The following is a 72,089-nucleotide window of genomic DNA, read 5'->3' as shown; positions in this document are numbered from 1 at the left end:
AAATCATGTAAACAGGATTTTCAATGTTAATGTCACTGTGACCTTGACCTTGGAGCCAGCCATGCGGAACATGCGTTCTGCACGTCATCTTGATGTGGTAAACATTTGTCTGAAGTTTCATCAAAATTCTTCAAAGGGTTGAAGAGTTACAGAGCGGACAGGATTTTCAATGTTAATGTCACTGTGACCTTGACCTTGGAGCCAGCCATGCGGAACATGCGTTCTGCACGTCATCTTGATGTGGTAAACATTTGTCTGAAGTTTCATCAAAATTCTTCAAAGGGTTGAAGAGTTACAGAGCGGACACAATTTCGTTTGACGCCCGCCCGCCCATCCGCCCATCCGCCCATCCGCCCGCCATACCCCAATCTAATAACCAGGATTTTCAAAATTGAAAACCTGGTTAAAAAGTAGATGGCCATGTGACAGCAGTAATTGCAGAAAATCGGATAGCTGTCAACATCCGGATACTGGTACACATGTAAAAACAACCATTCTGTTCAACAGATAAACGTAATATGGATAAAATCAATAGGATAATCGTTTACAACAGTCCATTACCTATCCTAATACTCATTTGCAGGTGAACTTTCTTCTTGTAGGAAAGTTTTGAAAATATATAAATGTATGAGCATCAATGTAGACCACAACGATATTCGAAATCCGGGTTTTAGTATTGTCAATAAAACAAAGGGACAAGCTGTTAATCTGAGCCTGCAATTTCATGAAAATAATATCACAATGCACATCATGCTTTTTATATAAAGTTATTAAATACAAATATAACAACATATTTGTTTACTTGATTTTTACGAATCAAAATAAATATAATTAACACAACATGAAATTAACTGCTAATAATAACAGCTCCTTCCATAGGCCAAAATAAAAAGTATTCCATAAAAGACGACGCCGCTCACCGGCGTCGCCAATAAATTCATATAAGTTCACAAAGACATTACCTATAGTGTTTTCTAAATGCATATAAACAAACCATTAGATATTTTCAGAAACTTCTTTATAATTTATAGTTAATATTTGAGCTATTCTCTATTTTACCATATATGAATATAGTAATGTTTTTTGGGGTTTTTTTTGAGCTCGTATAATCAAAAATGAACATTATTTTCCTGTAAACAAACCATTTTCTGAAATTTTTACAGTCCAAGTCTCAGTTCATATGAATATTCAATATAACATTTTCTGAATATTTAGATAATTTAACATGTTCTGAGACCTTGTTACAAATTCACAAGTACATACAAAATATTATAATCATATAAAGTTCTTAGTCATTATAATTGACATTAAACAAAAAAACGAAAGGTGATATTTAGATATATATCTATTACTTATACAGAACTAAGAAAACAAAGATGGATAGAGAGAATATTACATCCATTTACTACTGGAAAAGAAAGAAAAAAAACAACAATAATATGCCTCCTGAACAGTCATGACTAATGTCTTTGTTGAAATTATTACAGTATATACATGAATACCTTGTTATGATAATTTGCCTGTAATTCCAGATTGAATTTATATAAATAATAAAAAATTATATAGATATTGGATATTGTATTTTTTGTCAGTCCTAAAATTTGTTAAAATTGTCATACATTTATAATAAGAAATGAAAAAAAAAGAAAATGATTAAACGATATAGGGGAATAAATGAGATGAATATACATTGGTTAAAAAGTTAAAATTATTAAGAATTAATTAAATAAAGTAAAAAAACGCATGGTAATGTAGTTTCCTATATGAATATACGGATGGGAAATAAAAACACAATACAAATCTTGTTTGATGTCCGTAAGCCTTGTGCGAATTGGGTTCCTTCAGAGCTTAGTGCTCTACTAAATGAGCTATTACAACATTTAATCATCACTTTTACAATTATCAGTCAAAAGTACAATCAATCAAGACATGCAACATTTCATTTACTTAGATAGTATTTAATTAGACTGTAATAAATAAATATGAAATATTTCTGTTAATCGTGCTCGGAATATAAAGACATATTTTCTAAGCAAACGATTTAAACACGTTGAATTAAGTACACATTTCTCACTGAATTTCAGTTGTTTTACCGCAAAGTACGAATATTAAAGGTATTAGACAAAATTGTAATATGAATGTTTTTTAAAAATTAAACCAGGTCTGTTACGCGTTTAGTACATTTTATATATTGGTTTAGTATTACGAGTTTTACATTCTTAAAAAGGTCTTCCGTATCATATTTCATTAGCTGATTTATGATAATACAAAAGGGTTGTGATTGACGTTATCAACACATCTTACTTTAAATTTACTGATTTTGATTGGGCTTGCCATTAAACGAGGGCGCGCTTTAGCGAGATGGGCGTGTCATGATCTTTATTTATAAATAAACGAGTTAACTTGACTTGACAAAATGCTCTTGCAAGTTTAAAGATACAATACAAAATGTGTAAAATTGATAATGTGAGCTATAAATCGCCTGTAGTAAATTTTGATCGTGCAGGCAGAGAAACTAACATAATATCATTGAAAGATAACCGGAATATAACGATAACTTTGAGTCGCCAAACTGGAGTCCTGGATATATTTAGAATGGTAAGGGTTTCACTAATACATCGTCAATTTTAATTCTAATCAAATTTGATCTACTGAGTAAATTCAATTTAATTATTGATAACATAACTTAGGGATAGAACTTTGACATTCACTATGATATTATAAGTGAGTCATTTTTGAACATTTTAACAATTAAGCCATAGCTCTGGACCTGGAGTTAAATATCAAAATTTCTACACGCCAGTCTTTTAGAATGTGTTTTCCATATTGTTTTTTTTCTGCATTATTTAAATCAAGTCTTACTCTGTTGAAAACACGAACGTACTTATCCAACATCGATTTTTTGGAAATGTCTTTTGTCAATTTCGGGAACATTATAGTGAAAATTCAAATTTGGTCAACAAAGCATAAATCCTGTTCAGAATTTATAGATTTGCAGACAGGTTGTATTAGAGGCAGGGTAAAGGTAAAACTACTCTGAGATGTAACTAACAATTATAGTAGGAATATCTAAAATCAGATTTACTGATATTGCTTTGTAATTATTCCAGTATCTGCCTCTTCCAAACTTACCGGGAGTGAATGGCTATGAAATGCAGAGTGCAAGAAATTACAGAAGCCGGATGTTGCATTCAGACGTTCCTGAACAGACACATGTTGTATCTTCTAACAGAGAGAGGATCGATACGGAAAAACATTAAATACACACTGAACTTCTGAGATAACATTGTGACGTTTACGGCTTCATCTGTAAATTTTAATATCAATATTAACAAGAAGTGTGTGTCTTTTTATTGCTTTGAAATGAAACTTCTTTTTAGAAACTGTTGACTTAGCTGTAAGGATGAATTATGTTTGAGGGAATATCATACTTCAGTTGTATATATATATAACAAATTGTTATCTTTTAGGCAAACACTTATTTCATTTATCGACTTAATAATAAATATTGACAAGTCAAAAGTGGAATCCAAAAACAAACATTGCTTCCCAGGTGCTCAAGTAAGTTCATAATTGCACGATAATTTATACGCACGGCAACCGACATAATATCAATAGACAGAATGGTGAAATAAAATTGCCTCTCGACTCATTTAATATTCAAAACATTTTTTATTGACTCAGATATAATTGTTTGTTTGTTTTTGTTTTTGGGGGCTGTTGTGGTTTTTTTTTAAGCTATCTCTTCCTTTTATTTGACGATTTTTTTGTGCTTATCGCCATATTTTGATTACAATATCGAGTCAAAAGTAACATTAAGAACGATTATGTATGTATATGCAATTGTTAAAGAATTACATAATGCATCAAAGTGAATATAAAGTTGCTATGAATAAATGGATAAATGTTTAAGGTATTACATGTTTACATGTTTAGTAGAAAGTGTTTCACAAGCAATCTAAAAATCAGCCGAAACGAGTTCAGGTGAATAGTCCTACTCATTTACCCAAGAGACCTGCTGACTTTCGGTACGGGCCTTTCACTTTTGACTGTATATTTCTCACTAACATATCCACTGAGTTGAGAGTCTAGTTATCACTAATTTGCCCTCTGTATTCAAATGGCCCTTACATTGAAGGATCAGATTTGAGTAGATGCAGCTTTTTATACACAAATTTATATCCGTGCTTTTTTTCCTCCAGTACTTTGCGACACGTAATACCATCATTTGTGATCATAGTATACATTTATATCATAATATTTATTTTAGCTAGTAAAAGTTATGAATTTTGTACAGGGAAATACATTTATTAGTGTATCATCTTAATAAAGAAAGTTGCATAGTTAAAGTCATAAATACAACAAAATCTCATCATGATATACACACACAATAAAAAACTCTGATCATTAATTACACCAAAAACAAACACGCATCTCTTATTAACCACTTATACACAATATCTTTTCCAGTATACCTATTTTATACGAAATAATACTTAACAATTGACTAACCTAAGCTTTAAACAACTTTTAATCAAATAAAACAATAAAATCGCTACAAAAATGAAGAACACAAATTGAATTATTTTACAACTCTAAGATACAGTGTAAACCACAAACATTCAACCAAAAATATTAACTTCACAACATCAGGAAAAAACTTAAACCATAACAACCAATATTTACAGATATGTTCAAAATAAGCATTAACTTAAATAATTTTGACGAGACAAAATCATTTAAAACAACTCGACCAACATCAACCAAATATATCTTACCAAAAATATAACACGACAACCAAATATCATGCAACAACCAAAACAACTAATTACAACCATTGATCCTGGTAAATTTAAAAATCTTTCAAAATTTTAAAATTCCCAATTAAAAATTTAACCCAAATCAAAAAAGAATAACGTAAAATATTCCATCTCTTAAAAAATAAAAGAGTCCTCCCCAAAAACTTTCAAAACTTCAAAAAAAACCCGAAAATTTGCTAGCAATAACTTTTACATGAACCTATAAAATTAAATTTATACCTTTTACAATGTATCGACTTTAGTCATTTTTGAAAACTTACTGGCAACACCTACCTTTTTTTGGCAAAAAAAATGGGTATTCTTTAGGTATTTTTAAATGTTTGAAATAGTTTCTTATTAAATGTTTGATCTAACCCCGGGACACAGGTAACATTTGACCATTATGGTGATGCCAATTTCCGTTTCTACTGTCGGCTTTATTTTTTAAATCCCTGGATTTAGAGGAAATAAAGATCTTTTAGAAAACGAACAACACCAATTGAAGTGGTGAATGTTCGTTGTTATGAGCCTGCTTACACCAGTATGTTAATGGGAAAGTGCAACGTTAACTGTCAACCATATTTTTAACCTGGTCCAGGTTTTTGTAGTTAAAATCATTTATTAAAAACTCCAAGACCAGTCTAATCCAAAACCGAGCCTGCAACGATTCTCTTTGGCCTTTTTGTAAGTTCTTTAGGGATTCTATTTTTCCCAGTTTATATGTGTATTGAAATGTGAAAAAAAAAATTTTGAAACGTTTTCTTTAATGACAAATTCCTTAACAAACCGACAGTGCATTAGAAAAAAAAACTTTTTAAAATTAAATTGACTTTTTAGGCAAAAAAAAAAAAGAATCGAAATGTACTACAATTTTAAGTATTTCAACTTTAAGTTGTGTCATTTTGAAATCTTTAAGGAAGAAAAATAGGAAAATATAAGTCTCCAAAGGCCGAAATTTCCTTTAATTCAAAAATAATTTTTTTTGAAAACCCCTCCTGTTGACTTCCCCTTTGGGCCCAGTCCCCCCCATTCCCTGAAATTAAAAAAACGGGGAAATTAAAAATTATTTAACTCCTTTATTTTTTTAAATTTTTCAAACCCAAAATCTTTTTTACTTTTAAAATACTTTTTTAAAACCGCAGCTGAACGCTTTTAAAACAGCATATTTTTAATTAAGGGGTTGTTCTCCCAATAAACCGTTTTTACTTTTTAATCACCGTTAAAAGATTTTTTTGACAAAATTTCTTTTTTCGTTTTTTAAAAAATCGGTTTTAAATGTTGTAAATTAAAATTGAAAACCTTTTCTTTTTAAATTTTTTCCAAAACCAAACTTCGTCTTTTTAAAATTTTAAAACCCAGAAAAAAAATTTTAGATGCCCTTAAGCTTTTTTAATTCGGGAACATGGTCCCTTTAGTTTTAAATTTAATCTTTCCTCGGTTATTTATGCGAAACTCGAAATTTATAACTTCTTTAAACCGTGCATTTCAGAAAAATCATTGAAAACGAAAGTTTCGCTTTTAATAAATAAGCTTTTATTTTATTAAGACCCCAAAATTTACCCCATTAAAAAAAGGATTTTTTTTTCCCTTATTTTATCGGGCCCCTCTTTTTAAAACTATATTATCTTTGGTTGTAAAAAATTTTTAAAGCAGCCCCTCCGTTCACCCAAATTTTTCATGAAAATTTTTAAAAATCTAGTTAAAGTAAAAATTTGTGAAGAAAAAAAACGTACATGACAAAATTATAATCTGCATTAAAAAATCCAGGGAAATTAAAAAAAAGAGTAAAAAAAGGAAATTAAATAGCCCCTACTTGCATTAGTAACGCCAGTAGAAATATGGTGATAAATACTACAAACTACAGTCATAAATTGCACATAAGACAAACATTACCACTTGAATCTTTAATTTGTTTACTTTTCTCAAAGTTTTAGTATGATTTTCCAAGCTTAATTTTCTTGAAATATTTTGGGTCATCTAGAGGCATGCAGCTTTACAACCCATCAAATATACGAGGGTTTAATGTCAAATCCTGTTAAAGGTTATTTAATATATTTAAAAAAGATATTTATTTAGATCTGATTCTAATTGTTTAGTAATTGGTTAGTAAAATTGTAACGTCTTTGAAGTTCTCGAAATCAAATTATAAAAGAGACGATTATCATTGACTTGTGCGTAGAACATTTAGATGAAAAGAAAAACAAGCAAAATACAAATGATACCAACATGTAAAAGATGTTCGTATATTCGTTAAGCTTAAAAACATGTTAAACATTTTAGCTTATCATCGGGAATGGATTATGCTACTTTTTGTCATCAGAATTTAGTTTATAAACAGCTGACAATTGACATCTCCGACTCAGACACATTGACAATAAATGGATGCATGCGGTCTTTCCTCCGTCAACCAAGCAAACGAGCGTTCAACTGAAACTATTGACGACAGAATTGCATGTATTTAATTGGGAACATAACTAGTTTGGTGGATAAACAAAATGGCTATTCACAACCAGGACCTTAAAATTTGGATTTAAAGAGATGAACACTGAACGATTAACAAAGTAATTTTAAAATAGCATGATTTTTACTAAATTAGTACATGAACCAAAATATTTAAACCCTAAATCATTTTGTATGTATAACTTATAATGATTGCTCTTATTTATTACGATTTTAACATGTTGACAAAGGTTTTGAAATAAAATCTATATACTCAAACTAAAGTAATGATTATTTCGTTACCATAAAACATGAATCATTGTTCAAAATGGAAATGCAGGGTGAAAATTCATTGTTTTAGTGGTGTTTTCTTTTGCCATATAAAGACATGAAATTTTTTTCCGGATACGAGGATAACCTTTTCAGAGTAATTCCCATTTTTTATTCACTGAGTACATTGTATATAGAAATGATTGCATTTTTGGGGGGTTACAATTGTACTAGATAATAAGGTTCCAACTTAATCAATGATAATACTGTGAAGAAGTAACGCTTTGTTTACAGTGTCATGAATTATTTTCAATTTAGAAGACCAACTTGGTACTTTAGTAGCAGGTGTGATTTCGTCCTCACTGAACTTATGTGTTATTTATATTGACTTCGCCTCAAATGTTTCACACATATAAGTTGGCGTTTTTCACCTATATTTCAAGACCCATTTTGCTTATGAAATGCGTTTGTTTTATTTCTCAGATTTTTTAAAACTTTTTTTTCAAATATTAACCTTGGTAGATTACCTGAACCATGTTTTTCTTGTGTTCCTTGTTAGTATTTAGTACAGTTATATTGATTTATTTTTTGAATGGGGGTAAATTATATATAAAAAAATACACTTTGCTACTTTGATGATAAATAACTTGTTATGCTCCCCGAACACTTTCGGGGGAGCATATAGTCGTCGGGTTGTCCGTCCGTCCGTCAGTCCGTACGTACGTACGTCCCGAATTCGTGTCCGGCCCATAACTTTGTTATTTGAGATCGGATTTTAAAACCATTTCACAGAAATGATCACGATATTGAGATAATGTGTCGTGCACAATATTTGGGTTGTTTTTACACTTTGAACTTTGTCTGTGACATAACTCTGACACTACAAGAGATATACCTTCTTGTGTCCAAAACCTATTCGGGAATCATCTACCGGATCAACGGGCTCTTGTTAGTTATTTTATTAAAGAAAATTCCTTGTCTTTAGGAATTTATGTAAGATTAAAATTAGCACAGATGCTAATGATTTTATTCCACAAGATAAATTCCAATTTATTCCTCAAGACTAGGATTTGATTTTTTTCAAAATCTTAAGTCTTAGAAATAAATTACAATTCCTAATAGTGCTTAGATATTGATGAGTTGTAAGACAATTACGAGAAATGCCTAGTTCTCAGTAACTGGTTAATCCTAGGACATACTAGTATAGCCAAAACTTTCTTTAACATTCTGGAATCTTCTAGGATAACTACTGGGAAATACATAATATTTAGTATATGTTATACATATACAGTATATATTTCTGCAAGGGTACTTCTGATTGCACCTTAAATCTCCCCCCCCCTCAGGTAAATTCCCAGAAAAAACTAGAGATACAAGATCTAGAAAGATTCATGGAAAGCCAATTGTCCAATGTTATTAATAAAATCACTTGTTTAGGAAATTCAATACAGAGTGTAAACTCTCAATTACAAAGGAAGCATTACCCGGTTCAACCGGCTCTTGTTCATTAAGGTAACAATCATCTAACCTGCTCCTTTTTGCCCTTTGTAAAGAAGTACAAGTACATGTAATACATAATTCGTTTCTTTCCTACGCATAATGTGTCTTTAAAAGAAGTGATTATGCGTTTTATTCATTGACTTTAAAGAACATAAACGTAAGAGAGAACTAACCAAGTAACAAATTTATCATGATCCTGATAATGCTGATGATGATGAAGATAATGATGATGATAAAGAAATTATTCATATGGAAAAAGTGTAATTGTACTCGTAAAAACGTTTAAATTAATGTGTTTAAAAAAATAAATGACAAATTATTGTGTTTTAAATATATAAATATATAAGTATAATTAGCATGGCGGGTAATTGAGTTTGTTACATTAGTTACATATTAAGTACATATTAGTTACTTATTTCATAAGACAACTATAGTTTTAATAGTTTTAAGTCGACATATTTATTTGACATAGAATAATGCAACACTTGCCACGCCATTTTCAAAAGAAAAGTAAAATGAAATATTAAAAAGATGAAATTTATAATTTATTTTCTTTTCAAATGGCACGCGAACAGTCATCCTTATATCGTATATCACACATCTGTTACCAACAAGTATCACCTATACGTTGATGTCACCTGTCGACTAAAACTAATGTGTTTATAAAGTTAAATCGATGTGGAAATATAGGCTGCGATAGAAAATATCAATTGGATCAGATATTTGCGAACTGCCAATTTACTTACCCCATTGTCAGTTAAATTGATACTTTACAATAAAACACATTCTGATGCGTTCAAAATTCAAAAAAGGGAATTAAAATGTTAGTAGCATGTATTAAAGAAAAGAAAACAAGATAATTTATAGTTCTACCCATGCCAGAAATTTAATCTGGAATGGGAGTGCCAAGTGAGTCGCGTGCTATCATCGTTTTGAATGACGTTGTAATTTCGTACGCTTTTGTAAGAATACAGTTACATGTGTAATGACATAAATGTCCATGGAAAATAATATGATCAAGATTAAGACTTTAAAATATGATGGAATGCGGAAGAATATATTAGACAAAAATATCTGACATATGATTGCGGTTTGGATCGGAACATCTGTCCCTTGGGAATCCGCCCATGTGTGGTAGGTCAGCAAACCTTTTACAGCCCAATGAGCAGATCCCTTCGGAACGGATATTCAAATATGAATAGCATGGTATGTCAGATGTTATTAATAGCATCATCAAGAGCTAAGTCATAAAATCAATTTTGCGAGCAAGCAAAAAGTAAGAATATATTTGATACAATGTCTTTGTATCAAAATATGCAGTGTATACAAAGAAATTTCATCAAAATAATCTCTAAAGGCGTATGAAGTTTCAAGATTGTTGCATAAGTATAAACCTAAACTATTTTTGAAACGAAAGTATATTCAAATGGAGGGGTAACATTTTACACTACCACGAATGGAAAATATTAAAAATGTATTTTGATATCACGGAGGATATAAATCAAACAATTACCAAGTTATTTATAATGACGAAATTGTTAACTACAATAACAATTACACAATGAACATACATTTGTATAAAAAAAGTTTGCTTAATCTAAATGTTAGTATGCATTAATTATACACAACTGGCATGAGATACTAAAACTACCTTTAAGATGATGAAAATAAATAAATATATATATATATTATATAGCAATACTTATTATTGATAGGAGCTCTTTACAAGTCCTTGGTTTGATGTTTCAACTAAATATGATAAAGAAGAATTTTAATTCACACTTATCTAGCTACTTGACTGTGACACTATTTGTTTTGAACTATCGGCAACTTATTAAGCGCATAGTCCCCGATTTCTTAACTGAATGTCCTTATATGTGCACAACAACGTTTTCCTTCGTATACTTTTGTCCAAATATTTTTTTCTTTACCACAAAATGTTTATTGCTTTAATATTCAATAGATTGGATTTGTTTGTTTTAAGTCTTTAAAATAACAGTTTCTGTAGTACGTTCAATAAGTATTTGTGCTGAAACTTTATTTTTTTACATTTTGATGTGAATCTGTTTTTTTTTTTGGAAATCTAAGTATTAAGTACACATTTTCCCGATCACTACTCCCCGTTTTTAAATGCATAGCGTTCATTTTATTTTAATCTCTGTGTATGACGGGACGTCCTGTTATCACGTGCAAAAACGCTCACGTATTTTCACACACCACTAAAAGCACGTTTCCATGAAATGGAAAAGACTTTTCAGAAATATTTTACCAGGGTCTCTATGAAAATGCTTGACCTTAAGGAAATATGACACAACAAGAAAAAAAACTTTAAAGCTTTTATTATACCAACAAAACATAAATTATTACATTTAAGAATGATGTACACTCAGGATATTTCTAGATATCAAAATGTTATTCCTATTAAATGCATTCATAGAAAAAAGAATAAACATCTTCATAGCGGAATTTAAAGATCCTGTATGGGGTAATTTAGGTTGTTACCACACTGAAGTGAAATTTTATATATGTACACAAAATGTATATAATTATGCTTTTAAAACAATTTTCAAACATCGGAGAATATATAAAAGTTCATTCTGAAAATATGTGTTCACATATAATGTAATCATTACAATATACATGTATGCATTCTTTTGTTTTTGAAAAAATTGACTTAAACTTTATTGAAAATAAATTTAAATTCCTCCATTTATTAACATGAAAATGCAAATTCGGTAATAACTTTCAAAATAATGCTTTTTGGAACGTAAACTATTGATAAATCATCATTTGAGCATTATATTATGATATAAAACCATTAAAAATGTGTTACAGAATCTTTTAACTAAAAAGGAATATTTTCATCTTATTGTACACTTGCAATCATTTACGAGGAGTGGTCAATGCATTTTTTGTAACATAAATGTTTTATGTACCTCTTAACAATAATATATTTACTCAAAAACCAATGGTTTGAAAGCAAATTGGTCAATTTCTAAAAATTAAACAAAATCCCAACACCAAAACCTAGTTAAGGAAGCTATAAACATTTGTTATTCATCTTTTCAAACACAATCAAAAATTAAATAATGATGGTGAAATATTAATGAAATATTCAGTAGTCAATTTAAAAAATACATCTTCATCGTCATCAAAAATCAAAACGAGATAACCTTTGATGGCCTACGCTGTTGTTCCAAAATTCCTCATGTGACATGTACGAATATATCTATGATAAATAAAGTTTGTAGTTACATTCAACATTTCTTTGTGACCATCTACGCAATGAGATTAATTCATATATTGCTGCTTGTTTCTCGATTGGCTAAATCAAAATGTTTTTAAATATAAATTTATACCAATGACTATTTAGAATTAACGTCATTGGCTAAAAATAACAAACGGTCGTGGAAAATCTGAATTTGTCGATGGACTCGATTTTTATCAATTAACCCCTTCGCTTTACAGCTAAAAATAAATTCGGAAAGAAGAATTCCTTTCGATTTCTATTATCTAAAACTCATATATTTGGTTTCCCTTCGGTGATTCGCAGCATGTCATATTAATGAATGACAACGGGAACAAATTACAAGAAAATCTATTTATAGAAAAGTTTTAGTTTAGGCGCGTCTGAAACTAAACGTAACGATCATTCGTGTCACGCTATGGGTATTAAATAACGAACTGGAGAAGTTTGCAGGAAATGCAATTCAAACATATTCAACAATAAAATCTTCATAAAACTTTGTCGAAAAAAAAAAATAAGTAGGCCATTTTTTACGAATTGTTATATCATTGTTTTATCTTTTACGTAGGTACTTTCCGGTAAATTAATAGCTTCCCTGGTTGTATTTCTGACATTTTTTTACCGTTCATATTTAAATCGACCCTGATTTCCCGAATTTTTTTTTTATAGATTGATCGCCCAATAAATCAGTTAACAATAGCTTTCTTCATAACTATCTAAAATTCCGGTAACAGTCTCCCATTTATTGATAAATAATGTTTCACCATATCACAACATGCCATGCAAAATGTATTCATGATTTTTATCGTACCATTATTTTTTGTTAACGCACATACCAAAAAATTCTGAAATTGGTATTTTTGCAATTCATCCCAAATTTTTCATTCCAGTGTGTGTTCTACTTTCATTATAATATCTTGGACTTAAACTATAGCTACTGTACTATTAGAAACCTTTTTTGTAAATTTGACATGAAATATTACTATATTAGTCCCTTTTGTAACTGTTTTTATATACTGTTTGTACATTTGTTATAATAAAATAAAACATTGTTTATTTTTACTTCTGTTTTGTATGTTCCAAAGAAAATACATTAATTTTAATATTCTTATCTCTAGCAAGCCTACAAAAGTTCATGATGAACAATGTCTTTCTTTCTTCCATCCATTCATCTATGATAAACAATTCTGGTGAAATCCATTTAACCATTGAACAGAAAATATAGTCATCAAATTTCTCTCAGTTCATCGTCACTTGCTGCATTTCTTGCTTGGACGCTTTTTAATGCTGTGCATCAATGCTTTTCTAGTGATATCATGATATACCATTTGCCGCGAAACATATGTAATAGATATTTTGAAAAATAAGGACGATGAAAGTTTTTGTTTTGGCTTATTTACACATGGATTTTTATATTTCTTACCATGATTAGGTGTTAATATTTGTAGAAAATGAATAGCATTATAAATGAAAATGTACATGCTTTGATATTTTTTATCATCTAATATTACTGACTACACAAACAGAACAATGTTGCACTGCTGTCAGTCAAATAACAAGTCTTGTAAGTCTTTTTGTATTAAAATTACTTTTCTAATCAGGTAGGCATCAGTGAAAGCATATTTTTTAAAATCTAATATCTGGCCCCTCTGTCATGGACAGTCTAAGGATAAGTATAATTATGCGAATTTATATGATTTACAAAAATCCGGAACAATAAATAGTATTAATCTAAATAGAAAATTACTTGTGTGTAGGAATGATTTGATAAGGTATCTGTAATGAGCGCATTTTTTGCGCGGAGCTTCTCAATTGCTGCATTGCAGCAATATTTGTATTTGTTTCACCACAGAGCTGTACTCATAGTTTGCCGACAGATTAAGACTGTTTATTCGAATTTTATGTGATTACATACTCAAGAAAATCATGATTTTGACTGTCATCTGTTTTATTCATTTCTTTCGTTTCAATTCATTCATTTAATAAGTATTGAATCGTAATACATCTAAAATGTTTGATTTGGATGCATTTGAAATGTTTGATATGATAAACATACTATTTTGCATATTTTATTTTCTGCCTTAAAACAATTTAAAGGAGAAGAACTTGATAAATATTTCAAAGACATTTTACAAATCTACCAGTTTAAAATTCTGCATGTTTTAAATGTATAAAACTCTATGATTAATAAATAAAAGCCACAAAAAAGCTTTAAAGTGATATCACTATTTAGAAATGAATTGATTTTATTTTCCAGACATAGGAATATTATAAAAATATCACATGGCTGTCGGCGTGACAACACGAGAACTGGCGCAGCGTATACCGAAAGACAAACAAGTACACTATTTAGTACGCAGTCATAGAAATGAGAATACACATTTAATTTCGCTCAAAACAATAAACAATAAACTTAACAAAAACAGCACAAGATGTTCTTATACATTTCTATATTTCTATAATTTTGGAATACAATATGCATGTATAATTCTTTAAAAATCAAATACAAATTTTAAACTATTGTTACAGCTAAACTTAAACATTTGCTGAATATGGAGTTGTGCCCCAGGGTGGTATTAGAAGTTTCCCGCGGTGAATATAACCTAGGAAGGACGAAATTTGTAAATATAAAGTGACATCTCAAATAAATGTACAAAATGATCCCCTTGTTTTGTGGATCAATGAATGTATTGGCTGATTTATTAGTAGTTACATGTTAATGTCGTCTATACATTTTAGCCAAATACCTTGTTACCACCGATAAGGTAGGCCGTGAGGATTAATATTTGATATGATACTTTATAAGAATAGTTTATTTGAATAACAATTAGGACCTGTATATTCCTACATGAAAAATACTATTGTTAAACAGAGATTTTTGTGCATTTGAAAGCATTCTAATTCTAATGTAGTCAAAATGCTTCTCAAATAAACAGAGATATTTTAATCATTATTAATTTTGTATTACTTTATTACTTGTTTATTAGTTAGAAATAGAGTTAAAAGTTTAATCAAATTTTAAAATGAAATTAATGTCATATCATTATTAATAATACTTTTGTTCATATATGCATGACGATAGTATACAGTCCTAGCGTATCGCGTTTTATCTTGTCTTGACTTCTGGTGTATTGCGAAAACCCTATTCTTACAGTGAGTATATTACACGTCAAAGTTGACACGCCGTTCTTACCGCCCCATAAGTTCTTAAATTGCTATTCTTTTCTAATACTAATCGGCACTTAATGGCACACAATTTCTTACTTGGTTTCAGTCTTTGCCATATGTTCCTGTCAATCAAATTTCTTTAACCGTACTTACGCCGTGGACATATTTATCTGATGCATTTGAATATGTCAGAAGTTATATGGAATTCAAATATAATAGGGAATAACCTAGCATTGATTTGTTTAAAAAAATAAGTACACATTTGATTTGGCTTTGACTTTACTTGTACTGACATCATTCTATATTATTAAACACATTTTTTTTTACATTTGAAACTATATTGTATTCATCAGAACGGCTAACCATTGTCAGTTGGTATGAAATCAATCATTTTGTTGCTACGCTAAAATGGAATAGTTTTGGTAATGACATGCGACTGGTTGATGTTAACACTCGTTTATTAAAACAAGTATATAACCCCAGACTGACAATTCCGTATTAAATTTGGTACTGGAAATGCCATAAGTTTGCGACGTGATAAATCTGTTTTTTTTTTTTTTTTTTGTAAAACACTAATAAAAGCGCGCTGAACCATGAAGTATCGAGAGGAATGAGGCGATATAAGATAATTTTTATCAAATGTTTCAAAACGTTTATTCAAAAAGTTATGTAATACATCATGTCGTGCCATGTATATTTTTATCTTACGCAGAACACTTTTTGGAGTGACCAAAAGTGCGGTTAACTTCACAGTGCTTTTTGGGTTTGAACACACTTTGAGTAAAAATCGAGAAATGAACCCGAAATGCCTTAAGTAATATGCTACGAAAAACACACGTTGGATTCCAGTGTTTTGAAGATGCAAATTAAATGCTTCTTAAATACCATGGTATGACGAACTTTCGATATGCAACCTGGAAATATCTAAGTTGAAGGTCGATACCCCACTTCGCACTCAATCTTACTAAATGCCATTTAAATACTTAAGTAGCAGTCATTCCGAATAAGCATCGTAACATACTGTTACTTTCAGACTACATTTACAACTTTAAATGTCCCACAACTTGTGTCTTTATAACTAATAATTTGAAGTGTTAATGTTTTCTGAAAATAACAGATATTTTGAAGAGCATTCTGTTTTGTCAACTATTTTCTTATGTCAATGATAAGTTTTTGTGCTAAATTGAACCCTAAATTTAATATGATTGGGATGTAATAAAGTGCAGTAAATATCATTTCTATGCATCTTCTTTTCAAACAATTCGAATTTTGTTTAAATGACTTGTGACAAGTTAGTTTATCATAGTAAAGTTACATAAGGGTTACAACTGTTACTTCTTCTAAAAGACTATTTGACAATGTTCGATATCCTAAACATGTGATCCGCATGATATCGATAATGAAAACGTATATAATATTGAAAGTCATTAATATTTTAGAAGACACTAAAGTTTGTTAAACAAATTACATCTTCACGGAATGACCAAGATCTCTCGATCAGTTAATGCCTTTAAATAAATTCATTTTGTGTTGCAATCTCTTTAAAGAATCTTACACCGTCTCCCGTTAGAGACCGGAATATCTAGCTCGAAGTGTAACTGTAAACGGCCGTAACGAGGCTTTAAAACGTCATTTAAATTTTAAAACGTCATTTAAAGCACGTGAGTTTTCTTAAACAGGGCGTGTTTGACATGTTTTCCTTATACCGTATATCCAGTAAATAGGCATGTCTGATATGAAAGGAAGAAAAGGTATTATCACACCCAATGCACATCAAACATATTTATACGAGTATATCTTAATTTAAGGCCTCTATTCTATGAGACATATAATTGCATATAAAAATTATAATTCGTTTCAAATTTCAATCCCTTGATATAACAAAATAGAATACACTGCTATTTTCATCCGACATAATGCATTTCGGCTACTTCATTTCTTGTTTGTAAGATACTACTTTAAAATATCTCGAAAATTCGTTTGTATTGATTTAATTTGTATGACCACAAAGTGCAGTCGTTTGTTTGATTTTAAAAAATTGAATATATTCCTGTGTTACGCACTCTGATGTCAAAAGCTGAACCCAAAATGCGTAGCTCTCTATCTATATAATTATGTTTATATATGTATGTATATAATAGTGTTCATTTAATATTCATACGACTTGAAAAATAACGGATCAGTATTCGTATACATTAAAAAGATTTATGATCATATCAGTGCATTTTCGTTCTTATTTCATTGATTCCCTTGCTATATATTTTAACATTTTTTCTTCCCGATTATCACTACGAACATTCACAATATGTTTAAAATGCAAACATTACCGATTAAACTAGCGCTATATTTGATATAGATCAAATCATATCCGTGAAACAATGAATTGCCAATTTTAATAGTTTAAGTGCAAACAAATTATAAGGAAAGAGAATCTTCATTTATATGTACCCCTTAATGTCTCAAATAAACTTTTTATTAATATAAACCTTAAACACCTTTGTTGATAGATAAATTATCTACACTGTTGATAGATAAATTATCTACACTGTTAAACCGTAGCTGATAATCAGCCAATCATAACACAGTTGTTGGTTATATGACATGGATCTACTTGTAAGGTATTCATTATCGCTTTGGATTTAATAACAGCAGGTAAGGAATTAAAAATCGTTTTTACTGAAACCAATACCAACACGTTGAGAAGTATACTTAGAATGAATTATTTTTAAGTGTTATAATTTTGTTACATTGTGATCGAAAAAACGAAAACGAAAGTAAAAAAAACAACAAAAAACTCATATCGGGCAAACAGAAAAATGATAAAAAGATTGAATTCTTTCTTTTCCAATGCCTTTCACCATACGAATTTATTTCTCATATGTCATATATGAATAATTTGTAACGAATGAAACGAATAGTTATAGAGCGGAAGGGGTTCGCAAGGGGTCATGGCCTCCTCTTTCTTCTGTTATTTGGTAACAATTAAAATATCTCTGATATTTTTACCAACTATATATTTTAGTAATATAATGATATATGATATTAATAGAAATATATTTTATTAAAAACCATAACTTATGGCAGAACATATTCTACTTTGAAAACTAGTGAGATCTGGTATATGCATTGCCTCTTGTTATTTTGTTTACCAATCCTGGATCCGTGCCTGGATTGTAAAGATATTTTTGTGAAATATTCTGTCTATTGAAATAATTGTGTCACCGATTTTTCGATTAAATCATGACTCAAATAAGGAAGTAAAATTGACATACTACGTTGAATGCTTTAAATAAAGTTACATAAACCTTGTCGTGAATACATAACAGTAAATAAAACGTTTATACGCTAATTAATAAGCTTGTAACAAATTTAATGTTTTGAAGTTTATACGATTGCGAATTAGCTCTATAAACAAAATGTACATATTAATATATTATCGTTGTCTCAAACATACGTTTTACAGCAAAATAAAAAAATGAAATTAACTTTATATTGTAAATACGCATATGTATATTGAGTAATTTTTCTTCTTCGTACGTATTTATTGTCTTAAAAATGGAACGCCAACAGAGTTTTAATTTTAAAGTTAAAAGTTATAAACAGATAAAATTGTGTATTTCTGTACCACTTTGCAATTATTATTAAAAGTATAAAAAACGTGCTTATTAGATCAAGTATTATGATAATATTCATATCTCACAATAACTTAACAATATCATTTTCATTTAAATATACGGTAACACAATTTAAATTTGTAACATTTGTCCTATACAAATAATTTATCTTACCGCCATTAGACTTAACTTTGATGTGAACTCTACTTCTAATTTTAAAATTATCCTCCTTAGCTAATTGGTGAGCACATGGATTGTAGTCCAGGTGAAGCTGTTTCGACCCTAGCACAAGAAGAAATCCCTCCATGAAAACTGATATCGGATATTAATTAGTTTTTTTTTCTATTTTTACCAGTCGGGAATTAAAATTACTATTTCTTTATTTAGTAAAACTTGTAAGGTTAAGTGACTGCGGAGATAGGTCCAAACAAACATCACCAGTGAAATATTATCTTTATTTATAAATACAGGCTATTGTTTGAATGGTACTAGGTAATAATTGAATAGATTTAATGCTCCATTTCAGTAAATTGTGAAAATTCTAAATGTGTCATCCAATCCAAGAAGACTAATCCGTTCTTAGACAGTATATATTTAAGGTTTTTTGATATGATTAAATAAGTGAATGATAAACTGTACATATGTTTTATTTACAGAGGCAGCAATAAAATATGGCTTCTACAAATAAAGACTTAACTGAATGTGTTGAAACAGACAACGCAAGTCTTCTCTATATTAGAGAAGATGAAACGCGCGAGTCAGTGAGAAACATTGCTTGCTTTGAAAAAACATATAAAGTGTGTTTTCCGCCGGAAAGGTCTCAAGTGCAGTCTACATTAAATTGTATCAGTAGCCAAAATCAAGGTTTCGAGCTTTATCAATGTTCTCAAAATCTTAATGACCAAGGTTCTGGGTCAGATTCTGCTGAAGAAGAACATAACCCTTATGGCTCCCCAGAAGCAATTGCTCCGTCAGGAAAACCAAAGGCAAAAAATTCTATTCGACGAAGACCTGACTGTGATTACAATGCGATGGCAGCATACACTGGACAAAAACGACCTGTTATTATGGCAAACGAGAATATAAGACAGCAGGGAAGTGGACCATATGTAAACGAAGAAACATGCATTGAAGGAACTCTTGCCTTATCCGGATCCTCTATACAAAAGTCATCAATCCGTGGTGAAGATAAGTTTGAGGATGTTAATATGCGTCTAGCAACCTTCTTTGATAAACGGGTAGATTGGCCACATACAAATCCAACTGCTGAAATGATGGCCAGTGCAGGTCTCATTTTCAAAGGTAAATCAAAATATATTTTGATACATAAATAAGCAATAAATTAAATGTTTCTCTTGAATACGTGGTATAAGTTCTTATAGATTAATCGGCATGTATGGTCATGTTTTATGGAGTCTTACAAATATCGAAGATGTTCTTTTATAAAATCATTTTCAGCACACTAAGATTTAAGGTTTTGAACAAAAGTGCATGATTCAAGATCATAATGTATTTAACACTCACCACTAGAATGTATTAAACGAATGGTAAAAGACTTTCCTATATAATATTTATATGATTTAAGTGTATTTCATAAACGATTAATAAACTAAATGCTACACGATATCATTCGTTTTATCCCTGAACATGGACGTTAGAGGCATGATTGATACATTTAAAACAACTTTCAGTTAAATTAAAAATCCAGAGTATGTCATTTTATGAGGAAAATGCTCATATTGTTTTCATTATTTCGCTAATGGTAGCGTTGTAGGGTATAGTACGTACATATTTGCTATGCAAGAAATGCCATGAATAAGATCTAATAAAGGTTTAGGTATATTTTTTACTCTTGGCCTTCCTTCCATAGTAAATGTATTTTCTGCCTAGTATGTAACATTATAAAGCGATATTTTAAAATTTATCTCATTTATATGCGTTGTTATATCTCTAATAAAGGGATATCCTTGCAATGTAGATGTCTTAGAGCTAATGTTGTCAATATGCGGACAATGACGCACAACAGCCGATAGTTGACATTTAACTACAGTGTACCTTCATTTCAAGCAAATAATTGAAATTATTTATCAAAACACGCATGATATTAGAAAAAAGTAAAGAAAGATAAGCAACACAATGCGACCATGTTTAGAAGTACACATAATTGCTCTTAAATTCATATATCGTTTATTTTAATATCTTTGTGATATATAGGTGTATATACTGTGAACGGAACGACAGTTAATGATATGGTTGAATGCTACAAATGTGGAGGGAGGCTTTATGGATTTACAGAAGCGGATGACCCCGCAGAGGAACACAGAACACATTATCCAAGTTGTAAATGAAGAAGGTAATAAACAAAGTTACATACCAATAGCTTGTGTTATCTTGTTTTATTCCTAGGTCTGGCAATGAAAGCCAATGCAATTCATGAAATTGATCTCACTTTTAAAAAAAAATGTATATATATCAATTTTTTTATCTATGACAAATATATATTTAAATTTTCAACATAAATGGTCAATGGTAGTAAATTTTCGTAACAGTTTTCTCAGCAACTACTTATCACAGCCTCTTGATATTTGGCATACATCATTGACACATGGTCCCATACTTTGGGATTTGATTTCAGGTCTGTCGCTCAATTAACAGGAAATATAAGTTAAAGGTAATCTTATTTGTAATCTTTGTTTTCTCTACGAAATAAAACTTCTTTTAATCGTTTAACAGACAGAAAATGCAAATCAAATGAGGCATGATATACCGTAATTATTTTTTAAATGAACATGAATCCATTTCCACCTATAAGATAGATGTATGTGTTCCAAAGGGAACATTTATCAAATTTATAGGATATTTTCGAAGTTTGATATTTATATTTCAAACGCATATTTAATCATTTTGAGAGAATATTATTATTCTTTTTTGTTTTTTGTTTTCAGATAAAATAACATTAGCCTAAAAAGTCATCTAAATAACTTGAAAAGTCATATTCATGTGGGAAGTACAGAGTGGAATGTTATAAATCTCCATAAGTAAATGTATTAAAATCAAACGCTGTGAAAAAAAGAAGTGCTAAAGCAGATGAAAATCACTATCGTTGTTTTCATGAAGATGTAATTACATATCAGCAATCAAACACTCACAAGTATGATATTATGAGCTAAAATATCTGCAAACTATGATTACACCTCTATGATAAAATAATACAGTTTTAACAGAATGTTTACAATGCATTTTTCGTCATACAAAAAAATAATTTGTTTGAAATGTACTGTTTAGATGCAAGGTCATATCTTTTAATTCTTAACCAAGTTTCGTTTCCATTTTTTTTCTTCAGATTTTCCAAAACCTTTATTTTTAGCCAATTACATTGTAAAATCTAATTAGCTATTGTCATGTTTATTGTTTATTTAAACATAATCCAAATTCGGTAATTTGGAAGCAGCACTATTCTTTGTATTAATGTAATTATGTAGATGAGACAAACTATATAACTCCACCGACGAAATTATATTTCACCTGGTGTATTCATTTTACATGACACATGAGATATTTGGTATCCCGCTGGTTCAAAAAGAAATTAGTCCAACAGGGTAGGTGTGAAAATGTGATCTGTTTAAATTAACTTTTGTATATTTCGTCAATATTCTATCATCATTTTTTTCTGTTGATTGTGTTTGAAAATGTTTATAACATGACAGTCTCAAAAGTTATGATTGTGGGAAATTCTTCACCAGTCATTTGTCTTTGAGAAATGACACTCTTGTAGAAGTCGATTTTGTTATGATAGAGAAATAAGTTGAAACATAACCTTGAGTGAATTCGATTTTAACTTTCTACTTTAGTTTCGGTGTTTAACCGGCCATTTTTGATTAACGCTATACAGCAGTGTTCATTGCATAGAGCGGCGTGTTCGTCGCAAAGAAAAACATAAAACTTGCATAGAAATGTTCTACGCATCTTTTTATCGGTCAAATGAATTTATAACTATATGGGACACTTGCGATTAGTACAGAGAAAAGAAAGGAATATCACGATAAAGGCAAATGTTGCATTAAATGGTTAAGAATGTGAAATAATTTCCATAAAGTTAACATGACAGATGCCTGATCAAACAGCGGATGTGTTTGAAAATTTATTTAAAATGATTTTTTATGCAAAATTGAAAATTGAATATGGTAGAATTGTACGTATGTTCAACTTAACTGGTTCATCTGGAAACGGTAAAGAAATCGCAAACAAGCAATCGAACAGATGTTCTTGACTAAGTGAACTTTACAAAATTGAGCGTTGTTTTTTTGCGCGTGAATACTAGCACTTGCTTATTGTTCCAGATCCCACATTTTTCAGTTAAAGTTTGTAAGTCATAAAATACCATAACCATAATCTGTTCTTCAGCTGCAGTAAGAGAATATGTTACTAAAAGTAAAAATAATTCCACGTACTAAATCATAAATGAGAACCATCTGTACGTAAATATAAATAAGAGTTCAATAGAAATGCGGATATTAAGTAAAAATACAATTTATCACATATTTAACATTCAGAATAAACACGCTTAAAGGCCAAGTATCAAAGTCGGCAGATGGTTGTCTTTTCAATTAAGAAGGTCGTGTTCACATCGGCGTGACTTACATGCGTTAGTCGTGTGCCGTTAACCAATAGACTCGAATAATTTGTAAAAAGTGGCAAAGTATACGTACACTCGCTTAACTACCATAATCGTTTTATATGTTTTATATTTTTCAAAAGAGAATCTTTGGTTAATACATTTTATGGCAACTGATTACTGTGCATGGCATACAAAAGATCATTCTCTTGATGTATTTTCATTTTTTAATTAGCAAATCAAATTCTGAATTAATATGCTGCTAAATTTGTATTGTTATTTAATTATCAAATTAAAACATAGTTGACCATTCGAACAGTAGCTGTTGCTCATATCACATAATATTTACTGGAAAATAGAATTCAAATTAGACTTTTTAAAACTATTTTGATATAATATTTATTATAAAATTAAAATCCAATGTGTTTCATTTATAATAAATGCTATAACATATTCAAATTTAGAAATTCATAGCAATGGCTGTGGCGACATCGAGAGTGAGATTTATAATTATAACTGTTTTACATGTATAACAATTTCATATTTATTTGGTAAGATAAATTAGCAAAGACGTATTATGTTCAGTGATTTCCCCAGGCATTGTACATGTATGTCACTTAGCTATAGCTGGCGGGGTAATACGGCATCCTATAAAAATAATAACATGTTAAAAAGGAACCCAACTAGCTTTTTAAAAGCAATATGTTTTATCGTTTTTTGGTAAAGAGTGTAACTAGACGTCATAACCGTTAGGAATCACGGTCAATTTCCCATACGTAAGCATATCCATTCGTTCAGTTTTGTAATATATTTCAAATTGGATACTTATAATGTGTTTGATTTAATCTAAACTATGATGAATTTAAACATGATGCTCATCGTCAAAAACATTTGTTCTGTATGGTTATTATATAACCTCTTTTTCCTACTTTTTGTTAGTTTCACTTTTCATTTCAAAAACATATTACTTACTCATTTGTAATACTATTTAAAATGTAACCATGCTCAATCTATTTTTATTCAATATTGAATGTGTTTTATTTGCCCTTTTGGGCTGGGCACTTGTATTTTATTTGTAACGAAATTATGTTTATGGGAGTACAATAGAATATATACGAGTTTATTTAGCTTGAATTTTAAATTGTGCATTTTATGTTTATGATCTTTGATAAATAAAAACGATTAAGTATTCTGAATAAAATTTATGTTTAAATCTAAGTGGTTTGTTTGAAAATTAGAATGCTGGGATGCAATGATTGTTTTTAAACTACCAACGTTATTATATTTTTTAAATCAAATTAAAATCAAAGTCAATACACAATTCTGCTAAATAATCAACTATGGACATCTTTGGCTTATCGAGTGTAAATGCCTCCATTTAAACAATCCGACAGGCTGTTTATTTCTGTCTTTTCAGTGACACACACACATCAACAAACAGGTGTCCAAATGTAAATGACAGCAATACTTTTTCCATGCTATGTATATTATAATACTATCGGAAACTCTCTTGTGAGCCATATGGAGTTATCCAAGATGCGAATATCTCAATAAATTACTTTTTAGGCTGTTTTTTCCCCCAATTGAACCGGTCTCGTAGAATATACCCAGGTGAAGAAGGAACTGTGTATGTGGATATTTCAAAGTTTTAATACTTATTGCTGTATAACATTTAATTACCTTTTATGACTCATAATTATGCTGGTGTGAATAAAAAATGTTCTGATGCAATCACTGGTCACGTCTTGTTTGACTAAGTCCTTTATCCGACCTCAATCAATAAACGATGAAAATTAGAAACATTACATACTCCAGATTTTTAAACATTAATATTGACCTGAGATGAGCATATGCGGCTCACACCACATATTGTCGTTTTACAAACCTTACAGAGTAGAAAAATGTTGCCTATGACGATAGAATCATAGAAAATATGTCTTAAATTAAGATCTTGACAGTTACCGTAGTTCTGACGCTATACATGTATGGCATGATATCAAGGAAATTGAACGAGGTACGTTTACAATGCTTCTTATATTTCATGTGCAGCGCTTATAAATAGCAATATTTAATGTTGACGTGGCCCAGCAGATGTTTAGTAGTGCTGAGTGACATATGTGGTCTTTCTTATGGAAAAGTATTTAAATAATTTAGAAAAAGTGCAAGAATGATATGCGCCCGTAAGTGTGTTAATGCCTTCTTAAAATCATGTAATAGGTGACAAAAACAAAACAACACAAATTGGATACCGTAGTCAAGCGATCATTAACAGTGGGGAAAATTGAAAAGGTCAACGGATGCAGACAAACTTCCTGCAGTATCTTAGAAGTGTAAAACAAAATGAGAAATATTCAATATGCTGAACACTATAAATTACAAATTTCATATGTCTTGAGTAAGTAGGTATCTTAACATCAAAGGTGTATCCTACATAGACTAGATACTTTGAACAGAAGAAGCATTGACATAATACTATTAAATTAAATGTAAGGTAATGAATTTATGACTTGTTAGCGTAACCCGCATTGAATTTGTGTTACCTTTTAGTCTTTTATTTTGTTCTGTATATTTACATTCAATGATGTCGTGTTGAAGTTTTGCATGTAAACTCAGCAATGAAATGATGTATATTTCAGTATAAAATTTTGGCAGTCTGTCAAATATAAACGCTGTTGTTCGTGGCTTTTTGGAAAATCCCTCGAATTTTGCATTAAACTATCTCTACAAGATATCTCATGCAATTAATGTTTGTGTGACATCAGGGTTAATGTCGGTTTATTGAAGAAAATTCTGAAATCTTTTACACATTGATCTTATTGAATTCCAGTTAGTCTACAAACTGAAATCAGTTTAGACTCAGTTTCTTTAACGAAAATGGGCCATAAATGCATTTGAAATTTTAATATACGAAAAATTATTATGCTTAATTCCTATGCGCGGTTTCTGTTGCGTTTGAATATACTTCAAAATGAAAAAAAATCCCAAACAGAGATCATTGTTTTAATAAATCAGAAGAGTTTTACTTTATTACCCATATATTCGATTGGATTATCTTAATAATTCATATCAATTACAATAATTATCAAATCGCATTATTATTTAAGCATTTTTCTCATCGTTTTCTAACGAATATTTTACAATACATCAAATCAAATTCATTTTTTCCGAAGAATCACTATGAAACATGACAAATGTTTTCATTGAATTGAAAAAAGAACAACACAACATTGTTTTACTGTTGAAAGACTGACAAATATTTTAGTTAAAGAGACAATTTTTATATTATTACCAGCATGATTTGGCGTAAGACAAATCATGACATTTCTTGAATAAAAACTTAACTTTAAGACAGAAAAAATGACATGGAAAAGAAACAGCATATCTAATTAAGAATTTGCTGTTTGTTCCGTCGAAACTTTACATTGAAGAGTTTTTATTTTATTGTATTGTAGTAATTTATACATAACTGGGTTACAACATAACCTTAATTGGCTTAGGATTTGACTCGAGAGTATGTAAGAGGGTAAAAGATTGCTCATTATGTTACAGGAAAGCAGATTGTAATGCTATAAGTGAGCTTTGCTTGGTAATCGTCAGTAATTTATAACTGTGTTACTATAAAAAATAGGCTTTAGGATTTGACTTGAGAGTATTATAGAGGGTAAAAGAATGATAATTATGTTAAAGAAAAGAAAATGTCATTGAAATAAAATGAGCTTACCTTCCTAAACGTTCTTTTATCAGATAAGTATTATCCGAATCATGTCAAAGTAACATCCAAAACTACAACAAGTCTCCGACAAAATACACATTTTCTCGTTTAAGGCACACATTCACAAACTTAACATTAACACTTGACTCTAAAAGTCAAAATTTCACAGAAAAAAACACAACTGTAAACACTTAACTCCCCTAAAATGATTATCACGTTTTTTTTTGTATGTTTTTTACTTTTCCCAGATCCATTTTAAGACTTTTTGTTAAAGATATGTTGATGTACTCGAAGGAAATAAGCCGTTTTAAAATGTTGTTGCTGATTAATCCTTCCTTTATAAGTCATTTCATATTTTTTCTTCGTGCAAATCATTGTCTCCGAGTTATAACCATATTTTCCTGAATCAGTTTATGTAGCAGAATGAAGTTACTGACCTGGCGAATTCGGCTTCTTATTTTCTCTTCTCTTTTCTCGTCCTAAATAGAAAATAATTTTTTTGAAAGGTAATCATAAATGGTATATTTATTTCTTTAACTAAGATGAAAAGATATTTTCCCAAATACAATGTTTATAGTTATTTAAGGCATTTAAATTTTGAATACATTTCTTGAAATATTGTCTTAAAATATCTTAAAAGATTTGTATATTATTTGATAAAAGGGACCGTAAAATAATTCCTGGTGTGCTTTGCTTGTGTTTAAAATGTCGGATCTTTGGGAAATTTATTTTTTATTTTGACGGATACTTTTGACAAATACATGTACGTTCAGAATTTCATATTTAATCCAAACCAAATATCCCAATGCACTGCCACTATAACCCACAATGCGCGGTTACGTATATTCAAGATTTGAAGTGTTTACAATTGTATAATATACATGAAGTTTTATTCAAAGAGAAATGTGTACCATCGTAATGGCTCAAGTGGTAAATCAACGTCACTGTAAGTTTTGATGATTTGAACTCATAGGTTCAAACCCTACGCTCTGCCAATTTATTACGATGACGTTGTTATTGTTGTCCGTCCTTTTTATTTAATTTGTCTTTTGTTTGATTATTTTCTATTCTTTTAAATTTCTATTTCGTTCCTTTATTTATTTTGTTGTTGTTTTTTCTTTCTTTTTTTATTCATTTTAAAAAGCGAATTATTTTAAACACACTGTTGTTATTATCTAAATCTATCTTGTATATTTTTTCTTTTGAAAGTCTTAAACAGTAAGTCACATATACTTTAATGTATAATTTATTTGTAAATATAAACTTCTCTTTCTTATTTAAGTTTTTTTCTTATTCATTTAATTGTGTACTTGATTATTTTTATTTCAACTATTGTTACATTTCATATTAGATGTGTCAAGCTTAAATTATAACTAAGATTTAATTTACAGATTAAAACGCAAAATTAATATACCCTGCAAATACCCTGCTTAAAGGTATATATAAAGGGATGTTTATGGTTCCAGGTGATAATACTTTTTATATGATCAAGTGATTATAGGCCTTGAGGTAATAATTATCAGTTCTGCCATCACATATCTTTTGACTATCAGATTGTTTTACTTCCTTTCCCTTTTCAAATATCTCAATATCTTCCTTTATGATTACATTTGCATCACTTTCTTGTATGTATATTTTATCAGGTATGTTGGGTTACTTATTTTTCTATATCTACTGTTTTCCATTCAATGTTTCTCTGTAAGAAATATGTTTTATTTTATCTTAAGCTGTTTCTCTCAAGTGTGTTTTGCAGATTTTTCAATACTTTGCATATTAAATAATCATTGTATTTTATATTATTGTGACTTAAATAACTGAGATCTTGGAATATTTCTTATTGTTGAAGTAATTTAAAATTAAAATTAAATTGTCATAGGATAATATACATATATAAGGTTAAGGTTTTACTGTATAAGAAATGTTAACTCAAAGTATTAATTTATATAAATTTGTAAATGAAATACTATTATTTTAGTTATTAATAAATTGTTCCAAAGTAATATTTTTTCACATAATTTATATTGATATAGTTGATTTTATTCAATCATCAGTTACAATTCAAAGCTATGTAAAAGTTTATTTTATTAGTATCGGTTAATTCGGATTTTTATCATCGACCAAGATCTCGGTATCTTCTCACACGCAAAGCGAGTTATTGTTTAATTCCCCATGTATTTGTTAATTTAGATATTGCAATTACTGAATAATTATTATAATTATTTATAATGTATTGAAATATAAAGATATTCCATCTTGACTGTCACAGAATAATGAACTTTTCAAAATTAAAATCTTGGGTTTACATTTATCAGTCATCCAGCATATCCCCACAAGTGGCGCGCACCGGAAACCCGTATAACACTGTGATTACGAAATATTTACAAAATTAATATTTCTAATAAAATATGAATCAATATATACACAGTTTGTTTTATCTTAAATGTTTACATTCTATTATATATATATATTGTATTGTATTATACAAGGGCGAATGTCGTTTCATTGAAGAACATTCTTAAATCTTATACACATTAATCTAAGTAAATCTCAGTTATGCTGCAAACAGAAATCAGTTAATATAAGACATCAAACTCAGTTTCCTTAAAACATGGGTCATGAAAGGCAGTTAAATTGAAATTTTAATAAACGGAATATCGTTATCATGCTAAATTCCTAAGCGCAGTTACCGTTGCATTTTAATGTACCTAAAAATGAATAACAAATTCCAAACAAAGATTTTTTTTTAATCAGAAGAGTCTTACTTGTTTACCCATCTATTCGATAGGATTATCTTAATAATCCATATCAATAACAATAATTAACAAATCGCATTATTTAGTTGAGCACTTTTTTATCGTTTGCTAACGAATATTTTGCATAACACTATACCAAAGTCATTTTCCCTAAAAATGCGTAACAAAAACCTATGAAACATAATACTAGTACTAGTTTTATTACGTTGAACTAAATAAAATTGAAAAAAGAACAAAAAAAAAAAACAACATTGTTTTACTGTGAAATGACTGACACATATTTTAGTTTTAGAAACAATTTTTAAATGCAAACATGATTTTGCATAAGACAAATCCTGAATTTTCTTCAATACAAACTTAACATAAAGACATGATAATAAAAATAAAATGCAAAAAAAAAAATACATATTAAATTAGGAATGTGCGGTTATTTCCGTTCTTAACAGTTTACAACGGTTACATTTTCTTGAGATACATTTTATAATTATATTGTCAACTGTCATACATGCTTTTTTTAAATATCACACATTTTAAATTAGTTACCCTATGTTTAAACATATTTTATATCTGTTTGGCAATGCTATATTGAAATTGTTTAACCAAATGATAAAGAAGATATAACTCGCTATTGTCTGTTATCTGCATTTACGAAGAGTTTCCATTCTTTGTAGTAATGTATAACCGCGTTACTATAAAAATATGCTTTAGGATTTGACTTGAGAGTATTATAGAGGGTGAAAGATTGCTTATTATGTTAAAGGAAAAAAACATTTCATTGAAATAAAATGAGCTTACCTTATCAATCGTCCTTTTATCACATAAGTAATATCCGATTCATGTCAAAGTAACATCCAAAACTAAGACAAATCTTAGACAAAATACACATTTTCTCTTTTAAGGCACACATTCAGAAATTTACACTTACACTTGACTCTAAAAGTCAAAATTTCACACAAAAAAAGGCAGCGTTAAACACTAAATTCCTGTACAATGATTATAACGTTTCTTTTACTTTCTCCAGTTCCATTTAAAAACCTTCTTGTTAAATATACATCCAATGTGAAAGATATATTGAAGTACTCGAAGGGAATAAACCGTTTTTGAAGTTTTGATGCTGATAAATCTTTCCTTTAAAAGTCATTTCATATTTTTTTCTTGGTGCAAATAATTGTCTCTGAGTTATGACCTTCTTTCCTGAATCAGTTCATCCAGCAGCATTTAGTCACTGACTTGGCGAATTCATCTTCGATGTAGTTCAAAGTATATTCTTGTCAAAAATAGAAAATAAACTTCTTGAAAGCTTATCATAAATGATATATTTAAATCCTGAACTGAGATGAAAATATATTTTCCAATTTGCAATGTTTATAGTGATTTAAGGCATTAAAATTTTGAATAAATATCTTAAAATACTATCTTGAAATATGTTTAAAGACTTGTTTATCATTTGATCAGGGGTGGGATGGGGCGTAAAGTAATTCTTGATGTGCTTTGCTAGTGTTAAAAATGACGGATTTTTGAGAGAATAAAATCATTTTGACCGCTACTTTTGACAAATACATGTAAGTTCAGAATTTCCTAATTAATCCGAACCAAATATCCCCATGCTGTGCAACTAACCCCAATGCGCAGTTACATATATAGGAACGAAGTTATTAAATTACTGAGATTGGGAATTATAGCGGCCACAGAATCCGTAAATCTGTTTTGTGTATTCATAAGAATTTTCTTTATTTCCGTGCAAGATGGGGGTATCTATTACAAGATAACCACTCACTGCAAGCGCGACAGGACTGACTTTACGACTCCCCCCCCCCTTTGATGATCGGAACCAATAACTTGTGCGGAAATTATCAGATCATTCTCTCCCCTCGTTTTTTCCCAAAATAGTCAGATGACCCAAAAGTGAAAAGTTTTGAAATGCTGTTTCGCTCTAATTGGGCTAATATCTGCACAAAATACGTATTTTCAATTATTTTATTCTGTCATATTAGTTTTATTTAAATGTTGTAACTTTTTCAAGACTCGAACAAATTGAATTATGAAAAAACAATGGCATATATGTTTTGAAATTGTTGAAATACTGTAAAAGTGGTTAATATTCGACGCAGAAATGTTTGCAATTTTTACGAATTGAAACAATTTACAAATATTTGATCGCGCAAATCATTTCTTTTTAGGCAAAGTGTCTTTTATCCTGTGTAATACACTTTCATACAGCATCTTACATGAATAAGTTTGACAGTTTAAATGCTGAGATTAATTTTTCTCATTGTTTGAGTTTGGTCTGAATAAAATCACAAATACCTTTTAACAATAAAACACAATATGTTATTCATATAACGAAAGAATGTTTCAAACTATGACCAAGAAATGTGTGACAAGGTTCTTTATCAAACTAACAATGTACATTTCAAACAATAATATAAATAATAAAATTAGTAAACCACTGAAAAGAATAAGTTGCAATTAAGGCATATTCTTAACATTAAACAAAAACCAAAATCAGGTAAATATGAACTTGACTAAAAATATTATCAGAAAAGATGAAATTAAAATCACACATTTTCAAAAGAATCCAAATCAAAGCAAAATGATATAAATAAGCTTGAACTTAAAATTGATCAAAATGAAGATATGAATGTGATATCAAATGTGTTCATTGATATATTTAAAGAGATATCAACATCCGCATTCGGAAAAAGTAGTAAAACCGAAAGTAACCGAGTCAAAAAAGTACATGTTAAAAAAACATGGTTTAATCAAGAGTGTTATGAAGCACAGAAAGTGGATAAAAGAGCAAAAAATACTTTAATTTATAAAACATAAAAATATTCAGCAATTACATGAAAATAACATATCTTTAAAGAATAATACAATACAATAAAATTAAAAAAAACAAACAAGTGGTAAAGTCATCAAGAAAGATTCAGGAAAAAATTGATAAATATCATAGCAAAAATCTATTCACAAGCTCTACTAACTCGTCTCACTATATGGTCTTTAAAACATAAAAAATAACGGACCATCAGTGTGAGTTCCGGAAGAATAAATAAAGAATAGATTGCAGTTTATTTACTCTCAAATATAGTAAAAGCGATGTCTTAAAAAGAACTTAAATGTTGCTGTTGTAGATTTCGAAAAATGCTTCATCAAATAAGAACGTGCGTACATTTTAATCAACTTTTACAAGAAAATGTTAGCTCAAAATTCGAAAATGCAATTAAAAGCATGTAAAGTTATATTAACGACGTAATTTAATATAATAAACAAATTCCACAAAATTTTTGTGAAACAGGGAGACCCGAGTCCAAATGTAATATTCTTATTTTTCATAAACGATATTATGAATAATATCTATGCTTATATTGCGGGTATAATTAACTTTGGTGATTGAACATTGCGCATGCTTCTGTTTTCAGACGACAACAGCCTATACTCCAGAAGCGCTATAATCTATGTTTAATGACCTAGGAACATTCTGTAACACATAGAGTCTTAAAGTAAATACAATAAAAACAAATGTCAAAGTTTTATTTTGTGCATTTAAAGACCGTCTTCAGAGCATTTAATATATTATTAAACATATTCATTATACTAACATGCTTTGTATAATTTGTGTTATGTTGTACACTGTAATTGTTTGCTACATGCCTATAATTTTCTGAACTATTTAAACATACATATTTTGTTTGTGACTTAATTAAATATTATGTAGTGAAATATTTGTCATCTAAGCAATAAATAGCTAAAATATAGTCAAATGGTGAATCACCATAGCACCAAAGATCTATATAGTCGGTTTTTAGTTTCGAAATCTTTGAAAGGATGACATAGATTAATCAATTATCTCGAGATACGGTACCAATGTTTCATATCTTAATAGACCTTGACTTTCGAACTGTTTTCGTCAAGGTATCATGCTCTTCCAAAATAAATCAAATCATATGAATTGTATCAATTAAAGTCCTTAAATAAGCTCTGTATGGCTTTAGATATAGTATATATAAAGTAATGTTTATAGCTGCAAATAACAATATTTAGCGTTTCTAATTTGGCACACGTTTGACACATTGACAGTTTAATACTCAATTGTGTAAAAAGTGGGATAACAATTTTTGCAAGGGAAGGTAAACAATTTGCACAAAATAACCTATTCACACCTAGCAGAGTTCTCGCCCCGCCAATACATTTCTGATTATTATGCACACTGATTTTGTTATCTACATATAATTGTTATCAAATACATATTTTATTTTAATGTGATTGGCATTCGTCATGTATAGAACTTCCCTACATACATACATACATACATACATACATACATACATACATACATACATACATACATACATACATACATACATACATACATACATACATACATACATACATACATACATACATACATACATACATACATACATACATACATACATACATATATTTCTAGGTTTAGAAATCACGTGTCTCACTTTTGCACTATTAATGTAGATCTAAATCGATTATTATTTGTTGTTATAATTTTAATGTCGAATAAAAGTTATGTTATGAACCTGCTTAATTAATGATATCACAAACAGTTTTACTATCATTTTCAGGAAATCATATTTCCACAAATATTTCCGCACGCAAAAAGTCCACTTTTTGACATTTGCAAAATGTTTGTGACGCATAAATATCCACTTAATATACAGTACCTTTGGGTTCAAAAAAGTGTGCACCGAAAGCATTCTTTGACCTAATATAAAGGCTTTTTTGTAGATTTCTTTTTCTCTTGTATTTGATCTGAAATTGTAAATAAAACACAATTTTCGTTCGTTATTAAATAATTATGAACATATAAGCGAATAAAGATAAAATCCCATATATATTTTTATATTCAATAAAGTTTTGTTCAAATAGTGTAAAAACAATAGATTTGAAACAATATAAAATACTTTTGAATTAATATATGGAGAAGTGATATTTTCTTACAGTCATGTCTGACTCTTGAGGGACGCAACCGCTTACACCATTGTTAGAAACGAGATTTGTTTAAGTTATCTACAGAAAGTTTTACATATGATTTTATAAATATCCAAATGAGATTAAACAACATTATGAGAAATGACAAATCTTAGTTTGTGTATAGACAAGGATGTAAGAAGGTTTCCTTTAGATGGTAGGGGTATGGATCGTCGGATAAGTGATGATCCGATCCGAACCACGATTCAGCATTTACGATTTACAAATCGAACCACAAATCTTTTGTTATCGAGAAACCCATAAAAACATGTACATTAGTTATAAAAACATGTTTATTAAAAAACAAAAACAACAATACTAAACATTAAATATATAAATATAAACTAGGTTTATGTTTTTATTCTTTGGATGAGTATTTTTGTTTTGTTTTTTAAAACCAATTACTTCCTAGCTCAACATCATGGTACATGGTCTTTAACCGGCTAATTGTATTTAGGTAAACTTCATATAATTCAAACTCAAATCGTATTTTTCTCGATTTTAAGAGTGTGAGAAACAGTGAATGTATATAAAAAAATTAGATCACGGTCCACGATCTCTGGGCTTACGAATATTCAAACTCGATTTTTCACTTTGATTCGTGATTATCCGAGTACTCGGATACTCGCCCCAGCCCTATTAGATGGCTGCGTAATTCTTTTTGATATTAAGAACAAATCAAGATCTCGGACGCACAGTGCACATCAAGTATGTAGGAATGTGAAAAAACGCAGTAATTGTGAAACATATCGAAGTATCGAGCAATTTCTAACGAGCCAAACTGTAAGTAAATTACGTATTTTATAGAAAATCAAATCAAACGATATTAACGGAATATTGAGACATTATTGTAGATTATTTAAAACCTCATTTAAATATGTCGAGGAGAGTGTTTGTTTTTCAAGATCATTATCGTGGTGTACATCTTTTCCACGTGTCATACCTCCTTTTCTTATTACAATGAAATTTCACTTAATTGTTATCCATCTTTGTTTGTTTTTTGAGCAGGGAATGATCTGTGCATGTGCAAAGAGGGTACCGTTTGATTAGATTTCGCAAAGCGGGTACCGAAATGGATATGCATCGTAAGTAAGTCTAATCCTATTTTTATTTGAAATATCTGTAGATTTAAACATACTTGTAAAACGAATAACTAACTATACGTTGCACAGTGGTTCTGTAGAATAAACAAACCCTGGGCGACAGCGACAATTTAAAAACTAGAAGGAGTCTAGATTTGTGTGAATGAACTTGCAATGATTTGGAATTTTATGAATGTGTATAGATACGAAATATACGTTACAGGCGGCAGTATTGTTACTATTATTTCTATTGTGCCAATTCAATTCATATTACAAGTACGAGATTTAATTATCATGAATGCAAATCTTACTAGCCTTCATGAGCTAAGTTAAAATGGTTTAAGGTACAAAATACCGATATGTTAATATACCAGTTACCGCACATAACGTCCTAACATTAAACGCTGCAGACGACCATGACACGTTCATTTTCTTCAGCAAACAACCGTCCGTGTTATGATTAATAAACAGCCGTCTACACAACAAACTCCTATTGTAACGGGTGTTTGTGTATCATTTGATTGAATAGCTTATTATTATCACGAAGCAAGCTTGTACGAGCGTCTATAATCTTACATTGAATTAACCTGATATTATTGTTTGTTCTGCTCGTTAAATATTGTAGGACATTCAAATATGTAGCTATTAATCTACGTTAGTTGTTCTTTGAGCTTTTGCCAGCTAAACCAATAAATGGATTTCATTGAAATAAAAAAATGCTAAAGGGGACATTTTATTAACAGTTAAGTGGTTCATGGGGGTCTTCTTACGTCTCATACTCTTCTATAAAACATGTTTGTTTTACTACAAATCGTGGGGATGTGATAAAAAGAATATTATAATCATCTGATTATATAACTAATTTAGTTGAACACATTAAGTGAAATAATAACATGGTCGCCAGATGCTATGATAAATTATAACTATTTACAGAATCCACACTTATTCATCTATGTTTGTTTACTTACGATGGCATTAACATGAAAACAAATCATAGTTACATCTCATTGCGATTGTCAGTTTACCAATTTTGGATATTTATTTACCCAAACACTGTGACAATCATGCGACAAGTTTTCTGCACGCAATCGTATCTTCCTTATGCCACATTCATCGGACGTTTGCATTATTTGTCGTTGCAATAGTAACAAAATACCCTTCATTTTGACCAAATTTGGAACGATACAACAAACGTATTTTTACGGCTCTTTTTCATATTATAAATTCAACTATTAACCCTTTCAATGTCATTATTTTTGGCGTATTTGCCATATGGACGGCTTTTGCCGTTTCTATAATAATCATAATAATAATAATAAATTAATAAAAGTAATAAAAATAATAATAAATATAAAGAAAATTATACCATCGACAATAATTATTATTATACTAGCATACTTGGAAACATATATAATTATTATAATACTAATAACAAATAATAATAATAATTATATTAATTAATAATATAGTAATTTCTAAAAAAACCCTCTGGCAAATAGGTGATTAATAAAACAATAATCCCTCTGGCAGCGAAAGGGTTAAGAATTGCAGGCGAGTTATATTTGATTTTTGACATTAATACAGTTCTGGTAAAAACAAACCTGCTTGTTTCTTTTGCACAATCTTTAAAATTATCATTATTATTAATCAATATTATAGTACAACATCATTTATGTGTATATCACATATTTTAATGTTTATAAATGCAATATTGCGATAATCAGTTGCGACTGAACCGTCATAATGACATGTTACGAGCTAGTGAACACATAACGGAAAATAATCCAAAATAAAACTGTTTTTTTTTTAATTTTTTAAGTTTAAAATAAAGTATATGAATTGCATTTTAATCTTACCTGAAAAGCCGCCATTTTGTTCACTATGCATGCGTATTTAATCGATATTTACCCCTTTCCGTTGAAGCGTTCAGTTATACACAATCAATAATAAATTGTAAGACTGTAGTTGTTTAACTTATTCATTCGTTTAAAAACTATAAATATTGCAAGCGTGTATTGTTTGGTTTGATACTCGTAGTACGATAGTTTTCCTTGATTGTCAAATAAACCATAACTTGTAATCGCTTAAATATGTTAGTGAATGATAATTTTTTGGTGAATTATATCTTTTTTGGTAAATTATTAGCTCACCTGACCACGAAGTGGTCAAGGTGAGGTATAGTGATGGGGCTATGTCCGGCGTCCGTCGTCGTGCGTCGTTCGTCGTCAACAATTTGGTTGTCAACAGTCTAGCAGTCACAGTTTTGATTGGATCATCATCAAACTTTGTCAGAAAGTTTGTCTAAATGAAATACAGATTGAGTTCGAGAATGGTTTATCTCGGGTCAAAAGCTAGGTCACATGAGCTAAAATAGAAAAAAGCTTGTTAACACTCTAGCGGCTGCAGTTTTGATCCAAATATTTTGGAAATTTGTCAGAAAGATTGTTTTGATGATTTCTATGCCAAGTCCGAAGATGGATCATCTCGGTCAAAAACTAGGTCACAGGAGCTAGAAATAGAAAAAAGCTTGTTAACACTCTAGTGGCTGCAGTGTTGATCCAAATATTCCGGAAATTTGTCAGAAAGGGTTTTTTGATGATTTCTAGGTCAGGTTCGAAGATGGGTCATCTCTGGTCATAAACTAGGTCACAGGAGCTAAAAATACAAATAGAGCTTGTTAACACTCTAGTGGCTACAATTTTAATCCAAATAATCTGGAAACTTGTTTTAAAAATTGTTCATGATTTCTAGGTTATGTTCGAATATGGGTTTTCTCGGGTCAAAAACTAGGCCACAGCAGCTAAAAATTGAAAAATCTTGTTAACACTCTAGTGGCTACAGTTTTGATCAAAATATTCTGGAAAATTATCTAGAAGGTTGCTTTGATAATTTCTAGGTCAAGTTCGAAGATTGGTTATATCTGGTCAAAAACTAGGTCACAGAATGTAAAAATGAAAAAAAAAAACTTGATAACACTCTAGTGGCTGCATTTTTGATCCATATATTCTGGAATTTTTTTAAAAATTGTTTTGATAATTTCTAGGTCAAGCTCGAAGATGAGTTATCTCGTGCCAACAATTAGGTCACAGAAGTTAAAAATTGAAAAATCTTGTTAACACTCTAGTGGCTGCATTTTTTATCCAAATATTCTGGAAATGTATCAACAAGGTTGTTTTGATGATTTCTAGGTCAAGTTCGAAGATGGGTTATGTCCGGTCAAAATCTAGGTCACAGCAGCTAAAAATTGAAAAATCTTGTTAACACTCTAGTGGCTGCAGTTTCGATTAAAAATTTCTGGAGATTTATCAAGAATGTTGTGTTGATGGTTTCTAGGTCAAGTTCGAAGATGGGTCATCTGAAGTTTTAATCCAAATATCCTGGAAATCGGTCAGAAAGGTTGTTTGATTATTTCTAGGTGAAGTTCAAATATAGGTCATCTCCGGTCAAAACTAGGTCACAGGAGCTAAAAAAAGAAAAAGCTTGATAACACTGTTATGGCTGCAGTTTTTATCCAAATATTCTGGAAATTTGTGAAGACGGTTGTTTTGATGATTTTTAGGACATTTGAAGATGGGTCAACTCCGGTCACAAACTATGTCACATGAGCTAAAAATAGAAAAAGCTTGTTAACACTCTAGTGGCTGCAGTTTTTATCCAAATATTCTGGAAATTTATCAAGAAGGTTGTTTTGATGATTTCTAGGTCAGTTTTGAAGATGGGTCAAAAACTAGGTCACAGGACCTAAAAACAGAAAAAGCTTGTTAACACTCTAGTGGCTGCAGTTTTGATCCAAATTTCCTAGAAACCGGTCAGGAAGGTTGTTTTGATGACTTCTAGGTCGAGTTTAAATAAAGGTCATCCCCGGTAAAAAAAACTAGGTCACACTGGCCAAATATGTCAAAACCTTTTTAACACACTAGAGGTCCTATTTTTGACACAATTGCCATCAAACATGGCCAGATTGCTTGTCTAAGACATTGTTTGGATACGGTTGAAGGGTGAGGGGAGCGATCTAGGGCCATGATGGCCCTCTTGTATCTATTTTTGTGAATTATATCAATTATATATATTTAGGTGAATTATATCAATTATATATATTTTGTGAGTAATATATCTTTTTGGCGGCATACATCTTTCTTTATCTTTTATTTTTAAGTCATCCAAATAAACGTTTATTTTTTATAAATGGCAAAAAAATACAGTATATGTTCAAAACACAGATCATTAATTGTAGGATTTATTCTTACGGTGATTTTACCAGTTGTTACACTTTAATTACTATACATGTAAATCAAGTTATAGATCTCATTTACATGAAGAAATCAATGTTTTTTGTTCATTAGTTTGAGGGCAGTGGCGCAAGGAGGGAGTTGCTACATAATCAAGTTTTAAAATCAGATTTAGTTTTAAATTTTCATGTTTTGATGACAAACGAATGAAACAAGAATATTTATATTTCTTTCTTTTAAACACTATGTTTTGATACAAATGTAATGTTTACTTTTCTACTTTATCAGAGCTTTAATTAGTATCTCCTGGTTTGCATAAACGTGCATTTCAAAATAACATGGAATTCCGTCTCATGGGAGTACTTATTGACATGAGTTTTATCTCTTTCTTTGTCAACGATAAGGGCAAATCTATCTAAATAAATCTACGAATATTTGTTTTTGTTTCAAAGTATACGGAAAGAATAGAATATCACATGTTTTATCGTTGAAATCTCAAATAATGTCCAGCTTGATTATTTTTGATCAACTGTGGATCTTTAAACCACTCAGAGGGAACTTTGACCGGATAGTCATTTTTAGGGCAAGTCTCAATAAATGTTTTGTCTTTTCTATGATTTTTGTAGCTTTTGTTTGCAAACCGATAACAGTTTATTTTACATTCCTTTCACACTCATTGTTTATTTTCGATAAACAGGAAGTAACGACAAACTTCTCTTTGAAAATTGCATTAAAATTCGATAAAAAGGGTAAATAAAAGGGTAAAAGTACAGTAATGATTTATTATAAATTTATTTCATTTAAACAATCAGATTGTTTACAAAATTGTTAAGTGTTGTATTATGCACTTTTAGTACAATTAGTCATACATAGTTTATATAATTCAAATGAATGACCAACACAGTTTTGGAGCATATACATGTACACTTGTATTTACTACATAATAAGAACATTAAACATTACATGATTTATGTAATTATGTTATTTTACAATATTGGTGCAAAATGCCCATTGGGTGGTTGAAATATGTCAAGGATGATTGATAACAGTTCTATATATAACTCCAAGTACGTACATGTACATCAATTATGATGAAAAAACTATGTTGACATAATTATTGTATAAAAAGCTTGACACAGCTAGTTGACCAGGGGAGTTCGGAATTTAGCAGAGTAGATTGTTGTACACTTATTATTATAATAGAATTAAAATAGAATTAAAATGTAAACGGTTAGTTCTGCATTCTCTTTCCCGTACTACACAGAAAGTTACCCAAACAGTACTTTAGTCTCGTTTTTCTACGCATGATACATGTAACAATATTCTGCACATATGGACAAGCGGGATATCAAATAATATATTTGTTTTCAAATAATACATTGTGAAATCCATTGATACATTTTATGCAACTAATTATACAATTTGTATACAATAAAAACAAAGAGATTTAAGAGATCATCGGAATATAGTAACGTGATCCCGTTAGTTGTTTTGACATGCACATGCTAGGATACTTCCTTCTTCATTGAATTTTAAATCTGATTTGAAAAATAGCATTATCATGTCATTGTCGCAATCATAACCATATAATAATTTTTGTTTTAGCATCAATGTAAAATTGTTTTCTAAATTCATTTACTCTTTCGTTAGGTTTAAATTGACATAAAAAGTAAGCCAGACTGTCGCAATCTGTAACCATAAAATAATTATATGCTATGGTTCTACATTAAGGTAAAATACGCCATTATTATACAGTCAACTATCGTTACCTCGACATCGCTTTTCTCGATTTTTCGTTATCTCGATGAAAGTCCCGATTTTCTTACTTCTATATCTATATTGGAAATATTTTTTATCTCGATATTTTTACTTCGATATTTTCAGTATCTCGATGTACAATTTCAGTACCAACAGTTATTTTCACACTATTATCCTTTGTTTATCTTGACTAATATTTTCTTTCGTCTGTTCCCTTCAAACCTGTGAAAAACACAAACTAGACGATAATTGCTCAACAGCGCGTGTCATAATGATGATTATGTTTGTAACATGTTTAGCTGTTTTTACAAAAGTTAATCTATTTAGCGTGTTGATTGACTTATGTCCGAAATGAGTGAATTTAACGTTCTTTATAAATATTCGAACACTGTATCAATTCATTATGACTTTAAATGTAAATGAAACAGTGAAAGTATAGAAACGCTATCGTTGCAATATTGTTGTCGAACAATCTCGAGAAAGACCCGATAAATAACCCGGGAGGATATCCGGATCAACCACCCTGAAAACAATGTTTTCACTATATTGGTGTTTTACTGAGTAAACATCACTGTGTGTTTTTATCACAGAAACCCGTATTTCTGCTGGTAAACATCCGCTAATGTTACTTTGTTAAAAAGTGACTAGTCCTATGAAAACAAGACATGGGGATACCATAGTTTATTTGACATAAGGTATGCACATGTCTTTTGTAAAAATTAGTTTCTGCCTTATTCAAACCCTAATATGTTTATCTCGACATTTCGTTATCTCGATATTTTTTGGACGGTCCCGATGACTTCGAGATAACGAGAGTCGACTGTAATACAATGTTATTGGTTCTCGAAAGGATTTGTTTTGATATCACAAATATTATTAACTCCTCGAAAAAGCAAACAAAGCAATCTAAAACAAAAATAATCCCAAATGCTTAATATTTAAGAGTATTATCTTGCTTTTTCATAGTTTTCGTACATGAAGCAGCTGCGGGACCATCGAGTTGGTTAAAACCTGAATAGTATTGTTTATAACGTATGATATTTTCACAAACCTACCATATGGCAAAACTTTGTCACAATATAGAACATAATAGAAAGGAATTAAGTAGAATCAAAATGTCAACTAAATCCATCCTGAACTTTGTATCATTGAATTGACACGACATATTGAAAATAGCATTAAAGAAATTTAAAGATCTAATTCAGTTATTGATACTTAACACGTACTGATAAGGAAAGTGCCAGGCATTGAAAAGATAAGTAGATAATTGTACAAAAATTGTTTACATAGCTATATACATTTATGCTTTGGCCATTATTAACGTTCTCATAATACAATATTTAAAAGTACTCAGTATAAACATTTTTTTAATGTAATTCCTATTCTTTTAAACGTATCAGTATGTTTGTCAGTCACCAAAAAATGTGAATTTCGGAGTCAAGTGAAGAAGGTAATTTTAGGCATATTGTTGGAATCGAGCGATTCTATGCTACTTCTTGAAATTATAACACTGTTTCTATATATATAGTGTTGTTTATTCATAGTCAGTCTTCACAACGATTGAACACTTTAGCATTTGTAGAGCTTCGCCACTTTGTTACTGTAATACACTTTCAACTGGGACCTGTCAATGTTTGCATTGTGTTGGAAATAAATCGAAAATACAATAACAATCAGTTGCTATCTTAGTTCACTTCATTCATAGATTTAAGGTTATTTGTTCCTTCAATATATGATCTCCTAAGCAGGTGATTTTCAACTAACGCGTGCTGTATAAGGTATTCTTAAACTTTTGTATTTTAGAAGGAGTTGAAATTAAATCAAAAAGCCATTGCCCCCATAAGGAAAAAGAAAATAGTCCTGTCATAATTTCCTATGTGAATTAAAGCCTAAAGTTCTCTGATGGTCTTCTGAATGTTATATCTCTGAAAAGAAAAGTCATATATTTCTTGTAATGTGTTCTGATTAGTATGTTGCGATTCCGTTTGAAAATCAATCTTATAGAATGTATCACATAGGCACTCTAAAAGTAAAACTTAAAACGTTTAACTTTCTGTCTGTAATGTATGTAAAAAGTAAAAGGCATCATAATATTCTTAGTTATGTAAGGTTTATTTGAAATCGAAGTCTATTTGTATATAAATGTTCATGTACCTTTACTAAAAGTGCATTAAAATGCATATCTACATCAATATGAAATGTTGAAACCAAACCACTAGTCTAATCGGATCTAGCACTTCGACGCTTATAAAGTAATAAAACATCAGTTTATTGCTTACTTCATTTACACTGCGGATATAATCTTTCATGTTCTGCAATGGGATCGTCTCCTTCCTCAAATCCATAGAGTGTCCCTCCACATTTGTCACACTCGACCTTATCACAGACTGTCGTAAACACGCCTGAATTGACAACGTTATACTTACAACTGGTTTCATCAAAAAATAATATTGGAAATGTTTTTCTGAAAACTATAGCTTTGTTCTTACGTCTCACGTATCATGATATAATTTTGTTTACCTACTAGCAGTTGTATGTCGATTAAAATATCTACACTCATTTTTAAAGAAGAAGTGTTGCGGGTGCTTGTTGTTGACAATATAAAAGTAATAATAAAACACTGAACAACCTTCGCTTCAACCCCTATATCTAGCATGTTATACAGACTATAAGTATTTAACATATTAAAGTATGAAAGTTTATTCCTTTCTGCTCTGAATCTAATACACATAAAGAATCGGTAATGTTTATATTACTTTCAACTTTACTTATACAATGAAATCAATAAAGCTATTGTTGGACAATTTGGAAAAAATCATTTAAAGCACACTTCCACCAATTTATAAAAACGTACCAGCAACTGATTGACGCTATTAATTGTTGCTAGTTGTTTAGTACTCATAAGTAAGACGGTAATAAAAGATTTTCCAACGTGTAATTTGTTTTATAAAAACGTATCAGTTTTTGTATGTGAATCACGTACCACGCTAAACTTTAAACCGGATCTACTTTAGGCCTTTTAATTGTTACATTTGCTTTCAATTAATGAAAAACAATCTTATAAAATTACTAAAATATAATGATGTACATACCTCTGAAAATAAATCCAGCAATGGTCATGTCTTCTGCAGAAGGATTATCATGTGGCCAGCATACCTTATTTTCACGAAAGGTAGCCAACCGCGTATAGTAATTCTCAGGCATCACTACATTTTTAACTGATAGGACTTCAAGCATTGGTAATAATATCGAATTATATCCTTTTCCTGATCATGCAAGAGTCCCACGTGCTGTTGTATTGTCTTCTTGTACATTTGGTCCGGTCATATGCTGCACTACACAGTCTTTTTCAAAAAACAAAGCACTTTGTTCTACAAGTTGTTCGTCAATTTGACAAGAAGACCTTTGAAGCCGTTGTTGTCTTGAACTATTTTTGTTTGTTTTTCCAGAAGGTGCCATTTCTTCATACATTAGGTTATCTGTAGAGCTATATGGACTCCATTCTTCCTCGGCAGAATCTGATCCTGATCCATAATCAGTTTTATCTTGAGAACATTGGAAGAGGTCCATGTAATTAATCGTTCTGCTTGAGCTTAATATAGACTGGGCGAAATTTATCTCTAGAGGATGGAATTTGTAATCTTTTTTCTGGTAATTAAAAGCAACATATCTCTTTGAATCACGTGTTTCTTCTTCTCGTGGATACATCAAACTTGTCTTGATTCCAACAATATCTTCGTTTGTCGACACCATTTCTAATGACTTTTGTCTACGTCTGTAAAATAGAAAATGTCAATGTGATTAATTACTTGTGCAACAAAGGATACGGAGAATTAAAATTTGTATCCTTATATTCAAAATAAAAGAATATGTAAATCAGATCAAAATTGAAATAAAAAGTTCAGTTATATCTTCAAAATACCAATCGCTCTATATTAATTAAGAAAAAATTCACACCCTATTTAATATAACGCTTAAAGTAAACTTATATCGTATCGCCAACTTTGTCCTAGTTTCGTTATCGATTCCGGGCGGTTTTTTAAAATCGTAAAGAGGAAGAAAATTTAAAACAGTGTCACGCTTAACATAAAAATTCTTTTAAACTTAGCTTTTTAAAGTTTAAATTTTGGTTTCAAAAGGGGGGTATGGTTGATTGGAATTTTCAATTACCAAATTTATAAAGAAAATTTTTTTTTTTTTGACCGTTTTTTAATATGTTAGAAAAAGAGTGGGGTATTTTATTTTGTTAATTATTTTTTCAAAATCAAATAAGTTTAAAAATGTTTAATCAAGTTGTTTCATTCATGTAATAAAATGTAATTATGTTATTTTATATGAATAGCAGTTTACACATTCTTGAAACGTTTAAATGTTTAGAAAGTTCACAAACGAAATATTTGCCAATTTTAAGCATAAACGAAAGTAGGAAATTTGATAAAAGGTTAAAACATATTTTTAAGGCCATAGTTGTAAAAATTATAAACATATAAGATAAGATTGGAATGTTCTTCAAACTAGGAAGATATTGTTTATCTCATAAAAAAATCATGCAATAATTACTTTGGAAGTTTGATGTACTCAGCAGAAAAGGAAAAACCAAATATTGTATACGAAGAGAAAAGGGAATATTATGTTTTTGTCTTTTGTCTGTGGGTTGCAAAAAGTTAAAGAAAAATTTGTCACAATTTTTGATCTTTATTAGTGTAAGATTTAATTCATTTGTTAAGCACCCGAATTGATTAGGGGATAAAAAACAAAACATACCCATGTAAACAAAGCATCAGAAAATCAGAAAAAATAAGCTAAAATAAAAACGTATGTCGTTAAGAAAAACGGAACAATACGTGAAGCACCTTATAACGTCAAAACGACGTCGCTTACTTTACAACTGTAACATCTTCTCAAAACATTTCTCACCACACTCTATGCGTTGCTAATGCCAGTTAATTCAAGGTATGGTAGATTACCAATAATTTTCATATTGTTTCAGTAATGTTTTGTTTTGTATTTCAAGCACAGATTCGAACAGTCGTCCGTGTAAATCCGAATTTAATCGCGAAACAAACTCAAAAGTCGTGGGAGCTAAGTCCGCGCTAAAGGCAAGATGTCTTTATCTTTCAAATTCTTGGAAATCTATGGTCATCAATGTAACTTCCGTATAATGGCTCGGCGAATAGTCCCGATGAACACATAAATATTCTAATTAGCTATTAGTTGATATGTGTGGACGACGGTGATATTTAACAAGATATCTAGCCCAAAACGCATTGGCTGTAGCAAAATCCGTCTTTTAATCTTTTTAATATGGTTAACAATTTAACTTGTATTTATAATTGTTTTTGAGTCTGATATAACTACGTTTATTTGTTATTGTCACATCCTCATAACCATAAACTCCCATCGGTATTAATGAGACATTTTCACGAGTTGCATACTAATTTAGACGATTTGGCACCACTTATTACTGTTATCTTCTGGCTAACTTGTTGAATGGAAAAGGTCCGAATGCGGAGATGTGTTAACTTACCTACACACAAGACAGGAGTTTGATAATTGATCAGACACTGAAAATATTATGTACGAGTGCCATTTTCTGCAAAACGGCATTAGCACATGTCTTCCGTGTTAGCCGCCGTGCATTAGCTACTTGAAATTTAGACACTTGAGAATAGTTGAAATGAACGATTTGAATTTGACAGAACATTTACAATCTCAAAGTTAGAAATCAACTAATTATTTATGCTTTATAATATGATGTAAACGCCTATATATTTATTCATTTTAAAGACCCATTTTTTCGATCTAACATTTTTATCTCAACATCTTATTGTAAAGCATACACTCATGATGAATCAAAGATTATCGTTTTTATACAAATTTTTAAGGGATATGTCTAATAGGTAATATTTTTAATTTTATTCTTTTATTGCTATAATTATTGTATGAAATGCTATACTTATTGTATGAAAGACTGATTCAAATAAACTATCTTGTTTTGCCAATTTAAAGTAACTGACATGCATATTCATAGATTGCTCAGAACAAATGATTATCATAATGTTGCATTTTAAACCTTAATTGTAATTTTCCATTAAGTAAAGTAATTAAGGTAACTGTCGTTTTCCCGGATGAAACATTAACGATGTAATGTTTGTAAATACAGTTTCAGAAGCTTGAGTGTTCATTATAACAACTGTAATCTTAAATAATTTCAGCTGGATCTGTCCTGTGAAACAATGGACCAGGTGTCCAAGAAGAACCTTCGACCAGCCAAACAAAAAAGACACAATCCAAATTAACGTGTAGCCAATGTGGAAACAAATATAAATCTAAATATTGATTAAACATACACCGTATGTAGCAACCGGACTTAAGAAACATGTATGCGCTATTTGTTGTCAAGGGTTTGGCCAAAGCAAACAAGTTAAGTCTTACGATGCATCTCATGACAGGCTGGTAGTCTCAAAATCTTATGATTGTGGGAAATTCTTGACCAGTCATTCGTCTTGAGAAGGGACACTCTTGTATGTGAAAAAAGGAATGTAATCTCGAAATTACAACTAAATTAAACATGCTTATCCCTTAACATTTAAAATAAATCCCTTGTGTATTCAAGTGTTCATGTACACATATGTTTTAGACTCTATATAAAGGGTCGACCACAGCTACATTTTAATTTAATAAATTAAAAAGAAGGGGTAATGCCCGACCCCGAGGAACACCCGATGTTTTTTTTGGAAATTTGGGAAAAAAAAGTACCAAGACTTACAAACTGCTTCTATCTATTTTTTTATGATTTGAACCCAAATTTTAAAACGTCATTACTGAACTGTGCTTTGTTTATTAAAAAAATGAAGGGCGACTCGTCAAAAAGCTTTCTAAATCCAAAAAAGCACCCTACCCTCAACATTACCTTTATTTGTTCTACCTGATAAAATAGTAAGGTTTAGTAAGAAAACCACTCCTTAAACATCTGATTGAATTTTATACCACAGATCTACATCTTTAAAATAATTTTCAACCTGGTCATAAACAAACTTTTCAAGGATTCTAGATACAACATTTAAAATGGATACAGGCCGGTAATTACCAACAGACAATAATATTTAACTTGTAGTTATAACTCTAGTAGGGTCTAAGATCAATTGATTGTTATGGCACATATTTAATTTAATAAATTACTTTAAACATTGCAAAAGGGGATAAGACTTAATTTAAGACACATCTGTATTAAAATCTCCTAAAATTATAGATACACATTGTAAAAAGTCACTTCTTGACGAGCATAAAGAGTCTAAAATTGTATAAAAGTTTTGTTGCAAAGGAGGTCTATAAATAACACCACATAAGATAGGTTTTGATTTTGGCAAAAGTATATCAATCTATGTAGCTTCTTATTCTTCATGCTTGCGATCATTGCTTATGTTGTAGGATAAATCCTTCCTGATATATATACAAACGCCACCCCCTTGTCTGTTTCGATCCCTGCGCTGAATACAATAGTTGCGATGTTAACTTCAGAATCTGGAACTAAGTAATCTAACCAGGTTGCGGAAACACAAGTACATGCGGCTCTAGATCTACGAGCTACAGAATTAATTCCATGTAGCTTTGGTAAGACTTCTAGTGTTGACATGAATGAAATAAGACCACGTTTATTGGAAACTTTAAATCACTTGTGGTGAAACTAGCAAAGCGTCCGGGGCACGAAAGGAAATCTCCACACAACAACAAGATATAGGTAGTAAATCATTTCTGTTCGCTAAAGTACGAGAAACATTCTTTCTAGTTGACACTGACTAATTAATAAAGGTGTTAAATTCAAAAGTTGTCCATAATTGACTGCTAAAACCTTGATACTGTCCGAAATATAATTATCCGGATACTGTTCTACTTGGAAATCATGAGAATCCTTCTCCTCCAAAAAACGACATGAAATAAGTATGAAAATGAAAGTTATCTTCACTGGGTTCATGATTGGATAGTATAGATGAATAAGGGTGTATGGAATCCACAAATAAATATTAAATAACTGGTCTATCCGAGAATTACACTATGTCAACATAGTTTGCACATTTCAACAGATGAAAAATGTTGTTTTGATAGAGAAATAAGTCAAAACATTACCTTGAGTGAATTCGATTTAACTTTCTATTTTATGTTCGGTGTTTGTAGGCCATTTTCAGTGAACGCTATACAGCAGTGTTCATTGCATAGTGCGGCGTTCATCGCAAAAAAAAAACACAACAAAAGACACCATAAAACTGGCATCGAAATGTTCTACGCATCTTTTTGTCAGCACTTTTATCGGTCAAATGAACTTATAACTATATGGGACACTTGCGATAAGTACTGATAAAAGAAAGGAATATCATGAGCGAGGCAAAATTTGCATTAGATGGTTGAGAATTGAAAGAATGTCCATAACGTTAACATGACAGATGCCTGAACAAACAGAAGATGTGTTTGAAATTTTATTTAAAATGATTTTTTATGCGAAAATTAAAATAGAATGAGGTATAATTGTAAGTAATACTATGTCCATCTTAACTGGTGCATCTGGAAACCGTAAAGACATTGCAAACATGCAAGGGAACAACAAACAGATGTTCTTGACTTAAAGCTTTACAAGGTTAGATGCTTTTTGCGCGCGTGAATACTTGTTTTTTGTTCCAGCTCCCATATTTTTCAGTCATAAAATACAATAACCATAACATGTTCTTCAGCAGCAGTAAGAGAACATGTTACTTAAGGAGTTTTTCTGAATCGCGTTAAAATATTCATAAAATACTGCCACGTTTAACATCATGAATGAAAAATATTTGTACATGAATATAAACTAGAATTCAATATAAGTGCGGATAAGTAAGAATATAATTTATTACAGTTTTAATATCAATCTTTATAATTATCATAAATTGCCTTTCTGAATAATCACACTTAAAGGCAACAGTATCAAATGACATGCATAACATTAACACAGTCGACAGGTGGTTTCCTTTTCAATTAAGATAAACTGATGTTATACGATAATACGTGTTCACAGCGGCGTGACTTATACACCCCTACACGCGTAAGTCGCGTGCCGTTACAAATTGATTCAAGCTCGTTTAACAACCATGATCGTTTATAAATCAAAAGGAATCTTTGGTTAATACATTATATGGTAACTAAATCAAATCATCCAGACAAGAGCACCGGGTCAAACTCAAAGTATATTTTGAAACAGGAAGAATCGATTCGAAAGTACATCAGATAAAAGACGTTTAACTTCTGAATACCTTTGTCAGGCACTTGCAGTTTCTACTGTTGTTGTTGTTAGTGATATGTACGAGTATATGCTGTTAATATACCGTACATATATATTGTTTGCTTGTTTTTAAATTTTCTTGATACTTACGAATAATAATGCAACGACTCTTAAGAAATAGGACGGTCTTTTGAACATTTCAAAAATGATGCTGACAATACTATAGCTTCAAATTATTCAATCATGATATGTTTAAGAAAATAGTGTATGGAGAAATTGTTTTCGTTTTTTTTTTTTTATATTTTAATTTTCGGGTTGGGTTTGACGTCAGGACAACACAATACAGGCCATATGTCGACATTTTAGCTTTACTTGATGAAGAAGACATCAGGTGCTCCTCTGGGTATTTATTTATATGAAGACCCCGGTTGGTATTGCATTTGGACCCAGTGTGGTCAATAAAACAGAGAAAATAAGAATCCCCAAAAGAAAGCCCAACACAAGGTCACCGTTACAAAAAAATTAGAAAAATATTCCGGACAATAACTAGAGCTAGGAATGAGATATTGTAATCAAACTTAATGTATAGCAAGCTTATATGAAGACCCCGGTAAGGATTGCAATTAATTGAAATAATTCTTTGTACACAATTGATACTTCATATACTACAGGTTGTGTTCAATTTTTTTTCTAACAACTTTTTTTTAAAGAGTCTCATCAGTTGCTAGTGAGGTTATTTATCACCTTTAGTGGTAGGTCTAATTATTTTTATCTGTATTCAAAGAAGCACTTGAGTCTGAACTAAACAAGACGTATGTTTAAAAAAGTTCCTTTTACTTGTATTTGCGCTTCACTTTCAAATTTTTTTATCAAATAACAATGAAATGCTTTGTTAACTGGCCTTGGTTTCACAAACAAATTCAACTTAAAATAGATCATAATTTAATTACGGTTCATTTTTCCACCCGATGTAAATTGTTTATTTCTATGCACTGAATGTCATTATGGTTAAGATAGAATATAGAATAATTAAAGGATTAAAGTTTAACCAAATTGAAATTTGAAAAGGAAGTTTATTTATGAGAATTTTTTGTATATGTAATAAATTTATGAATTTGCAATACGAAGCCGATTCAGTGAATAAGTGTTTCACTCAAAACAGTTAACAAGAACAAATTATTACGTATAGGCATAAAATGTTACAGATATTTTATTCAAGACTTTTTGACATTTAAACTGCAAGTTTTACTGCAAGTTTGTAAATCTGAGAAAACGACAAGATTAAGTTGCATTACACAAAAACCTCAGATTTATTATTTACTGCGATAGTGATTATAACTTGTACATCATCTAAACTATCAGTTTATAATCTTTATCACAGTTTATCTATTAATTCAGAAGCGTTATGATTGACGTTTGTAACACAATCGTTACTTAACTAGTATTTGACTGATTATAAAACAGGAGAGTGTTTTTTTTATTGAACGAAGGAGTGCTTTAGCTAGTAGGACGTAAATAAGCCTTAAGTTTTTAAATAATCTAGTTAACCTTACTTGATACAACGCACTTACGATTTTAAAGATACACTACAAAATGCGCAAAGCAGAAACATATGCTCCTGTAGTAAATTTTGATCGCACAGGCAGAGAAACTAAGATAATATCATTGAAAGATTACCAGAATATAACGATAACTTTGAGTGGTCAAACTGGAGTTCTGGATAGATTGAGAATGGTAAGGATTTCACTGATACATCGTTTATTCGATTTTATACAATTTGATTATTGATAACATAATTTGGGAATAGAGCTTTAGGATATACTATGATAGTTCAATTTAGTATTTTTAAGTGAGTCATGTTGAACATTTAAACAATTTAGCCATGGCTCTGGACCTGGAGTTAAAGTTTCTACAGCCGTCGTTTAGGATGTTGGCGTTTTCCATGTTGTTATTTTTCCATTATTTAAATCAAGCCATACTCTGTTGAAAACAAACTTAAAGTACTTTATCGATCCAATATCGATTTTTTTAAATGTCTTTTGTGAATTTCGGAAACATTATGATGAACAACAAAGTATGAATCCTGTTCATTTACAAGCAGGTTATCATTTGCGTTTTTATTGGGTTGGATAAATTACTTTGAGGCATTACTAAAATGGAAGCAATAGATTAAATAAGATTTACTGATATTGTTTTATGAAATTTCAGTTTTTGCCTCAACCTGGAGTGAATGGCTGTGAAAGGCAGCATGCAACGAATTACAGAAGCCAAAGGTTTCGAACAGAAGTTCCTGGACAGACGCATATGGTATCTTCTAATAGGGAGGATCGATACGGAAATACATTTTAAATAATACACTTAACTTCTGAGATAACATTGTGGCACTTACGGCTTGTTCTATCACTTTTAATGTCAATATTAACAAGAGCTGTGTGTGTTTTTTTATTATAATGTTAATTCTTTAGAAACAGTTGACGAACTTCAAACATTAGACAAAATGATAATTATATCATGCTTTGGATACAAAAGTAATTTGATATACCGGTAACAAACATATCTATAAAGATAAACCTTGGTAACGATCCATTAATATATTATGCACAAAATGTGGCATGTCGTTTAGCTTGTTTCATCTAATTGTTTTTTGTCTTTTTTAAATTTTTGCTTTCTGCCGAATCAACAGATTGGTTGAGTTACCACTAGAACAAAGACTTTGATAACAATTTTAAAAGAGTATTTACATAATTCGTTATTCGTGACACTTGTACCAAATTTCTTCATACAGTACTCGCCTACCACTTTAATAGCATTTCTTCAAGGATTTTCATTGCATGCTGGACGCAGAAACATAGATAACTTAACAGCTTTGTCAATTTAAAAGAAAATGTTTTATTCACAAAGAATCTTTCGTAACAAAAAATAGCTACGTGGTCGTATTTAAAAATCATTGAAAAGCAGATAATTAATTTTTCATATGTCGCGTGCCGAAAAAATATGTCTGTGAAAAAGTGTTTTTGAAAAGATAGTATTTAGATTGTGTATGGCATGTTACTGAATTTTCGTATTCAGTTATATTTTATATTGACTTTAACCTAAAAAAAACTGCAAAATTTAAGCATTGTTGACTTTATGATTCTAATCATTTTTCATCCAACTGATTAGCAGGAAAATATTACTATGCAAATGTATATGTATATCAATTCCTAATATATAATTCTTTTACTCTTACGTTAAATTTAGTTTGACCTTATTCGTATAAAAATCGAAAAAAAAAATAATTATATTGATATAAAGAAGTATGAAAATTATTTTCATAAAATTTTCATTTTTCTTTGACAACAAGTTTTCACACACACTAACCGCTGGCTGTTTCACTTTTTGGTGATCTGTGTAAATAATCCATTGTTTAGCCCTTCTCCAAAACAAAACTCAATAGCTCAAAAGGTTTATACAGTTTCTAAAACTATCCGTTTAAAAAAATCACGAAGAATACTGTGGCGCATAGGACATTTTTTATCATTTTATAATTCAATTTCGATACGACATACTCCAAGATGGCGTTGTTAGAACTGTACCAAATATTACGCTGCGTGCTTTCATTCACGAGCATTTACATAATTAGTGATTACAATTAAGTAAATGTTTGTCCACTTTATCGTGTACTAAAATAATCATAGCCTTCCCCCTTGGCTTAACATAAACAAAATAGTTCCTAGAGCTTGGTTAGGTTTAATAAACTTTATATTCAGGTATGATTTAGCCATTTAAAATAGCCCTCGAAAATACGAGGTTATTCAATTTCAAAACACACGTTTCTGAAATTAAAGTTAAACCTGATTAACTATGCAAGGATTTGAAGGACATCCTGTTAAAATGTGGAAAGCTATTACGGAGTTTCCTTTCTAATTATAAAATTTAGTTAATTCATGACACATATAGGTTTCGTTATAAATGTTATAATCTTTCCGCACTCTTTTGCATGTACCTGCAACTGTCAGTGTTTTGATTGAACGAAGGAGTGGCGTGAAACATGTCAAGTTTAATTCTGAATCTATGGCGAAAGTGACTTGAGATATTTTAACAGTGGAAGGTTAAACTAAAGATCATAATTACGAAGATATTTTTTTATCTTCTGAACTGGTGTCAAGCCTAGTTCAAAAAAATAGATCCCTGTAATGAATCGTTATCTTTATTTGGCGCAACAATTCACGTGCCGTTAAGTGTTAAATTGATATAAAATAACTATTACAGCAAACAATAGTTTAATTACAAGCAGTTTATCATACACAACTTAATGAAAACTTAGAGTAATGAATTGTTTGTCAAATTATAAATCTTTAGCAGACAAGCATCTGGTCTGAAGCATTTGTTCGCGATAGTACTCAAATTTGCAATGTTGTCGATTTTACATTTAAAACAGACATATCGATGTCCAGATTTTTCCATGACATCCATCATGTGATGCCATGCATATGTTTATTAAATTTTGGTTTCATCTAGATTGGGGAAATCGATGTATCCTATCTATAGTTATTTCCTACAATGTGGTTTAACGCGCCACGGGTTTAATTATGATGCACGATAAATAAAAAAAACTACCATAAATGTATTCTATGCATTTTTTACTAAATCTCGAACAAATAATACCTATCGCAAACTATCTCTGTATTCATAGTTTTTACTTAAGACCGATTCTTTGGCTTGCAGTTTATCAATTGTATGTTAATGATCAAATGCAAAAACCTTAGTTTCTCAGTCAAATTGCGAAAAATACACTTCACGTCACAATAAATGAAACTTTCAGATATACATTAATCAGAATGTAAAAAAGATGTGTCCCTCTTCTGAACATTGGGCTTGAACAAGTAACGAAAATTAGCACTAACATCGAAAGTCATAATATTCTGAATTGCGAAAAAACTTTGACCTTCAAGCCAGCTCAAATATAGATTAAATCATAAATCTCGAATTTTGCGCTTGTAGGGAAAATTAAATTCACAACCATTTTATGATGATTTTTGCCTTGGAGTTGAAATTAAAGGCAGGAAAATTGATTTTCTGATAAATCCCATGAACTTTTGACTTCATAAGTTTTCAGTCCAATACTGCTACGTTAAACAAACTTTCATATTCTATCAGTAGCAAGATGTGTTTATAAATAATTGAAATTCGACCATATTTAAAGGAAGTTTGAAGATCATATCAATAATTTGTAGGCAATAAATGATATGAACCCTCCTTAAATTAATGAATATAACTAAAAGCGGGACTTGTGGTCGGGTTTAAATTTATTATGCAAACTATGCTTATTTGTATGAGAACACGTTTTCTTCGTGTTATTGTTTTTGACGGCTTTATTGACATTGAAATAACGCGTAAAGAGTTCGGTTGTAACTCATAATATTGATATAATCGTAGCATTTCTCCGTACTGTCGAAAAACTAATCACTTGGATGCTCGTTTAAAATAGTTCCATTGTTACGTATTGATCATCATTTTACTCACCAACTGCCATTTAAAACAGATAAATACAGAATCCCTAAAGAAAGCCCAACACAGCAAAATTGAAAATTTTGCAGGCTCAGTTTGATTGAGCCTGTTCATGGACGGTACTGGAAAGTGCAAGTTACCGTCCACGCCCCCCCCCCCCCTAGCACCGGCTTAAGCAGAATTCAACATTTAAACATGAAATAGTAAAAATTTGAATTCAGAAACATCCGCAGGTGTGTTCATACGGCGGTTATCATGGAACCTTCAATGTGACACAGTAGTGCCATTCCATGAAAAGCGGCGTATGGTCCCCAAGTAATAAAAAGCGTGTGCCCTAAACGAGAAAACAATGGGCAGAACTAAATAAAATGGAATTTTGAAAGCGGATCAGAGGTTATGAAGCCTGTGTATCACAGATAAGACGTCAAAAGACAAATATAAAAAGCAGGCAACATATCCTAAGGGTGATTCAACATTATTCAAGTAGGAATATTGGAACCACCCAACTAGAAAATGCCGAAAAGTTGAAACTAAAAATACTACAAGCACAACAATAATGTCGTGCTGAACGATCTTAAAGGATCGAAAATATAAGATCATTGATTAAATGTACGGGGAGACTTTTTACAGCCGCCACACGGCACAAATAACACGGATGTGATCATCAATTAGCATAGAGCAGTTATGAATAGAATTTATATACATTTTAACAAATGGTACATATTTTCAAATGCTTCAAGTTACTGCTTGCTCTTTTACTGTAAGGGCATAAAGTTCATTCTCAGAAAACTTTGTTTCAAAATAAAGTCTCATTCAGTTAACTAATGCTTAAATTTCCGGTAATAAGCTAAAATTCTATCCTTAGCTTAAGGGTAACACTAGGATGATTAGATAACTTAAATGCTAAGTAAAGAAGTCTGAAGACTATTTTCGGGATAATATGTAACCCTTTTAGGGGAAACAAAGAGCGTCCCGGGTATTTATTACTGTGAAAGTTATACTTGTCTTATTTCAAGTAATCATGCCACCCGATTTTTTATGTTAATATCAAATTAATTTTGTGAATAAATTGACATTCAGTTTTGCCTCATCTTTCGGCTTTGAAGTGGCTCATTAAAAAATTCCAGAAATAAATGTTTGATTAATTTCTTTTCTGGTGAAATACATTATAAAGAGCCAAAACTGTATTTGAACACAGTGTCCATATGAAAACATTTTTAGACCATAAATAATTTACTCAACAATGTCTTCAAGTACTTGTTTCGATTGTGGAATAAATATGTTTTAGCCTATTCTTTGCCTTATAAATATTTTTAGAATACAATTATTTTAAGTATATTGTTTTAGTTGTTAGTAGAAAGATATATAAATATATAACCACTCAATTATATTTAAGAACTCAATTATTTTAAAAGTACATATTAGTTACTTATTTCATAAGACAACTATTATAATGTTAAGTCGACAGATTCATTTGACATAGAATAATGCAACATTTGCCACGCCATAAATGGTCAAAAGAAACGTAAAATAAAATTAAATAAAAACGTTGAAATTTATAATTTATTTTCTTTTTCAAATGGCACGAATGACACAGTCATCCCTATACGTATATCACACATTTGTTACCAACAAGTAACACCTATACGTGATGTCACTTGTCGACTAAAACGTATGTGCTCATCAAGTTTAATCGAACAGAAATGCCTGTAATAGCCGATGTTAATTAGATAATATATTTGCGAACCTCCAAAAAACTTTATTCCATTGTTAGTCAAATTGAAATTTTAGTTTATTGAAATAAAGCCCATTTTTATACGTTCTAAGTTAAAAAGGGCGAATCAAAATGAAGCATGTGTATGGAAAGCCATGGCTTCTGATATTGTTCTTTTTCAATTTATGTAACCATTTGGATACTATATAAGTTCACTTTGACTGTATATGAATTAAAAAAACTTCTTATTTAACCGGAATCCATTATATTAATCCACAGTTACAATATATGAAACCATACCGTCAGGGTATGAAACCGAAGTAGCAAAATATAAGTTGATTTTCTCCATATATGATTCCAGTTCTTCAATGTATGGTTCCAAAGAAGCCATTTATGGTATCAGATATCCTAATATGAAACCGAATTATCAATATATTAATTCATTTTTAATTATATAAAACCAATTTATCAATTTATGCCCTTTTACCGTCCAATGGGCAGGTCCACTCGGGACGGAAGTTCGAATCTGAATTATTAGAATACGAATTAACTTTGCTCAATACAATAAACAAAAACAGTACAAGAATGATTTTACACATTTCCATATTTCTATAAGTTCTATAAGGCTAGAACTACTGTTAACTACATTGAAAATGAGGGCTGTGGGTTCAATCCCCAGAAGGATCAACTTTTTTCTTTATTTTTTTGCTTTTAACATTATTTATGTATCTCTCATGTCCCATTTGGAAAGAAAAAAGGGTTTTATTTTGATTTCTCATTTTATATAGGTTTTATTGGCTAAATCATGCTTAATCTAGTAATAAATATGGTACCTGATATTTTCAAGGTGTAATAAAATCAAAACTAGACTGTAAAAATATTTCATATTATACAAGATCAACCAATATACTTTTTTTTAAAAATGTAGGGAAACTTTGAAAACAGGCACTTATTTGGGTAAATGTTAAGGATTTTTTTAATAAGGCTCCCTAAGTAGGAAAATGGTCAGACACGTGGTAAAATGGATGGGGTAGGATAACATTTTTATACAGATTTCATAAATTTTAAGTAGAAACCATAATTTTGCTTATGTGGATTGTTAGCTGAATGGTACTATTTGTTTCTTACCAAAAGTTAATTGGAAAATATTTTTCATTAGAATGTTATTGCAGATTATTTAAAGGTTCCTCATTTCTAAAACAGGGCCCTCATAACATCCTAGCTTGTGGTCAGAAAAGTAGCCATAATTTTATTTCCGTACGGTAAACTTTATTTAAATTTGCATACAGGTGTACTTTAAGGTATAAATCTGACTTTTTTGGTTCCTTGTAGTGCCCATTAGGGTCGGTAATACCTTTAATGTCGTCTATACATTCTAGCCAAATACCATGTTACAACCGATACGGTTGGCCGTGAGAATTAATATTAAACATGATACTTTATAAAGATATTTTAATAACAATTAGGACCCGTATATTCCTACATGAAAGTAGCAAATGTAAAACAGAGATTTGTATTCTAATTCTAATCCAGTCGTCAAATGCTTCTCAAATAAACAGAGATATTTAAGTGAAATGTTAAATGAAATTAATATCATAATTATCATAATAATATTTTTGTTCTTACTTATCTTTGTTATTACTATATTGATATTCATAAGAACGGCTAACCATTGTCAGTTGATGTGAAATCATTGTCATTTTCATATTTTCGAAATGAAATGAAGCATGCATTTTTATTTTATTCTTTTATTCTGATGGACCAGAGGGAATTGTGTTTAGCTGCAGATAGATCTAATTGTTTAACAAGACATGAACTAGACAATTATCATGTTAATGCTTTATAACAAATGTATTTTATTTTAAGAAAAGTTGACCGACTGTTAAACCTCAAGGTTATCTTAGTTTTTATCCATTTGATGCTACGCTAAAATGGAATAGTTTTGCTAATGACATGCGACTGGCGTTTAATCAAAACAAGAATATAACATCAAACCGACAATGCCGTATTAATTGATGTGGCTACTGGAAATGCGATACAAATTCGATATAAAGTTTGCGACGAGATAAAGAGATAAATTGGTTGTGTTTTTTTCTTCTTCTTTTTTAGAACACTATTAAAAGCGCGCTGAACCATGCAGTATCGAGAGGAATGAGGCGGATATAAGATAATTTTATCAAATGTTTCAAAATGTTTATAAAACGTTATGAAATAGATCATGTCGTGCATGTATATTTTTTACTTTCGCACTTTGGGATAAAGTGCTTTTTGTTGTGACCAAAAGTGCGGTAAACTTTACAGTGCTTTTCGAGATTAAACGCAATTTTGAGTAAATAATCGAGAAATGAACCCCAAAGTGCCTTTAGTAATATGCTAGTACGTAAAACACACGTTGGATTCAAATGTTCTGAAGAATGATGCAAATTGAATGCTGGTTAAATACCAAGTAATGACCTATTTTCGATTTGCAACCTAGAATTTTTTAGTTGGCGGTCGATATACCACTACGCAGTCATACTTACTTAGTGCCATTTAAATTGTTGAGTAGCGGTCACTCCGAATACTCTTCGAAACATCTGTTATTTTCAGGAATAAATTTACAACTTTGAATATCACAAAAGATTTACATTTTCGATAAAAAGTGCATGATGATTCAAGATAACTTTGTATTTTCGCTTACTAGAATGTATTGAGAGAATGGTAAAAGACTTTCCTAGGAATGATTAATTCTATTTACATGATAAACTTAATGCTACACAATAGCATCCATTTTATCTCTAAACCTTAACGTTAGAGGCATGATTGATATTTAAAACAACTTTCAGTTAGATTAAAAATCCAGAGTACGTCATTTTATGAGGAAAATGCTCATGGTGTTTTCATTATTTCACTAATGGTATCGTTGTAGGGTTCACATTTTCTATGCAAGAAATGCCATGAATAAGATCTAATAAAGGTTTAAGTATAGTTTTTACTCTTGGCCTTCCTGGCATAGTAAATGTATTTTCTGCCTAGTATGTAACATTATAAAGCGATATTTAATAATTTATCTCATTTATATGGGTTGTTATATCTCTAATAAAGGGATATGCTTGCAATGTAGATGTCTTAGAGCTAATGTTGTCAATATGCGGACAATGACGCACAACAGCCGACAGTTGACATTTAACTACAGTGTACCTTCATTTCAAGCAAATAATTGAAATTATTTATCAAAACACGCATGATATTAGAAAAAAGTAAAGAAAGATAAGCAACGCAATGCGACCATGTTTAGAAGTACACATAATTTCTCTTAAATTCATATATCGTTTATTTTAATATCTTTGTGATATATAGGTGTATATACTGTGAACGGAACGACAGTTAATGATATGGTTGAATGCTACAAATGTGGAGGGAGGCTTTATGGGTTTACAGAAGCGGATGACCCCGCAGAGGAACACAGAACACATTATCCAAGTTGTAAATGAAGAAGGTAATAAACAAAGTTACATACCAATATCTTGTGTTATCTTGTTTTATTCCTAGTTCTGGCAATGAAAACCAATGCAATTCATGAAATTGATCTCACTTTTAAAAAAAAATTGTATATATATATATATATATTGAATCAAATTTTTTATCTATGACAAATATATATTTAAATTTTCAACATTAATGGTCAATGGTAGTAAATTTTCGTAACAGTTTTCTCAGCAACTACTTATAACAGCCTCTTGATATTTGGCATACATCATTGACACATGGTCCCATACTGTGGGATTTGATTTCAGGTCTGTGGCTCAATTAACAGGAAATATAAGTTAAAGGTAATTTAATATATTATCTTTGTTTTATCTACGAAATAAAACTATTTTTAATCGTTTTACAGACAGAAAATGCAAATCAAATGAGGCATGATATACCGTAATTATTTTTTAAATGAACATGAATCCATTTCCACCTATAAGATACATATGTGTTCCAAAGGGAACATAAATAACATAAATCAAAATTATAGGACATTTTTGAAGTTTGATATTGATAATTTCAACTGCAAATTTTATCATTTTAAGAGAATATCGTTATCTTATTTTTGTATTCCTTTTTGCAGATAAAATTGCATAAGCCTAAAAAAGTCATCTAAATAACTTGAAAAGTCATATTCCTTATTGCTTATGATGTGGGAAGTACAGAGTGGAATGTAATAAATCTCCTTGAGTAAATGTATTAAAATCAAATGCTGTGAAAAAGTGAAGTGCTAAAGCAGATGAAAATCACTATCGATGTTTTCTTGAAGATGTAATTACATATCAGCAATCAAACACTCACAAGTATGATATCATGAGCTGAAATATCTGCAAACTATGATTACACCTCTATGGTTATAATTAATACAGTTTTTCTTCTGAAATGTACCGTTTAGACGCAAGGTCATATCTTCTTATTTTTAACCATGTTTCGTTTTAATTTGTTTTCTTCAGACTTTCCAAAACCGTTATTTATAGCCAATTACATTGTCAAATGTAATTAGCCATTGGCATGTTTATTGTTTATTTAAACATAAACCAAATTCCTCAATTTGAAAGCATCACTATTCTATGTATTAATGTAGATGCGACAAACTACGAAGTTATATTTCACCTGTTAAATTCATTTTACATGTCACGTGAGAAATTTGGTTTCCCGCTGGTAGAGAAAGAAATTAGTTCGACGGGTAGGTGTGAAAAGGTGATCTGATCTTCTTTTGATGATGATGTAGATGTATGTTTTAAATTAACTTTTGTATATTTCGTCAATATTTTATCATCATTATTTTTCTGTTGATTGTGTTTGAAAAGAAGAAATAACCAATGTTTATAAGCTGCCTACAAAGTTTATTGTGAGGGCTTTTTTATCGCTTTCTTTACTAACAATTGATTCTATTGATTTAGATTTTTTTGTTTAATAGCTACATAACATGACACATGCTCTAATTACCTATTGTAAATAACTGTAAATATGAAATAAGTGTAAATCTATATGTAGTTCTTAAATCTCCGAAAAAAACTTTTGACACTGTTTATTCTTTATTCATTATTCGTATGTCTTCTCTCAATACATTACGGTATAAACAGACATACGATTCGCAGTAGTTTTCAAGCCTTCTTGTGTTTATCTTCTATTATAAATAGTATAGTGTTAAAATGTATATTTTATATGACTATTTCTATGACCATTAACTATGTGACCTATGTACTTGTACAAATAAGTTTATCTTTAAAAATGTACATTCTGTTTCAAAGCTTTTTGCAAATATTTTTTTTAAAATGTATAGTCTGTTTCAAAGCTTATACAATGTATTTGTATGAGTATGTTTATCATGAATGAAATTGTGAACCATTGATGTCATTTGACCTATATACTTGTATATATTATAAATATTTTGCCTGATAGACAAGTCTGGTCTACTGGCTTTGTGAAATAAAGATACAAAATGTGAATATATTACAAGAATAAATTTAGTAGGAATAGTGTTATATTTTGAGATATCCTGTAAATTATTCTTTAATTTAATGATATGTGTTTTATAAATAGTATAGTGCTAAAATGTATATTCTGTTTCATTGTTTATTTTTGTAAATAAGTTTATCTTTTAAAATGAAGTATGTTTCAAAGCTTTTTTTGCAAATAAGAATATCTTTTAAAATGTACAGTCTGTTTCAAAGCTTTTTGCAAATAATTGTTTTTTAAGATGTATCGTCTGTTTCAAAGCTTATATTTGTATGAGTATGTTTATCATGAATGAAATTGTGAACCATTGATGTCATGTGACCTATATACTTGTATATATTGTAAATATTTTGCCTGATAGACAAGTCTGGTCTACTGGCTTTGTGAAATAAAGATACAAAATGTGAATATATTACAAGAATAAATTAAGTAGGAATAGTGTTATATTTTGAGATTTTCTGTAAACTATTCTTTAATTTAATAATATGTGTTTTATATAAGGATGATGGCATGAAAATGTTAAAATAAATGCTTTCTTTGTTTTGTCATATTTCGAAAATGACTGACACTTGGTCGAGCAGTTTCATAGAGACCTTACACTTACTGAATTGTTAGTCTATATTTCCATACAGGCACTAAACAGGAGTCTTTCACTTTCGTTAAAAACGTGGTTAAGTGGTCTGTTACAAATACGCGAGCGTTTGTGCACGTGATTACAGGAAGCTACGTTATGCACAGCGAGTAATGGTAATTTTAAAATGACGCTACGTTTTTACAAAAAAGGGGAGTAGTGATCCAGTAAATGTGTACTTAAATATCTAAATTTTCAAAAAACATTTTGAAAGAAACAGTCAAATAACATGGACTTTTTCAGTAGAAATTACTTGTGTTTGGTTTAAGTCCTTCGTGTTTTGAACAATAACTTCTCATTGTAGTAGGGTAACATTTTACCGTCACATTTGAATTATACTTCCGTTTCATAAAAGATATAATTTTACCTGTGAACAAGTCTTTTGATCTGCATACGCCGTACCAGAATATCTTGATGAAAGTTGTTTGTGTGAGCTGCATAATCGGTACAAAAGCATTTGAATCTTTATGATATTTTTGCTTGTTCTCAAAATTGATTTTATGACTTGGCATGAAATTTTGGTATGATTTAAATAAATCATTTTGTTTTCTTAAACATATCCTACATTCAACTTTGCCTTTATTTGAATTGATGTATAAGGTATCAATTTGAGTAAAGTTTATTTTCGTTTTGCAAATATTTTATCTAATTAACGTTTGTATCGCAGACCCAGACCTTTCTATTTTCTTTTCAAAGATTTCCCACCGATTAAACTCACTAAACTCGACAGCTTACATCACCTATAAACATTACTTGCTTATAGCAGATGTGTGACATACAGAATTACGTGTACGGATGTCTGTCGCGTGCCATATCAATAAAGAAAATATATTAAATTTCACTGTTTCTTTTGAACATTTATGGCGTTGCAAATGTTGCATTAATCCATGTTCAAAAACATGTTGATTTAAATATATATGCTTTATGAAATTAGTAACTATGTGTTTAAAAAATAAATTGGTTCTTGAATACAAATATGATGGTCAAAGTTATTTAAATAGAAATATATATTTTTTTCCACTAAAAATAAAATATGCTTAAATAATTGTATTCTAAAAATATGTATGATGTAAAGAATTATTTAAAGAGCAAAGACATATTTATTTAATAAACGAAAAAGAATGTACTTGAAAACTGTGTTGGGTAAAGGAAATAATTACGGTCTAAAAACTTATTCCTATGGACACTAACTTGAATTATAGAACATTTGCAAAACTTGTAACAACAGCTTTTGTTGGTTTAAGACTTAGTGTTAAATCTGTGGCTCCTGTCAATGTATTTCAACAGTGTAACAAAGTAATTAAGAAGGTAATCAGAACTAATGTAATTATAGCAAATTCTAGTACTCGTCGTATTTATTATACCTAATTGCTCATATCTTTATATTTAGAAAGCGATTAGTTTGTAAACATAAATTTTTAAGTTGGCAAATATATTTTGTCCAAAAATAATTTATACCTCATCGTCATTATCATTATCATCATCACTATCATCAGGATTACTAAACAAAGATGATAATGAATCTGTTACTTGGGTATTAATGTAAGATTCTTGTTACCTGATGGAAAAAGCGCTAAAAATGTTTATTCTTCTTCAATTCAAACGCTTGATCATTATATTTGTCGGCCAATCTCAGTTAAAATTTACACCCCTATCAAAATTTAATAAAAAATACAGATTCGAAAAAACGCAAAACCGTTAGTCTCTTTACAAACTTTACCCATCTGTGAAGTTCTACTGAAATTATTTTCAACATCATAAAAGTTTTTTTTAATCGGCGGCTTGAAAAGTGTATCCATTTTACCTTTTTAAAATTCCAGAAATATTCGTGACAAATTACCCTTTGCTTTAAAAGGGCTGCTTATAATTACATTGATGATATCTTATTGGAATTTACTTTTAAATATCACATGATACATAAATTTCTAATTGTACAATTGATATCACGAATTACTTGCTTAAATAAGCTTATATACTTCTTTAAAAACTCATATGCAAAAAGTGCAAATCAAGATATACTGCTTAAATGTGATTACGATTTGTATCATGATAATAAGAGCTACAACCCAGTGTAATTAATACTAGTTCTTGTCATAAATAAAAACAGTTGTATTATTGCTAGCAATTGTATGCGGTGTATATGCTTTATTATTAGGTAAATGATTTATATATTTAGAAAACAAATAGTTTGTACACATACAGTTTTAAGTGGGCAAATATATTTTTGTCCAAAATTTTTTTTTACCTCATCGTCATCATTATCATCATCACTATCATCAGGATTACTAAACAAAGATGATAATGAATCTGTTACTTGGGTATTTATGTAAGATGCTTGTTACCTGATGGGAAAAGCGCTAAAAATGTATTCTTCTTCAATCCATTCAAACACTTGATCATTATATTTACAAAGTACTAATTGCTTAAAAGCAACAAGAAAAAAAAGATGTTTCATGTAATCGGCAAATGGGTTAATATTTGAATCAAAATATAGTACACTCAAATCCTTTTGAGAAGTAAAAACAAATGCTTTTCTAAAGCACAAACGGTCTTGAAATACATAAGAAATACGTCACCTTATATTTGTTAAAAATTGCAGGCGAAGTCAAGGTAAATATCACATAAGTTCAGTAAGGACGAAAATCACACATGCTACTATAGTACCGAGTCTGGTCTTCCACATTAACATTCTAAACTGAAAATAACTCATGACACCGTAAACAGAGCGTCAATTGTTCACAGTTTCATCATCGATTAAAACGAATCTCTATTCTTGATTCTAAATCCGATAACAATTGTATCTCGAACAATTCGAAATTATTTCCTTATAATGTTCTTATCTTAAAAGCATTTAAGGTTTGTCATGGATATAAAACTTAATAACTAGACTACAACACAAAATTAAATACAACTGTTTTGCTACGGTACTTTTCAGTTATCTAAAGTGGCTCAGTATCTGTGCCACACTAGGGAAAAGATGGGAAAGCTTTAGGTAACACCGTGGCCAGTCATACGACGAGAAGACACCACCAGCGATTAGCTTTATTTATTAATCTTAATAATAAAAAGCTCAGTATTACTTTGAAATGATCATCTCCAAATACGAACTAAAGTAGTAAGTTATTTTATGTCTTAATACGGCAGCAAAATAAACATCAACACAACAATAATTCTACCCTAAATTTTCATATTGTATAATGATATTAAATGTTGTAAAGTAATGATATAATCATTACTGTGGTTGGAGTTCTCAATTTATTTCAAAAAGTTTGTCAACAAATTTGTACAAATCTAAATGAATCAGACCTATATCTAAATAATTTAAAGCCATACATGACACAAAAGGGTTTAAATAGTTGTGTTATATACTAATAAATTAACCATGATTATACCATTTTAAAATAAGTTTTTTTTTTGTCAGTTGCCTAGTGTTCTGAGCCATTTTGTTTATTTAAATATCAGAAAAATTAATGTTTACGATTAAATGTGTGTGATTCATTCGTCAGAAGTTTTAATTGTGTAATAAAATTGCTTCATAGATTGAAATATGTCAGACAAAATCCCAAAGATGTGTTATATTTCATTCGAAAAATCAGTTGCTAATGTAACGGAGAGAAATTAACGCATTACATTTATAGTCAATACGTATGAGAAAAGAAAACAACGTAAAATCGTTTCATTAATACGAGTTGTCAACTATCAGTTAATACACTAGCAAAAGAATCATATGCGAAAGACTGAAACCAAGTGACGAAATACAGGCCATTAACCAAAGTTAGACTTTTGAAAAATACTTCAATGTGATTGGACAAAAAATAATGTTGATCATTAATTGCCGATTTTATTTAGAAAATAATAGCGTCTCATTAATGCATTGGTTGTCACGATATGCCAGAAGTGTACCACAATATATTGCTTCATGAACAAAAATATCATAAAATTCCTTCTTATTATAAATTTTTCATAAAAAATGATGAAATAATAAAAAATAAAAGTGATGTCTTTGATATCACTTTTTATATGAGTAGCATTATTACTTAATAAATAAGTTAAATTAAAATGTCTTTTATAATGCTGAATACTCTTTGTTTTACATTAGCTATTGTTCATGTTTGAACATACTTACCTTCTAGTTAAGCAGAATCTTTTTCTTCAACAAGAATAATTTATCTACAATATCAGATGAAGATTAACATTAAGGGCTATCACACTATCGTTTACCGGTCTAAATTTTATTCTTAATGATTTTTTATGCAAAAAATAAAAATTGAATGTGGTAGAATTGTAAGTATGTTCAACTTAACTGTTGCATCTGGAACGTTAAGAAATTGCAAACAAGCAAGGGAACAACGAACAGATGTTCTTGACTAAGTGAATTTTAAAAAATGAGATGCTGTTTTTTTGTGTTTTTTTTGTTTTTTTTGTTTTTGTTTTGCTCCTGAATACTTGTTTTTTGTTCCAGATCCGACATTTTTCATTCAAATTTTGTAAGACTAATTAGTCATAAAATATAATAAACATAACATGTTCTTCAGTAGCAGTATGAGAACAAGTTACTTAAAGAGTTTTTCCGACTCGCGTTAAAGTATTTATAAAATACTGCCACGTATAACATAATGGTTGTATAGAAATATAAATAAGAATTCAATATTAGTGGGGATAAGTATAAATATAATTTATCACAGTTTTAATATAAATCTGTATAATTGTCATAAATTGCCTTTCTGAATAATCACACTGAAAGGCCACAGTATCAAATAACACACATAACATTAAAAAAGTCGGCAGGTGGTTTCCTTTTCAATTAAGAAATAAACTTATGTTATGCGATAATTTGTGTTCACAGTGGCGTGACTTATACGCCCTGCACCGTAAGTCGCGTGCCGTTAAAAATTGATTCACGATTGTTTAACGACTACGCTCGTTTATATATCAAAAGATAATCTTTTGTAAATACATCACAGGGTAACTGAACGTTGTTAAGGGCTTACAATAGGGAGGTTTGACTTTTGAATAGTTAATTATCCACATTTAGATGGAGAAGTACCCCATGCAACATATTACGGGGTTTATGTTTCTAAGTTAATTAGATTCGCTAGAGCTTGTAGCAACGTAAAGGGAATATTTTTTTATTACCAGCAAGCTTCTAAAACAGGGTTACCGCTATCATAAATTACGGAAATATTTTACTAAATTTTACAATCGTAATTTTGATTTAATTTCTAAATTCAATAGTGATTTAAAAACTCTTCTGCAACAAGGATTAGCCAGCCTGGTTTTTATGGCGATATGATTTTACAAACTTCGTAAGATTTTGGGTCATGGTAATTTTTCTGCTGTTTTTACTAAAATCATTAAACGTTTTATTAAAAGAGGTTATGACCCTACTATTTTAAGACATACTGCATGTTAAGTGTTCAACCCTTTTACAGTTGGACACTACGCTTTCCTCTTTTAATTACATCTGACGGACCAAGTGGGAGTCTCTATGATGGATAGTTCTTAAAGCCCTTTTGGGACTGAAAGGTCATAATGTACGTCTTCTTCCTTGCTTCGTCGGACCCTTGTAGGTGATTTTCTTGTTGCTCTGTCTTCCTTTAGGACATTGAGTACTTTTGTTATGGTCATTGGGTTTACTTTTATATGTTTCTACATGATCATTTTAGTGCTTTACTTATTTAACCTTTTGTAACCATGACAACTGTTAGAATTTCACTTGGCGTGGCCTCATTTTATTTACACTGTCTCGTTTATAGGAACATGGTAAGGCTAAGAGCGAGGTTTTGTGCACCATTAACCTGTTTAAACTCCCCAGCAGTCATTATGATGCTGCTGACCGTTCCAAGGCGGCGCCCCTGTCTCTCAGAAGTACGTGTATGTTGTTTCATACTATTTTGGTGACACTTGTTTGTGTCCCTTGTTGTTTTCTTGTCTACGGTAAGTATCTTTCCCATTACCCCTTGTTTTTATTTCTTTGATTACCCCCCTCCCCTTCCGGCGGCGGTCTCCTCTCCCCTTCCCCTTTGACTTTGTGGGCCTGTTATTCAATCATTTATTTGCTTTCTTTGAATTCCTTATCAGTTACAAATTATTTCATTTAGTGATTAACCTGTCCGTGCTCTGTCTTTGCCCAGTCCTCTTTTTGTTTGGGGTCCGCCTGGGCTCCTTGCCACTGGTTCTTGTTGCTGGGTCATATGGGTGTTGCGTTCGTTGAACGCCGCCTTTCCTTGCTGATCTTGTTTATCATATGTTTTACTTGTATTTTGATTTCCGCGAATCAAATTCTGAATTGCTACATAAAGATTTTTATTTGATTAGAAAATCAAATATGATTTGACCATTCGTTCAGCAACAGAGGATTGCTTATAAAATATACGTATATACTTTGAATGCCGGTCATTTCAATATATATATTTACTAGATACTATTTTTATTTACTTTTTATTACTTTTTATTACAGAGTCATTTAAAATTGTAATGTGTTTTGCTTTTGACAGTTAAGTTTTTTGAGAAACACAGCAGTGATGTTCGTTTCTAGAAATAGAAGATCAAAAAAAAAAAACGAATCGTCCAGATTGTAGGTATCACTATAGTTTTCTTGTTATTTTGTTGTCAGCATATTTTATTTTCTATCTATTTTGTTTACAAGTTCATGAGACGATGAATCAACAAATAGCATGCTTGAACGCAGCTTTAATAGATCACATCAAAGTTAACGCATCATTATTAAACTGTAATTATATCTGATACTGAATACTTTGACATGTTTTGTTAAAGCTTTATGCACTCTGCTTAGGTAATTACAAAAAAGACAGTACATATTTCAATATTTAAAGAATTTGTTTCTGTAGAAGAAATGCACTCAACAGTTGAAACAATTAAAAATGGAAATAATAAATGGAATAGGTGTAATGCTAACTTAATAGGCAATGGAAGGTATAAAGCATGCGTGGCAAAACGTTTTGGTGATTCTTTTTTAACTATAATATCGAATACAAATCTAAGGTCGACTTATAAGTATTACTCATTATTAGTAACAAATATATAACAAATATATAAAAGCAACGTACTGTATTTGATACATATATAATTATAATATACAGTAGAACTTCGGTAAGTCGAAGCTGAAGGGACTTACGTTAAAACTTCGACATATCGGGACTACGACTCATGAATCGCTCTCAATTCCATGACAAAATTTCGACCCGTGACTAGTCCTAATTATATGATCTATTACGAAACCTATTTCATGTTTTTCCAACATTAATCTGATATTTACATTTTTACAATGATAAATTTAGCATGTAAAATAACGTTTTTCACGGCTAATTATTTG

General features: G+C 30.2%; 1 protein-coding gene and 1 long non-coding RNA gene across 3 annotated transcripts; one reads left to right on the top strand and one right to left on the bottom strand.

The window, feature by feature from the left end:
* The first annotated feature begins 18,003 nt into the window (after positions 1-18,003).
* Positions 18,004-64,563, top strand: LOC132728594 (uncharacterized). 2 transcript variants are annotated; one of them, XM_060714259.1, is made up of 5 exons: positions 18,004-18,075; positions 19,694-20,339; positions 21,252-21,390; positions 21,673-21,708; positions 21,983-24,439. In XM_060714259.1, exons 2-3 carry the CDS (start codon positions 19,709-19,711, stop codon positions 21,383-21,385), a joined length of 765 nt encoding a protein of 254 aa, XP_060570242.1. In that variant the 5' UTR covers positions 18,004-18,075; positions 19,694-19,708; the 3' UTR covers positions 21,386-21,390; positions 21,673-21,708; positions 21,983-24,439. The 2 variants fall into 2 exon arrangements, with proteins under 2 accessions (XP_060570242.1, XP_060570243.1); XM_060714260.1 differs by lacking the exons at positions 21,252-21,390; positions 21,673-21,708; positions 21,983-24,439 and adding exons at positions 61,987-62,125; positions 62,744-64,563.
* Positions 43,023-45,973, bottom strand: LOC132728596 (uncharacterized). Its single transcript, XR_009625504.1, has 3 exons — positions 45,286-45,973; positions 44,473-44,595; positions 43,023-44,118 (listed from the first exon to the last, which is right to left on the bottom strand). It is a non-coding gene; the product is annotated as an uncharacterized LOC132728596 (long non-coding RNA).
* Positions 64,564-72,089: the final 7,526 nt, after the last annotated feature.

This window comes from Ruditapes philippinarum, unplaced genomic scaffold, assembly GCF_026571515.1.
Source record: "Ruditapes philippinarum isolate M1 unplaced genomic scaffold, ASM2657151v2 ctg8311_1_1_1_1, whole genome shotgun sequence".
In the NCBI taxonomy this organism is placed as follows: domain Eukaryota; kingdom Metazoa; phylum Mollusca; class Bivalvia; order Venerida; family Veneridae; genus Ruditapes; species Ruditapes philippinarum.
The sequence above is the reverse complement of the archived record's forward strand: the minus strand, read 5'-3'. Positions and strand labels throughout refer to the sequence as shown.

What these genes read in the sequence shown, in the direction of transcription:
- LOC132728594 (XM_060714260.1), top strand. Translation starts at nt 19,709, where the DNA reads ATGGCTTCTACAAATAAAGACTTAACTGAATGTGTTGAAACAGACAAC. An exon ending in TGCAGGTCTCATTTTCAAAG is followed by an intron (nt 20,340 to 61,986) that starts GTAAATCAAAAT and finishes TGTGATATATAG; the next exon opens with GTGTATATACTGTGAACGGA.